The 72089-nt window shown below is 35.5% G+C and overlaps 1 long non-coding RNA gene and 1 other non-coding gene across 3 annotated transcripts; both read left to right on the plus strand.

Moving 5' to 3' along the window:
• The first annotated feature begins 28916 nt into the window (after nucleotides 1–28916).
• Nucleotides 28917–33222, plus strand: LOC140181816 (uncharacterized). Of its 2 annotated transcripts, none has more exons than XR_011877289.1 (2): nucleotides 28917–29049; nucleotides 32999–33222. It is a non-coding gene; the product is annotated as an uncharacterized lncRNA (long non-coding RNA). The 2 variants fall into 2 exon arrangements; XR_011877288.1 differs by lacking the exon at nucleotides 32999–33222 and adding an exon at nucleotides 29971–31280 and having other exon boundaries at nucleotides 28920–29049.
• A 13951-nt stretch (nucleotides 33223–47173) lies between these two features.
• LOC112781697 (small nucleolar RNA R71) lies at nucleotides 47174–47277 on the plus strand. Its single transcript, XR_003192457.1, has one exon. It is a non-coding gene; the product is annotated as a small nucleolar RNA R71 (small nucleolar RNA).
• Nucleotides 47278–72089: the final 24812 nt, after the last annotated feature.

Consider the following 72089-nt stretch of genomic DNA (forward strand, 5'->3'; position numbering starts at 1 on the left):
ATCTTATCTTATCTTTATTTTAAATTTCAAAAATTCAAAACTTTTTCAAAATCTTTATCTTATCTTGTTTTAAATTTCAAATTTAAATTTCAATTTCCAAAAAATCTTATCTCTTTCAAATTCTTATCTCATCTTTTCTAATTTCAATTTTTAAAATCAAATCCTTTTCAAATCATTCTAATTTCTATCTTATCTTTTCTAATCTTTAAATTTTAAATTCAAATCTTTTCTAATCTTCTATCTTATCTTAATTTCAAATCTTTTTTTCATTAGTTACTTGTCTTCTCTTTCTTCTTTTTTCAAAACTTCCTAACTAATTCTTCTCTCTTCTAACTTCCGAAAATATCTTCTCTCTTTCTTTCTCTCCTTTTTTGAAAATCATACTTTAATTTTTAAATCTTTTTAGTGAATTAGTTTTTATTTTCGAATTTAATTAATAACTAAAATAAAAACAAAAATATTTTCTCTTTCTACTTCTAATTTTTGAATTCTTCTTCTCTTTTATTCGAATTCTTCATCTCCTTCCACTATCTTCATTCTTCTTTCTTCTTCACATCTCACAGGGAGTCTTCTATTCTTGAACATAGAGCTCCCATTCTTTTTCTTTCTTATTTCCTTTTCTTGTTTATGAGCAGGAACATGAATAAAGAACATCTCTTAGATCTTAATCCTGAACCTGAGAGGACTCTAAGGAAGCGTTTGCAACAAGTTAAAGCACAATACTTCGGAGGAAACCTCACAGAGCTTTTCGAACAAGAAACTGAATGTACAGAGATGGCATCTGAACCGAATAATGAAGGAGATGCAAGGAAGGTTCTGGGTGATTTCACTACACCCACTACTAACTTCTATGGCAGAAGTATCTCTATACCTGCCATTAGAGCTAATAACTTTGACCTAAAGCCTCAGTTAGTTTCTCTCTTGTAACAGAATTACAAATTTCATGGACTTCCACTAGAAGATCCACATCAGTTCCTAGCTGAATTTTTACAGATCTGTGATACTTTTAAGACCAATGGAGTGGATCCTGAGGTCTACAGACTGATGCTTTCCCTTTTGCTGTCAGAGATAGAGCCAAGATATGGTTAGATTCTCAACCTAAGGAAAGCCTAGACTCTTGAAAAAAGTTGGTCAATGCTTTCTTGGCCAAGTTCTTTCGACCCCAAAAGATGAGCAAGCTCAAGATGGAAGTTCAAACCTTCAGACAAAAAGAGGATGACTCCCTCTATGAAGCTTGGGAAAGATACAAGCAACTGATCAGGAGGTGTCCTGCTGACATGCTCTCAAACTGGTCTATCCTATGAATCTTCTATGATGGCTTATCTGAGATATCCAAGATGTCCTTGGATCATTCTGCTGGAGGATCACTCCAGCTAAAGAAAATGCCTGCAGAGGCACATGAACTCATTGAAATGGTTACAAATAACTAATTCATGTACACTTCTAAGAGAAATCCTATGAACAATGAGGTGGCCCAGAAGAAAGGAGTTCTAGAGGTTGATACTCTGAATGCCATATTGGCTCAGAACAAGATCTTGACCCAACAGGTCAATATGATCTCTCAACATTTGACTGGATCACAAGCTGCAACTGGCAGCACTCAAGCAGCCTCCTATGAAGGAAAAGCTTATGATTCAGATCAACCTTCACTGGAGGAGGTGAATTACATGGGAGAATCCTATGAAAATACCTACAACCTTTCATGGAGGAATCATCATAACCTTTCATGGAATGATCAACAGAAGCCTCAGCAAGGCTTTAATAATAATCAAGGTGGAAGAACCCAGAATAGGTTCCACAACAGACCACCATTCCCATCTTCTCAGCAACACTTGGAAACTCCTAGGCAGAGCCTTTCTGACCTAGTCACAATAGTTTCCAACCTCTCAAAGACCACTCATAGTTTCATAACTGAAACAAGATCTTCCATCAGAAATCTGGAGGTACAAGTTGGTCAGCTGAGCAAGAGAATCCCTAAGACTCCTCCTAACACTCTTCCTAGTAACACTGAAGTAAACCCAATAGAAGAGTGCAAGGCCATCACCACAGAGGTTGAGGCCGAATCTGAGGAGGACAAGCCGGCGTTGAACGCCAGTAAGGAAGACCTTATTGGGCGTTCAACGCCCAAATTGGCACTTAAGGTGGCGTTGAACGCCAGTAAGAAAACCCCTACTTGGCGTCCAACACACAAAGTGGCAGAGAAGCTGATAGAACAACTGGGGTTGAACCCCAGTGAAGGTATTCAAGCTGGGCGTTCAACGCCCAAAGACACGCAAGTTCTGGCATTGAATGCCATAATAGGGATAGTTGGCAACCCTATGCCCACTGAGAACTTCCCTATTGAAGAACTGATAGAACCCAAGGTTCATGAGGAGTCCATTGAAGTTCTCTTAAATGCTTGGTTAAAGATCATAGAATCTGCAGAGTACTCCTCCTCTGATGAGGAAGAGAAAACTAGGGAAGAGCAAATTATTCGGTACCTAGGAATTCTGATGAAACTGAATGCCAAGTTGTTTGGCACAGTGCCATTAGAGGAAGAACCTCCAGTGCTAACCAGAGAGCTCAATGCCTTGGTTCAGCATAAGTTCCCTTAGAAGAAGCCAGATCCTAGATGCTTCTTAATCCCTTGAACCATAGGCACAATGACCTTTGATAAGGCTCTGTGTGACCTACGGTCAAGCATAAACCTCATGCCTCTCTGTGTAATGGAGAGGTTGGGAATCTTTGAGGTACAAGCTGCAAGAATCTCTCTAGAGATGGCAGACAAGTCCATGAAAAAAGCTTATGAACTAGTAGAGGATGTCTTAGTAAAAGTTAAAGACCTTTACATCCTACTGACTTCATAATCCTGGATACTGTGGAGGAAGAGGATGAATCCATCATCCTTGGAAGACTCTTCCTAGCTAGCCACAGCCAAGGCTGTGATTGATGTAGATAGAGGAGAACCAGTCTTGCAATTAAATGAGGACTATCTTGTATTCAAGGTTCATAAACCTCATTCTACCTCAGCTGAAGGAAGCACTATTCATAAACATGAAGTGCTTCAACCTTCTCTCTCAATGAAGAGTTATACAGAGTGTCCAAACACTAATTCTAAGTTTGGTGTTGGGCAGCCATTATCAAACACTGAGAACAAAGGTACTAAGAAGAAAGTACCTAAAGACTGGAGGGACAAGAAAATTTCCACTGAAGACCTCTCACCTGGCATGAGAGTTGTCTTCATAGACAATACAGTCATCCTGCACATTGTGTGTAGGATCCTGTCTCTGGAACATGTGGAACTTATCCATGAGAGCACAGGCAAGAAATTCACTATAAGGGACGAAATTCTGAGCCCCTATACACCTCCATAAGGAGCTAACTGTCAAGCTAGTGACGTTAAAGAAGCGTTTGTTGGGAGGTAACCCATCAATAATTAATGTTTTCTTACTTTTCTTTAAAGTTTATTTAAGTCATATTAGTTTAATTTTCATGTTTTGTTTGAGTTTATGATCATGTGCAGTAGTTAGAACAGAAATAGAAAAAGTCAGAGCTGAAAACAGAACACCATGGAGCAGAGACTTTGCTGGCATTGAACGCCAGTCAGGGAGCACAGTGTTGGCGTTGAACGCTAGCTAGGGAGCACAATGCTACCGTTGAACACCAGCCAGGGGGCAGAGACCTGGCATTGAACGCCAGGCAGGAGCACCCTACTGGGTGTTCGACACCCACTTAGAGGTACATAGCTGACGTTGAACGCCAGCCAGGAACATAGAGCTGGGCGTTCAACGCCCACAAGGAGGCAGGGAACTCGAATTCCCTAACCCTTCAGGATCAGTGGGTCTCACAGATTCCGCACCTACCCCACTTCTTCTCTTTCTTACTTTCTCTCTTTCCCACACACTCTTCTCTATAAACCCTAACCTAATCACATCCATCTCACTTCCCAAACCCATCATAACTCCTACCAACCCCCACCCACTCCAAATTCAAAATTTCCCACCCAATTCCCTCACATAACCGAACCCTACCCCATCCTATCCCCTATATATACCCTTCTTCCTACCCTTCCTATACACAACATCCATACATTTAAACACTCTTTTGGCCGAACCCACTATCTCCCTCCATCTCCTCTATTCCCTTCTTCTTCTACTTTTTCCTTCTTATTTTGCTCAAGAACGAGCAAAACTTTTAAGTTTGGTATTGGAAAAGCCTTACTTTTTGCTTTCCATTCATGCCTATGGCACCCAAGGTTGGAGAATCCTCTAGAAAGAGGAAAGGAAAAGCAGTTTCTTCCACCTCCGAATCTTGGGAGATGGAGAGATTCATCACCAAAGCCTATCAAGACAACTTCTATGAAGTAGTGGTAAAGAAAAAGGTGATTCCTGAAGTCTCCTTTAAGCTAAAAAAGAATGAGTACCCAGAGATCCAAAGAAAAATCCGGAGGAGAGGTTGGAAAGTCCTAACTAATCCAATCCCAGAAGTTGGGATCTTAATGGTGCAAGAGTTCTATGCTAATCCATGGGTTACTAAAAACCATGACACTAGTGTGAACCCTAATCCCAAAAATTGGAGCACCATGGTCCGAGGGCGTCTCCTGGACTTCAGCCCGAAAAGTGTAAAGTTGGCGCTCAATCTACCACTAATACAAGGAGACCCACATCCTTACACTAGGAGGGTCAACTTTGACTAAAGGCTGGATCAAAGTCCTCACAGACATTTGTGTGGAAGGAGCCCAATGGAAGAGGGATGCTCAAGGCATGCCTATCCAACTAAGAAGGCTTGACCTCAAGCATATAGCTAGAGGATGGTTGGAATTCATCCAACACTCTATTATCCCTACTAGCAATCGGTCACAAGTGACCATTGACAGAGCCATCATGATTCATTGCATCATGATTGGAAGTGAGGTGGAGGTACATGAGGTAATACCTCAAGAGTTGTACAAATAGCTGGGAAGCCCTCCACCTTAGCAAGGTTGGCATTCCCCACCTTATCTGTCACCTATGCAATTTAGCTAGAATTGTCATAGAAGGAGACATTCCTATTGAGGAGGACAAGCTCATCACTAAGAAGAGAATGAAGCATGTAAGAGAGCATGCACAAGAGCATGTGCAACCACCTCAACAAGAAATCCCTGAGATGTCTCAAGAGATGCATTTTCCTCCTCAATGCTATTGGGATCATTTGTACACTTCTCTTAGAGAACTAAGTACTAGCATGGGTCAACTGAGGATGGAACATCAAGAACACTCCACCATCCTCCATGACATAAGAGAAGATCAAAAAGCCATGAAGGAGGAACAAAGAGTGATAAAGGAAGAACAACAGAGGTAGGGGCATGACATAGAAGAGATCAAGCACTCCATTGGATCCTCTAGAGGGAGTAGTTTCCTCCATCACTAAGGTGGATTCATTACTTTTACACCCCCTGTTGTTTATTTTAATTTTCTGTTTTCCATGTATTTTATTTTATTGTCTGTTTCTAGTGCATGATCATCTGTCTTTATATCTTAAAGTTTTGAAATATTCTATGAATCTCTCAACTTGCTTAAAAGAAAAATTATTTTTAATTGAAAAAGAAAATTAACATGCATGAATTTCAAGTTTATCATAAGAGTAGTTCAATTACATGATGTGGTGGCATTGCTTTTGTTTTCTGAATGTATGAATAAATAGTGCATATTTGAAGTTAGAGTTTAAGAATGTTGGCTCTTGAAAGAGTGATGATAAAAGTGAAATATTATTGATGATCTAAAAAATTTAAAAATTGATTTTTGAATCAAGAAAAAGTAGCAAAAAATCAATAAAATAAAAAAAATATAGATATGCGAAAAAAAAGCAAGTAGAAAAAGAAATAAAAAGCAAAAAAAGTGAATAGCTCTTAAAACCAAAAGGTAAGAGCGAAAAGCCAATAACCCTTTAAACCAAAAGGCAAGGGCAAAAGGATCCAAGACTTTGAGCATCAATAATTAGGAGGGCCTAAAAGAAATATCTTAGCCTAAACAACTCAATTGAGCTGGATCCCTAACTATGTGCTTGTGGTGCAAAGGTGTCAAGTTAAAAACTTGAGACTGAGTAGTTAAAGTCGTGGTCCAAAGCAAAGAGTGTGCTTAAGAACCCTGGACACCACTGACTGGGGACTCTAGTAAAGCCGAGTCACAATCCTAAGGGGTTCACCCAGTTAAAGTGTCTGTCACATTTATGTATCCAGTGGTAATACTGGATAACAAAGTGCTTAGGATCACGGCCAAGACTCTAAAGAAGTTGTGTTCAAGAATCAAAAAGAGCTTAACTATGAAAATCAATAATATCATCTGGATTCTAATTTCCTAAAGATGCCAATCCTTCCGAGCCTCAAATGGAAATTAAGATGCCAAAACTATTCAGAAGCAAAAAGTTACTAGTCCCACTCATCTATTTGAAACTAAGCTTCATTGAGAACTCTGAAATTTATTACTTCCTTATATTTCTTTTTATCCTACTTTGTTTTTAGTTGCTTGGGGACAAGCAATAGTTTAAGTTTGGTGTTTTGATGAGCGAATATTTTATACGCTTTTTGGCAGTGTTTTCATATAGTTTTTAGTATGTTTTGTTTAAGTTTTATTAAGTTTTCATAGGTTTTAGGGAAAAATTCACATTTTTGGATTCTACTTTGAGTTTGTGTGTTTTCATGCAATTTCAGGTATTTTCTGGCTGAAATTGAGAAGTTTCAGCAGAAGTCTGATGCAGAAGCAAAGGACTGCAGATGTTGTCAGAATCTGACCTCTGTGCACTCGAAGGAGGTTTTCTAGAGCTACAAAAGTCCAAATGGCGCGCTCTCAACAGCTATGGAAAGCTAACATCCAGGACTTTCCAAAAATATATAATAGTCCAAACTCTGTTTCGGAATTGAAGGCCCAAAACTGGTGTTCAACGCCAGCCACCAGCCCCATTACTGGCATCCAGCACCCACAAGGGAGCAACTGGAGTTCAACGCCCAAAAGGGGGTCCCTAGCTAGCGTTCAATGCCCCGAAGGGACATTATCACGTGGGAGACACTCAAGCTCAGCCCAAACACTCACCAAGTGGGCCCAAGAAGAGGATTTTTGCACTATTAGACTAATTTATCATATTTCTGTAACCCTTAGTTACTAGACTAGTATATATAGGAGAAGATCAACCATGTTTAGGATCTTCTTCCTCCCCCATTATTTTCAAACACCACTATGTACAGTATGAGTCACTAAACTTCCTAGGTTAAGGTTAGGAGCTTTGCTGATTTTCATGGATTAATAAAAGTACTACTGTTCTATTCAATTCGTGTGTGACTTTATTCTAAGATGTATCTTCGTTCTTCAACCTTATGAATGGGATGATCCGTGAGAATCATCTTCATTCTACATGGGTTTAGTGTGAGTCCTAACCCGAGATCACTGAACCACCAGCTTGATTATACATCTCTTAGATGGTTAATCGACGACTTCGTTGGGGACTTCTCAAGACACCAGTTCAGCCGAGGTATGGGGAGATTAAGGTCTTCGTGGTAGAGGCTAGAATCAAACCTGCATCATTCTCTAATCCGGAAGATTCGACCTTGTCTGTGGCATTTTGAGTAGGATCATCAAGGAAGTGAACTGCAGGATCTTCACCCTCACGCAGACTAGACGCACACTAAACTTGGCGTTCAGCCTTAGAGGAAGATTCAGCGGCCGCGACCGTACGGCATTGATCACTTATAGCCTGCCATGGATGGAATCACTCACAGTTGGAGAAAGACAGTATGAAAGGTTGATCCAGAAGAATGAAGCATCTTCGAAGCCTCAATCGTTCTCTTATCACTGTTTTCACTCAAATTAAGTAATTTCATTCCTATTTATGTTTTATGCGCTTATCTCAACAAACTATATTTTCTAATCATCTGACAAAGATCTACAAGGTGTCCATAGCTTGCTTCAAAACAACAATCCTCGTGGGATCGACCCTAACTCACTCAGGTATTACTTGGACGACCCAGTGCACTTGCTGGTTCAGTTGTGCAGAGTTAATCTACGTGCACCAGTACGCGTGACCGACGCTTATGCGTCACTTTCACTTTAGAGCATACCACGCGTACGTGTGGATGACGCGCACGCGTCAAAGCACGGATTCAATTTAATCCTCGCACCGCCCAGTCCCTTTCATTCCTCTTTTCTCTCTTCTAATTCTAATCCTTCTTCTTTCTTCTTCCTAGTTTCTTCTTTCTTCTTTCTTTCTTCCCCTCTTCCACCACCACCGGCGACCACCACCTCCGGCGATCCAAACTTCTTTTCTTTTCTTCTTTTTCTTTTCTCTTCTCACCCATCTTCTCTTCTTCTTACTTACATTTATCATCCTCTTTTCATCTTCTTTTCAAGGTTTCTTTTCTTACTTTCTTTTACTCTTTAATTCTTCTTTTGTTTATTACATTCGAATACTTTTTATTGTTCTCAATTGCATATTAGTTTTGTTATTTGTAATTTCCTTTTAGTTCTTTCCTCTCTTTTCATTTTTATTATTGGTGTTGGAATTTCAACTTGAATATTCTGTGAATTGGTGGATTATTTTGATATTTCTTAGCTTGTTTGTGTTATGTGGTATTGCTTTGATAATTGGCATTCTATTTTGGGTTTATTACACATTTGGATTTCTTAACTTGCTTCTTGCTTATAATATACACACCAAGTGTTTGTGAAAAAGCACTAATGATATCTTGATTTATTTTTTATCTTACTCTTGCAACTTAGTGCTTCTTTTTCACAACACTTGCAATACATGCGCATTGAGCTTGGTATCCATTATTTTTCATCATAAAAATGCTCATTATTGTGTGCTTACTCTACATGTGATTATCATTGTTGTTATTGATGCTTGAACTATTCTTTTCATGCTTTATACTTGCATGCTTCTATCCCTCTTGCATCTAGTGTTAGTGACATGCCTTCATGATTTTAATTGATGTCTTACTTGCATGCTGTAGCTACCATGTATTTCAGACACTTTCCTTTTCTTTGGCATTCATTCTCACTTACATTTTCCTAATTCCGATGTTTATCTCTCTGAGTTTAAGATTCCTTCTTTTTCTTCTTTTTTCAGGATGACCATCAAGAAAGGAAAAGAGAAGGCTTCTAACAAGACACTGGCGAAGAAGGCAACTAAAAGAGCATAGGCTAAGGCGCAAACCTCCTTAAAGGTCAGGCCACCTTCTAAGCGGGTGAAGATGACCATCCGAGTTGATGAAGCGGAGAAGGAATTTCCCGTAAAGGACCCCACAAGATTCACTAACCATTATTGTGAGCAGATGTTCCCATATTGGTAGAGAGAAACTACCACAATGAGCACCTCCTACTTCTTCCAAAACATTTCGTGCAATTTGTGGTACTCCGCATCGAGAGGCGGCATTGGGGATTCTTAAACCAGACGCCGAGCAAAGTTAATCTCTCTTCGGTAGTTGAATTCTATGCCAATTATCATTCGCCTACCCTTCAATAAGTTTTTGTGTGCCAAAAGCAAGTTCCTATCTCAGAAGATGAAATTCAGCGGGCATTTGATCTTTTACCAAGTTCGGATGGGATGGATACCTATCAAGAAGCATAACTTGAGCGCAAGAGATTCGATATTGTTTGGGATCCCATCCTTAGGGTCATTGCTCAACTCGGAAGCGAGTGGATCCCTGGAAGAGGCAGGGCTCAACCCAAAGGCATCTCAACACAGGAGCTCACTATGGAGGCTTGAGTGTGGGCGCAGATCATGTCCCACTATATATTGCTGAGCCTCATGAGTCCACTATCACTGCAGACATGGCCATTCTTGTTTGGTGCATCCTCACAGAGAAACCTCTCAACTTTTCACGACTCATTCGACAAGCCATGAGCCGAGTGCAAATAGTTGGCAACCTACCTTTTTTCGCATTGGTTACAGACTTGGTGTCTGCGTCGGGAGTTTTCGATAAGGCTGGGGATGTGAAGACCATGATTCCTAGGGACGACGAAACTGTCCCAAATGAAAAAGATGTTAGGCCTCCAGTTCCACCCGTGAGCCGAAATGAGGACCCTTCTTTCGAAGCTCCATCATCCTCCACTCCGCCATCATGGACACCATATGCACCACCACCATCCACCCACCAGTTGCTACTTAAACTCCTTGAGAAGGTAGACCGGCAAGGCCGGTGGATTGAGCAGATTGAGTGCTGCAACAAGCGCTGCTACAACTACTTGAAGGAGCTCGTTGGTTGTATTAACCCTTTTCCAAAAGAGCCCGACACTCCAGAATCCACTTCAAATCACAGCATGGAAGGCAATAATGAGCCGGACAGTGGAAGTGATGATTCCAACCCCACATTGCTCATCACTGATGGCACGAAGGACCGTGCCAAGCTTTAAGTGTGGGAAGCTCGGTAACTGACTCCCGAAGGTAACAACTCTCTTTTCTCTCAACACCAATATTTTAATTTTCTTTTGTTAGATAGGATAACTTGCATGTGTAGTTAGTTGCTTGTATTTAGGTACTACTTGGTTGAAATGATAATTTCTTGTCCAAGAATCTATTTTAGAGCATTTCACTAATTTGAATTAAAATTTTTGTTGAAATTGCTTGAAGAAATTTAATTTGGAACATGGTTTTAGAGCTCGAACACACAAACTTAGTGAGCTTTTGAACCTATTTGATTGGTTGTATCTTATCAACCAATATTTTATTTTGTGTGTTGTTCTCTCTAAAATTGTGATCTTTTTCTTGCTTGATTCTATATTTCCATTGTTTGATATATGCATGCACTTATTTGATTGAGGCCTTTGTTTCACTATAGCTCACACACCCATATGGCCTTACCCTTTCATCACCCTTTGCAACCCAATGTTGAGCCTATGTTATCCCATTTATTCTTTATTTTAGCACATCATTAACTCTAAGCGAAAAATAATAAATGTCCCTAATTTGAATCCTTGGTTAGCTTAGACTAGTGAGAGTGTACATGAATTAAGTGTGAGAAAATTGGGTTGGAAAATACTTGGTTTGGGAATCGGGTATTTTATATTCTTATATGAAAATAGTTTGGGCACTTGTTCATGCATCCAATACTTTGATCATATGCATTAACTCATTGTGTGTATATATATATATATATATATATATATATATATTCTCTACCATATATACATATCAAAAAAGAAAAAAAGAAAAAAAGAAAAAGACAAAAAAAGAGAAAGCAATAAAAAGGGAACAAAATGCCCCAAGGTAAATAATGATATCAATGCATATGATTTGTATTCAAAAATATCAAGGTACGTGAATGTGTGTAAAGATAGTCAATGGGTAGTTAGGATTTGCATTGTAATTACATAGAGTATCTTAGGTTAGGTGGGAAGTTTAGGTTAATCAAGGATTCGGATTTTAATCCACTTAACCAAATACATTCCTACCTTGACCCTAACCCCATTATAACCCTTGAAAAGACCTCTTGATATGTGTATTCGTGCATTAAATTTTGTTGATTGGTAGAAGAAGAGCAAGCCTTAGAAAGCATGATTAGTAGAGAACCGAGAGAATCGACCCTCAAACACTAGAGTGATTAGAGTGTATACACTTCCGGAGAGGGTTCAGTGCTCGATTCTTTGTTCCCGGCTTTCACGAGCTTTCTTCTTGCAAGTCTACTTGTACTTTATTTTGAGATTTGAATTAGTGAAATCCAGTTCATTTTTGTTCTTGGAGAATTTATTTACTTTTAACCAAGTAGGTAGAAGCATTTAGCATGTAGTTGCATTCATATAGATAAGTTGCACTGCATAAGTCTCACCATTCTCCTTTCACTCTTTTGGTTCCATTGAGCTTAGCATGAGAACATGCTAATATTTAAGTATGGAAAGATTTGATAAACCACTATTTTATGGTATATTTTGGATCAAATTGAGTGGGTTTTGTCAACTTTTCTCACACTTATTCATGTAAATTGCATGTTTTTAAGTTTCCTTCCTAATTTTGTGCTAAAATTGAAAACATACTTCCTAGGCCTTTAAATCGCTAATTTTTAATCCTCTGTTATTATCATTCGATGCCGTGATATGTGCGTTAAGTGATTACAGGATTTATAGAGAAGGAATGGCATAGAGGATGAAGAGGAAGCTTGCTAAAATGGAAGGAACACAAGAATTTGAAGATTTGAGAAGCTGGAAGCGACGCATACGCATTGCTGAAGCATACGCGTGATCAAGCAATCTTTCAAGCGACGCGTATGCGTGACTGATGCGGACGCGTGACCAGGAGCATTGACCACTGACGTGTACGCGTGACTGATGCGTACGCGTGACCTTTTGCAGAGCCCACCAACGCGTACACGTGGCTGACGCGTATGCGTGACGAGCGTCACGTGCTGCAATTAAAGGAATACGTTGGGGGCAATTTCTGGGCTGATTTGGACCCAGTTTTAGGCCCGAAAATACAGACTAGAGGCTAGGATGGGGCTGAGACTGAAGACAGTTCACTTTAGCTTAGTTTTTTGAGTTTTGAATTTTAGTGATAGAAACTCCTACTTCTCTCTAGGGTTTTTGGTATTCTTAGTTTTACTTTCACTTGGATATTGGGAGAAGTTGTGGCTACCTTCATTTAGAGTCATTTTCCTTATAGTTTTCTCCGCTAATTCCTTTATTACTCTTCTCTATTTGGTTACTTGAATTCATGTTTGGATCTTGTTACTATTGAATTTTGTTAATGCATTGAGTTATTTCCATATTTATTGTTATTGCTTATTTTGTTCTTTTTAATTATTTTCAGTGGTAATTTAAATTGAATTATTTTCCTATTTTTTATCATGTCTTTTATTTTCGCTCACCAAGTATTTGAAGAAATGTCATCCACGATCATGGAGTAGATTTTTTTGCTTGGTTTGGGGTTGAGTAATCGGAGCCACTTGAATTGTTATATTCAGGTGTTGATTGGTAAATGAAGATTGCCAATTAGCTTGAAACTCACCAACTCTAGTTCTTCTCTATGAAGTGACTAGGACTTGTGAGCTAAAGTTAATTGTTTCACTTGACTTTCCTTCAATCGTTAAAGGATAACTAAGTGATATCAATGAGCTTTTACCATCACACTTGGGGAAAGACAATAAGGATAGAAATTCCGATTCTCACCCCTAACCAAGACCTTTTATATTGATTATTTTACAACTCTCGATAGTTATGTATTGCTCTAATTTCTAGTTATTTATTTTTCTTGTTTCCAACTTCGAAAACCTCTAGGAAATCCTAACCAATAAATCGCATCTTGTGTCAACTCCTTGGAAAACGACTCGGGATTCTACTCCCAGTTATTGAATTTGATTGTGACTCACTTTTTAACTCTGATTAGCGGAAATCTTGTCGGTCAAGACTATACTTGCGACTTTGATTTGGAAAAATATTTTTGATAATGTTTACCGATATTTATCCGCTCGTCAGTCTCGTGGATCTACAATAGATTTTCTCAGTGGTGTCCACCAGAAAGACAGATTCTGACATTTTCCCTAGCCGTAAGGTAACTATTGTCTCATATGGTTATTGTCTTTTTTATGTATGTAATTTAACAGTTTCTTGCATAAATTGAGACATTGTTATTGTTGCATTTGTCCACAGATTGATAGGTATAACCCAGTAAAGTAGGGACCAATTTGACTAACAAATCCTCCGATAGCGTCTTTTGTTAGAACAGTTACAATTGCTTGAGATACGTGAAAGTGTTTTAGTTAGTTGTGTCTAAGCGATTAGTTGTCCTATGTAGAAGTGTCAATTTAGCCCAAACCTTAGGGCTGGCCCTCAACCCTCCAAAAAAATTTTAGCCCACAGCCCTAAAAATTATAAAATGATATTTTGTAAGCCCAACCTTAATTCAGCCCTGCCAACAAAAAAGCAAAACAGGGCTGGCCCTATAAGCCCTCCAAGCCCTAAATCTAAGCTTCTCCTCCCTGAGAGGCTGAGACCCTGACCAGAGAACGCGTTGAAAGGGTGAAATTGTGAAAGAATTTGCGTTGAAACGGTGAACTGTGAAAGGATCTGCGTTCTACACTTCTACCTACGAAATCCGTGGCTACTTCTCCTCGCTCACGCGGAATCAGAGATTCAGAGGTGGGTTTCTTTGTTTTCTATCCCTCTCTGAGTTTCTTCTTTGTTTGTTTGCAATTGCATCACCCATTTTAATTCTGTTGACTGTTGTTAATTGATTTCAAAATAGTTGAACTATGAATTATAGACTGTGAACTATGAACTTGTTTTTAATTTTTTCCCAAAAGGAGATTATAGAATTGAGAATCAAAGTTGAGTTTTAGTTACCATTTTTCAATAATCTGCTATTTGATTCCTACATAAGCAATTATTCTGATTTTAAACATGTTTAATGTGATTTTGGTATTGTTGCTTAGCATGATTAACTGTTGGATTGTTTAGCTTCTGTCTATTCCATATTTTCTTTCTATGATGTTTTTGATTCATTATCTTCATATTTGGATGAGTTTCATGAGAATGGGTAATGGCATAATAAATCAAACAAAATTTTTAAATTGTTGATAACTAATTACTTGGATTGTTGATAACTAATTAGAAATTTTTAAATTGTAGAACTGGTATTGTTTTGAAAAATAAGTATTTGCAAATTGCAACTTCAACCGAGCATATATTGATTTCTGTGCACTTTGTTATGCAGAGTAGCCTCTCTGCTTCATTACATAAATTCCACAAACTGAACTATTTTGTCTCTTGTTAGTTGTTACTACTTCACAGTGAAGTTCCTTGATTGTTGATAGTATATTTTTGTCATTACTAATTGACTTTGTTAACAACTTGCATTGATGTCTTTCATGTTTAATTTTCTCGTTATCTTTTATCTTTCATTACCACCACAAACTTCCTTGTTTTTAGTTTTCTAAGTAAATCAGTTGCATAAGTGATAAGTGACATGTATGTATTATTCCTAATTCTAATAGTGATGATAAATCATACTCATGAGAGTGTGATATTGAATTGCCGTTCATTTAGGGGAAGACAAGAAAATTATTGATTGTGGGCTTGTGGCGGCTTCTGCAGACCCTTTCAAAATTCAAAGCACATGCAGGAAGTCTGAGATATTCAAGTAATTTTTCCATACTTAGCTTCTAAAATGATGCTATTGAATGTAACTGCTGCATCTACAAATCTCTGTGCTTGGTTATCCTCCACAAACTTAACTCTCTCTGTCACACTCAAGGTTTTGACATCTTTGTCTCTAATATTTTAGTTTGCTAACTTGCATTCTATAGTTATACTTAGTCTTCTCTCTTTAATTTGTTTCATATCATTGACTCCATCAAGTAAACTTACTTTGGCTTATATAAGAAGAGAGTTCAGATTTTTTTGGTGCTTTAATTCTTTAAGAATTGAAATAATAAATTTATAGGTCCAAGAAAAATTACAATGCTAAACACGATTTATCAATTTCATACTATTAAAAGCTTTCAATCCGGCAGATAAAGTTCACTGTTATAATTTTTTTGGGATTTGTAAAAGGCACTCAGTTTGATTTAGTGGTAACATGATCTTGCTAGGTTGGAGAATTTTGCTTCAGGGCTTGAACTAATAAACCAAAAGGTCTGAGGTTTTAATATTTGGAAAACACTAGTTTTTTGTTGACTATTCAATGCACTTTCTTGGTTTTAAATTACAGTAACGTAACATTGTTTTGTCTTTTGGCCTCCCTTTCCATATGTGACTTTCTTTAAGATTCTTATTGTCTATTTTCCACCACTTGTTCCATATGTGACTTATGACTTTCTTTAAGATTCTTATTGTCTATTTTCCACCACTTGTTTCATATGTGACTTTCTTTAAGATTCTATCTTCATTTATTTAATTAAAGGCTTCTTGGTCTAAATTTAAGAAATAACTTTATCTTTTTAACAAAAAAATAAAAGGGCAGCTGATCACAAAGTTATATTGTTAAAGGATTCCGAAATTTTCTATTATGACATCTTTTGATTTTAAATTATAAGAAATTTGTGATTTGATGCTTATGTAGTGTAGACTGATTTTGCAGTCTATAATTTTGTTGGTGTGAAATTGAGATTATGCTTTTGATACTTGTGTCTGCTGGTGGGATGATACTTTTTTCGGCCTATGTTTCAGCTTCTCTTGCTTTTCCGTTCCTAAATCCTAATACATGCTTTGCTTGTTTGATTGATTGTTACTGTTTTCTCTTCAATTACTTCTTATTGAAACTTCAGAGATGAATAATTAATATGAATTAATGAATGTTGTTGTTGTTGCTATAGAATTTTAATATACATTATTTGGATATGATTAGGAAATTTATAAACATGGATGATGAGATTGTTTCTGAGACTCCTGTTCAAGCTTCTGGTAGTATTGATTCTGGTAAAAAATCTAATGTTTGGAGATTTTTTAAGAAGATTGGAAAAGACATAGATGGTATTGAAAAGGCTGAATGCAATTTTTGTCATCGTGAATACAAAATTGGAAAAAATCCAAAAACTAAGAATGGTTACGGGACTTCTCATCTAAGTCGTCACATAGTTTCTTGTAAATCTATACCTCTCAATATTAGATTTGATGATGATATAGAGAGTCTGCCAACCAAAATTAATCAGCATGTTCATAGAAAAAAACTCGCTCAAGCTATAGCAAAACATGATCTTGCGTTCAGCTTTGTTGAGTATGAGGGTATTAGAGATTGGATTAATTACATTAGTCCAACGATTATAATGCCTTCTAGAAACACTTTAGTTTCAGATCTTCAAATGATTTATTCAACAGAGAAAGAGAAATTGAGGCAGAAGATGTCTAGGATACCTAATAGAATTTGTTTGACATCTGATGTGTGGACAGCATCTACCACTGAAGGATATATTTGTCTGACAGCTCATTTTGTTGATGAGAATTGGCGACTAGTGAGTAAGATTTTGAATTTTTGTCGAATGATTCCTCCCCATACTGGAACCGATATGGAAGCAGTCTTATTTAACTCTTTGAAGCAATGGGGTATTGATAAGAAAGTATTCTCTATTACTTTAGATAATGCTTTTGCAAATGACAACATGCAAAACATCTTAAAAACTCATCTACGTAAGCAGAATAGTTTGCTTTGCGATGGAGAATATTTTCATGTGCGTTGCTCCGCTCACATTTTAAATTTGATTGTGCAAGAAGGGTTAAAGGTGGCTGTTGGAGCTTTATTTAAAATCAGAGAGAGTGTGAAGTATGTGAAAGCTTCTGATGGGAGAATGATGAAATTTAAAGATTGTGTGCAGCAAGCAGAAATTGAAGAAGGTGTTGGTCTAAAATCAGACGTTCCAACTCGATGGAATTCTACATATATGATGTTGGAAAGTGCAATTAAATTTGAAAAAGCGTTTGACATCCTTAGTGTTGTAGATGGAGCTTATAAAGATTGTCCGACAAATGAAGAATGGAGCTTAGCAAAAAAAATGTGTGAATTTTTAGAGCCATTTTATGAAACTACAAACCTCATTTCGGGTTCATCATATCCAACATCAAATTTGTATTTTATGCAAGTTTGGAAAATTGAATGTCTTTTGGAAAATAATGAAAATTGTGATGATGTTGTTATTATGAACATGGCTTTCAGAATGAAGATGAAGTTTGATAAATATTGGAAGGATTATAGCACTGTCTTAGCTTTTGGGGCAATTCTTGATCCTCGATTAAAGTTAAAGTTCTTGAGGTTTTGTTACAAAAAACTAGATCCTTCAACCTTTGAATTGAAGGCAAATGAAGTATTGGAGAAATTTAAAAGGTTGTATGGAGAGTACATAAATACTTTTGGTGGTTCAACAATTTCTCAAAGTAGTAATCAATCTCCTATGTCACCTGAAGAAGGAAGGCTTACAAAGAAGAGCAAAATAGTGATGAAGGTATTTAATTTTAATATAGTATTATTTTTCTCCTATTATGTTTATTCGTTACTTAAATAATCTTTATACTATATCTTTTAGGAGTTCAGAGAATTTGACTGTGAAACCCAAACTTCCAAGGATAAAGATGAATTAGAGATTTATCTAAAAGAAGGTTTGATTCACACCAATGAAGATGATTTGAAGTATGATGTGCTGAATTTTTGGAAGATTAATGAGGATAGGTTTCCCACTCTGTCAGTTATGACCAGAGATGTTTTAAGTATTCCCATCACTACGGTAGCATCTGAGTCTGCATTCAGTATTGGTGGACGTGTTTTAACAAAATATCGAAGTTCCACTCTTCATGAGCATGTCCAAATGCTTATTTGCACAAGGAGTTGGTTACGTGGATTTGTTCCAAATCATGATGGTAAATATTTATACTATTTTTTTCAAATAATATTTTAAATTGAATTTCTAACTGTTTTTTAATTGGTTGATTTTAGATGATGAAATTGGTGAAATTCATGAAGAAGAAGAAGTGTCAACAGCAACGATGCATCTCCCTCAACATTCATGATTTTAGATGATGAATTTTTGTATAAACTTTATTTTAATTTTTTAGAGACATTCTTGATGGTAAATTCTAGAGAGTAAGAAAAAGGGTGATGAGATAGTAAATGTCATGTTTGATTTCTTGATATATATAGTTAAAAGTTGGATTTAATATGATCAATGTACATTATTAACATTTATTTTTCAAGCATAAAAATAAAGGGATAAAACAAATTAATGACTTTTAATAAGTTTTATGTGTGTTGTTGAAATAGAGAATGTAAAAAAAAAAAAAGAGAATTAGGTAACCCATGGGTTGGCCCTAGGGCTTTTGGCCCATGAGGATTTTTGGCCCTGAGGGCTTTTTAAAAATTTGACCCTATTAGTTAAAGGGCTTTTTATTCTTCTGGCCCTATAAAGTAGAGCCAAAGCCCTATAAAGCCAAACATATTGACACCACTAGTCCTATGTAATGAATTGAACCTGGTGAGTGAGCTTAGTGAGCGAGAGTGAATCGAGAGGTGTGTAAAAAGAGTAAGAAATGTGCGGGAAAGAGATAAAAATATGCTACTTATTTATACTGGGGACCAAACCAAAATCGAGTGGGCTCACATCGATTTTTATGATGCAACAAAATAAGGGCTCACTCTCTCGATTTTCATTCCAAATCGATTTTTTCACTCGATTTACACCAAAATCAGGCTTGAACCACTCGATTTTGGTCCCAAGAAAAAAGTATTTTAAAAAAAATCACACAAATAGTGTTTGGCTTAAAACAAAATTTGTTATATTTATTTTATATTTTAATTGAAAATATTTATCCATTGTGGGATTAATTCACTATTTATCGTTAAACAAACAACTTTTATTATTTTAGTTCTAAACCATAATTTACGAATAAGCAAGAAAAAGATATAGACCAAATAGAAAATGTTCAAAAATTTTAGTTTCAAACCACAATTTATCAAAATAAAAACTTGATTCAAGCACAATTTATAACAATCACAATCTTTAAAAATTTGAACGACCTTAACTCCAAGAAAAATACAAAAAAAATATTTGAAAATAATTTAGAATTTATTAGAATTTAAATAATTAACATTTTAATGAATATGAAATGAATATAAATAATTTTGTTGGAAAATAATATAATTTCTATTGAATTTATCAATAGTTATCAGAACAGAACCGATAATCGATCCGGCTAAATTACTGGGTTATTGGGTTAATGGTTCAACTAATGAGTCACTGGTTGAATCGTTTGACCCGATAATAATTAAATAATATATACAATTATAATAAAATTAAAATTTTGATGTATTATATTTAATTATATAACACTACGTCAAAAATAATTATTTTTTATATTAACCGCAAAATGATTATTTAAAAGAACAGAGATGATTGATAATTATGTAAAATATCTTATATTGTTAGTATATCAAAATTAACTATAAAATAAATAAATATAATATTATTATGGAAGAATAAAAATAATATTTTATATTTTTTAAATTGTATTACTTTAATTTAAATATAATTACTTTTAGTATAATATATATAATTATTAGTCTTTAGTATGATAACTTAATAAGTGCTTGGCGTTACTTTTATAATATATATAATTATTTACCCTAATAATATTAAAGGAGAAGTTGCCCTAGTGAAAGATCAACACTCCTTTATCTCAAAGTCTCCAAGCTTGAGCCACACCGGTTTAAATATGTTCTGTTTGAACCGAATTGACTGGTTTAAGATGAGTCAAACCATTTTTTGCGAGTCAATTGCAGGAACAGTTAAAAGAGTTATCCAAACCGGTTTAAAGTCCAATTCACTGATTTTTTCGACCGATCTAATCCAGGTTTAATAACTATGGAATTTATCCAAATAAACTTTTAATTGGTGGGGGCTTAACCCCTTCATTTAATGAAAGAATTTCATTTAATGAAAAAATAAAGGACCATCAACTTATAGAATATTACTTCTGGAAATATTATTATACTCTATATCTTAATTAATTAACATAATAGCTCTTAGTAAAAGTATGAACGATTCAACTTTTAATAAGATGTGAGTCCTACAAAAAATATTGTAGGCAATAAAAATAACTTCAATAAGAAATTATATAGGAGTAGCAAATGGAATAACCTGTCCTGTCATGTCTCATTTGTCACTCTTAAAATTACATTAAATTTTTATTTATGACTTATTTGTTATAAAAAATAATACCAAATTTATTTTTGTGTCATAAAGAGTAATATGGACTAAAAATATCTCTTTTTTTTCAAATAGAAAGGATAAACTTTGGTCTCTATTATTGTCTTATCTATTTATTTAATTAAAATAAAAATAAATTAAAGAAGCTATTTAATTAAATTTCTTTCAATTATAATATTATCAAAATTCGTAAATTTTAAATGTAATCCACTATCATAAATAAATAATGTACGAGAAAAAAAATTAATAACAATAAACAATACATAATTCGAGTTTTGACTAATTAGAAACATTATAAAATTGCTATATGTATTTAAGTAAGTCCTCTTTTAATTGTCAATGCTTCTACCTATTTTGAAGATGGATATTTTTTTAGAGAAATTGATAGTATAGTGCAAAATTTTTCTCTCCTCCTGTGATTTTGATAAGTCATTTTTCACACCGTCATACTTTAGGCCTTAAACAAGATTTTTTACATAAGTGTTTCTTTCATCCTTAGCAATCATATTATGCAATATAATGCATGCTCTTATTATGTTTACAAGATTTTTTGCCATTTTTGGTATTGTGCAAATAGCTTGCGCTTCTCCCCTTGTGATTTTGACATTGATTAATGTTTCCCATTCAAGATAGATATTATACGCTAAATGGTATCCCACATTATAATCATTATTATTAATAATATGATTTGCCTATGGAGTCCATAATATCATCGAACATTGATAAACGGTCTAACACCTTGATATCGTTATTTGAACCAAAAACTCAAAAACATACATGTCATATCTAAAAGTATGAAGATGTCACAATCTCAAGTACTATAGTTGCAACTCCATGATAACCAATCATGTAAATATCTTTTCACTCCTTTAGACAATTTTTTCATTGCCAATGCATGTATGTAGGCGATGCCATCCAACATGCCAAGAAAATCATGAGCCTCCATTTGTAGCAACTATTATATATCATTTGAATTTGGTTTTCACAAGTGTTCAATCTTGAACATTAAAATTATTCCTTCAATAAATTTTTTCAAGTATTTAATTGTGATGTTTTCTCCTTTGCATACATAACCATTGACAATATCAGCTTTCACTCCATATGTTAACATCTACATCACTACAGTGCATTTTTGCAATGGTGATTAATCTTTTCTTCCAGTAGTATCGATTTTCTATTGAAAATACAGATAAAAACATTTGAGAGGACGTTAACTATCAGAAAAAATACATATCTTTTCGTTCAAAACCTTTATCGAAAAATTTCAGCATGATACACCGGTCTTCTGTAAAGTAACTTTTGAAAAGGAGATCATGTCTTACTTTTTGATCTCTATTGATCCACCTACAAGGAGTGAAAGAGGATCTCTTGGCATATTAGTTTGGTGTGATATCAAGATCTTCATATTCTGATATCTATGATTATGTTATTTTGACAAAAAAAATTTTATCATACAAAGCTTTATTAAACAACTCATCAAATCCCTTATTGTTTTCATAAGAGTTTCTAATCATTTGTTGAAATATTTTTTTTAGTAGTTTTATAGGGTGAGAAACTAAATTTAGAGCAGTGTCTAGGAAATTTAAATGAATAATAATTGATACTTATAAGTAAGGGTGGCAAATCAGGCCGGCTTGTCCCACCAAAACTCGCCCAAATATGGGGCGGGCCGGCGCTCTCTGCCAAATTGATATGAGTTTAACTTGCTACCCCGCCCCACTAAAGGGCAGATTGGCGGGTTGAAGGGCCGAGCCACCTCTTTGTTTTTTTTTAATTAAAAAAGACCCCAAAATAACATGATTCTAGATTTCAAATATATTTAAATCACAATATTAACAATAAAAATTTAATAAGTCTCAAACACAACAATAATAAAACATAAGGTCATACACACATAATCTATACACAAATCCATATCAAATAATCAAATTATATTTAAAACAAAACACACAACATAATTTATAAATTAACACACAAATTAGTTGTCAACTTTCAAATCAATATACTTTGAATCTGCTCTGAAAGTTGAAACACCGCTCTTTTTAATGTCTTCTGCAACTTTAGATCTCTTTTCGTTTTTAGAATTTTGTGTTAGATTTCCACCATCAAACTCCATGGAGATAGAGTTATCCATTACAGAATCTATAACTCAACCTAAATAACATAATAATATCTAAAATAGTAACTATTAAGTATTAACTACATCATGAATAACTAAATCAATTATAGAATAACAGTAAGAAAATCTTCAAACAAAATCAGAAATAGTAATAAAATAGAATCAGTAACCAATAATAAACATAATCAATAATCAAATAGAATCATTAAAGCATCAAACATCCCTCCCACAAATAGAAAAATAAAAATAATAAACAAATAGCTTACTAGTTAACAGAGGAGGAGCTTGCCACTGCTAGAGAGCCAGATACAAACAGTGAAAAAGGGAAGACGAGAGTACCATCGCAAATGTCAGGAAAACGTGCTGCCACCGAGAGGCAGAGATGTGAAGGAGGATCTCATGCCGTAGCAAATGTGAGGGAGTCAGAGACGACGAGAGGCAAAGCCGTGAGAGAGGAGAGACAAGCGTGCTGCAGCGAATGTAAGGGAGATAAAGATGATGAGAGAAAGAGCTGTGAGATAGGAGAGTCGAGCACACCGCTGCGAATGTGTGAGCGAATCCCTGCTGCCGCCGTCGATGCTTTGAAAATGAGAAAGAGCTTGAGAGATGAGAGTGAACAGGGAGGCAGGGAGCTCAGGGTCAGGGAGGGGGAGGTTGTGTTCAGTCACTTTAGTGTTTGTGTGAAACCCGAATTTCAATTTGTGTGAAATCCTAAAATAATCTTTAAAAAGAGATGGCAGCCCGCCCCGCGGTTTCGGCTGGTTCAAAATCTCATCTAACCCGTATTTTTTAGCGGTTTGATCCAGCGGGGTTCGACCCATTTTGCCACCTCTATTTATAAGTCTTTCCGCAACAACTAGCTAATTCCTAACTTCTACTTTTGCAACAACTATTTTATAATGGCTAGTTTTGGAATGACTAATTTGTAACGACTAGTTATAACAACTAATTTGATATAGTTGTGAGGCAACAACTCTTGTTCCTTTATAGTCACTTGAATTTATAGCTCTTTCTCCTTAACTGCATAATTTTTTTCCTATGTTCCTTCTCCTCTTTTCTTTCCTTTTTTCTATCCAATAGCTCCTTTTTCCTAGCATTCTTAATATCCTCCATGAGATATACTTTTAAGAATAAAGTACTGAATTAGTCCCCTACATTTGGGCGTAATCCTATTTTTGTTCTTAAGGTTTAAAGTATCCTATTTGAATCCAAAAAAGTTTTATTTAGCTTCAATATAATCCCACCGTGAGGTCAAAGTTAAATAATTAATGGAATGTCCTACATGAGCAGTACAAGAATAAAGTCGATAATCTGGAGAACAAGTACAAGCTCCAAAGACACAAAATCAACCATGAATGCATCAATACATTTATTTATCATTTTTTTATAATTTAAATGAAATATTTTCTATAGAACTAAGGAGAATGATAAATAAATATATTGATGCATCTACGGTTGATTTTGTGCCTCTGGAGGTTGTACTTGTTCTCCAAATTATCGTCCTTATTCTTGTGCCGCTGTTATATAGGATATTCTATTAATTATTTGAATTTGACCTCACGATGGGACTAAATTGAAGCTAAATAAAACTTTTTTGCATTCAAATAGGATACTTTAAACCTTAAGGACCAAAACAGGATTACGCCCAAACGTAGGGGACTAATTTAGTACTTTACCCTATTTTTAAACCATTGATATTTTTTTCTCACCCTTCTATGATCCTTGTGGACAAACGGAAGAGCCCACACCAATTTCTTTAGTCAATGGTGTTTTTGAATTAGATGATAATAAGTATGCTCTAATTGCACTAATTTTGGTTCTCTTAGAAGTTCCACTTTAAGTTGGTAGTTAGATTTTTCATTTTCTTCCAAACGAAGCATATTTGAATGTTTCTTAAAAGTGAATTTTTATCATAATTTATGGAATAGAGATTATAGAAAAACACTTTAATATCTTCAAAGTTCGAACCACTCCTTATATTTCGAGTAGCTTGATCGTAGAAACTAGAAAATTGTGCAACTGTCTTATTAATTTTATACCATTGTTTCTTAGTTGTAATTGTCCCCTTTTTCATGTCAGCGTTAAATTTTTCACAGAAGCCGTTAATTTAATTCCAAAATATTTCACTTTTTTGGATGGTACCAATTATAGGATCTGTTGATAAATTCAACAATGCACTAATCAACATATCATCCTCTTCTCATTGCTAGTGTTGGATGCTATCTTGTTTACGATTTTTAATTTTGTTATCGTTGAGGCCTATAGCATCTAATACACACACAAGAGTTGACAACATTCGCATATTGCGAATTTGGACTCAAATGTATTGGAGTTTGAGTCGATGGGTTAAAAGAACTACCAACACCAACTGAGTCATGTATTGAAGCACTGAATTGAGTTGAAAATAACATTATGAATATTGGATTTATATTTTCGATCGATAGGCTAAATATAGTTAGGGATGAATAATGAGATGTTTGTGAATTTTAATTATGTGGTTGAAAAATGAAAAATTAACAATTATAAGAAACTTGAAAATTAAAATTATAAAAATTTTGTGAGTTTAGAATTTGAAATGTATTTAGTAGTATGAAATTTTGATTTGGATTTTGAGAGTTTGAAAGTGGTATTTGAATTTTAAAAATATTTTGCAAATAATTAAAAACAAGAGTTGAATTAATTTGGAATATTTTTTGAACGCTAAAAAATATTAGTTTTTGTTAGAAAAGTTTAAATTTAAAAAAAAAATTAAAAAAATTGCGAAAAAAATGTATGTAAATATTATTTACAGAGTAACAAAATATTATGTTATTCTTTCCAACCGTCTTTTCCAATTTTTTAAAAATATTTTGATTATGTTATTGCTTCTACATTCCAATCGTCTTCTCTAATATTTACTATCGAGTATATATTTTTATTTAACTTTTTTTTAAATTATGTTGATATGTGGTTAGTAGATATTAGATATTTGTAACAAATTTAAATGTCTCTTATTTTGGCTTAGGGATGCACATAACGGTCTGGTCCGAAGATTCAATTCGGACCAAAATATTTTGAGACTAACTTGGTATGATTTTACTAAATTTATAATCGGATAAGGATCTTAAAAATAAATTTGGACATTATTTAAAGTTAAATTCAGGTCAAGGCGAACCCAATTTTACCTGACTCATATGCTTCTTAGAAGACTAAAAAAGGTATATATATTTTAAATTAATTTTAATATTACGTTACATTAATTATAAGCTTATTATTTTATTTTTAATCACATTTATTTTAAAAAGTAGATCAAAGAAGCATGGAATTATAATTTATGAACAAATTCAAATTCAAGTATGGATATCAACTTTTCAATGAACAAGTATGTTTTTTTCTATTTTATAAATAAGTGCATCATAATTTTTTGACATTAAATTTATCAAGATCTGAATTTCACTCAATTTAGATTCGATTTTAATATAGCCCGAAAATAGTGTGATTTTATCGGGTCTAGAACTGAATAAAAATCTAAAAAATAGATTCGGTCATTATGTAAGGCCGAATTTAAATCAAGACAAATCCGACTTCATGTGACTCCACGTGCACTCCTAATCAAGCCGCTTGTTGCCTTGGTTTTTGAACAAAAAACCGGCTTCTCTCTTTTCTAAGAGGAGAAATTTACTTTTCCTCTTATACAACATTAAATTGGAATTCTCTTTTCTATCATCTGTGGTGTTCTAAACAAGGTTCTGAAAACCGGTCGAACTGCGAACCGCTATCAATTACGATTCGGACAGAAGGCAAAACCGGCAAATTTCAAAACCGCCATTGGATCGTTGAACCGGCCAAGAACCGGTCGGTCGAACCGAACCATGACCCGACCAATTTTTGAATCTTAACAAAAACGCTGCGTTTCGCTATGTAGGGATGGCAACCCTAAGTTCTATAACCCCTCTTCCTTCTAGTCTTCAGCCTCCACAACGCGAAGCAGCAGTCCAGAGTCCAGACTCTAGCCCCAATTCATCTCAACCTCATCGAAGCCGCCGACGCATGTCCGTCCAGTCACCACCGCCGTCCCAACTTCGAGCTTCGAAGGCAACGGCGCAACGTCTGTCCAGCCACCACCGTTTGAGCTTCGAAAATCGAATCCACTGTCGCCAGTCTGGCCTCTTGCCTCCGTCGCGCAGTCACTTCCTGCCGGTGCCAGCTCTGTTCTACACCACCACGTCGGCCACTGTCCCCAGCCACTTTCACACCCTCGCCAGCTCTGCCCTGTTCCATCCTTCCAGGATCCAGCTTCTAGCCTAGGTATTAATTTTTTTTGTAATAATAATGTTGAATAATTGATTTATGTTACTCTGTTACTGCCTTTTTTAATTTTTGAATGTGAAATTGTGAAGGAAAATCAAATAATTGATTTTGTGTTGTTGAATATTGCTAAAAATAGATTTGATACTCTGTTGCTGCTTTTTTTAATTTCTGAATGTGAAATTGTGAATAGAAATCAAATAATTGATTTTGTGTTGAAATTATTACTAAAAATGGATTTGTTATTCTATAGCTGTCATTGGAGCCATTCACACACCACTTTGGCCAAGCTCTCTGCTAAAAGGCAAGAAGTTCTTTCTCCAGCAGGCAACATTGTTGAACAGGTCAATAATACACCAAAGTATTAATCTTGGGAGCTTCTTTTAACTTTTTTTCATCTGGGGTGGTGTTGTGATTGTTGTTGATGATGTTGAGGCTTTTTTTTTTTGCAGACTATTGTTCAAATCAGAGTGGTGTTGGGCTGCTGGCATTTGTTGGGGGAGAATAGAGCACTGCAAGGTTACTCATCTGCACTGAGGATTGCTCAGCAGTGGCTCCGAAAAGAGCATGGTTGTGTCCCTCATAGAGAGATTCTATCAGGTAAACTTAAAAGTTACAATTTCTCAATTTGAGTGATGGCTAAGTAAAGTTGCATTCTTGTTTAGTATGTAGTTTATTTGCTTGTCAAAAAATTTGGAACTGAAGTTATGCATATTAATCAAAAGCCATATGATATGGTATAGTATGTTATGTGACACTAATTAATTGAAGAAATTGTATGTAAGACAAGTTTTGTTAGATGGGAATGATGTTAAGAGTTTGAAGCTAAAATGGTTGAGGCAGCAAATAGGACTAGTGAATCAAGAATTGGCTTTGTTTGCGATAACAATTAGAGAAAACATGCTCTTAGAAAGATCTGATGCTGACCAAGTTGAGATTGAAGAAGCTACAAGAGTAGCCAATGCTCATTCTTTCATTATCAAACTTCCAGAGGGTTATGAAACACAAGTCAGCCAATATAGAGTTTCAATTTCTATTCTAATTTATTGGAATCAAAATTGTTTAATTTTTTGTATCATTGAAAATCTAGATGATGACTTGTAATTCTATGTTTAATTTTAGTTTTATAGTATATTTTGATAAGATCATATGGTTTTAGTCGATGACATTTCATGTAGTGTTTTAAATTTGGAAGATAGTTTAAGATATATATTAAACTATAATTATATTTTAAAATATTTATTTATAATTTATTTATTATTTTATATTTTTTATTTCAAAACGGTTTTTTCAGTTGAATCACGGTTGGACCAATTGAACCAATAAATCAATGAATCAGTAACTAAAATGGTTCGATGACCGATTCGGTTCTCAGAACCTTAGTTCTAAATATCAAACCATTTAATAATATGTATACATTAGGAATAAAAATGTTATTTATATACTAAAATTAGCTATTAAAATTAATTATTAATGTATTTTTGTATAAATATATGTATGAATTTAATTTATTTTTAATATTATTTATATTTTAATATATATTTTATATTAATAGCTGACTTTATAGTTAATTTCGGTATAACGTAATATAATCGCATTAGGAATTATCTTAATGAAAGTGAGGTAAGCCTTGTGTGCGCTTTACTCGCACCGTCGGAAATTCAAATCCTAAAGAATGGTTTGAAGAAATCAGATCTATTACTCTAAGTCCCAGAGATATATTTTCAAAGTGTGAAACATGGTTTACCTTTACATAATTCATCGCTTATTAATTATTTATTACAATAAAGATAAAGTGATGCAACAAAGTAATTCCATTCTATCCATATGATGATGATATCTAGGAACATAAAAGCTAAGAAGATAAAAATAAATTCCAAATGAGGCAATGCGATGACCATGGACCAATATATGCCCCAAAGTTTAAGGGTATAAATAAATGAGGCCAACCCCAAGATTTAATGGCAAGTAGCATACACATCGCCCCTATGGTTTCTACCAAATCAGCACATGATACGTTGTAAGTTTTTTGTTAATTAATTACGTAGCACTTTGTTCAATATTTTTCTTTTGATATTTGGATTGTGAACTTAATTATAAGTGTGATTGTTGTGATTTGGTTATAGTTTTTAGAGTTGCAGTTAAATGGTTTTTGTGAAGCTTGCTGCTTGAATGTCATTGTAATTGATTAATATTTAATAGTTCTGTTTTTTGCATACTTCAATTTATTCATTAAAAAAAGAAAAAATATAGGTAACCAACAAAATTTTTGAACAATGTGTAAATAATGTGAATTAATAGGGTTAAAAGAGTAAATTTAATTAGTAGCATTAAATTAAGGTGTAGTGTATTTCATTTGATTGGCAATTGTTCATGTTATTCAAAATTTTCATTGTTTCCTAGCACTAACAAAAAAAATAAACAAAGACAAGCAGATCTGCCACGAGATTTTGCCCCCAAGTTTCCCAAGCAAGAATTATCAGTATTGACCTTCAACCATTTAATAATTGGTGGATGAAGCTGTTTAATCCTCTATTATTTTTTTTAGTTTCATTGAGGGAATTCCATTTCTAACAGCCTTCATCAAGACATCAACTGATGATGATGATAATTGAAGTCTTTCACTAGCCACAAAATCTTGCAATAATTGCACAATGTCATGCGACAAAATCTTGCAATTATTGAATCAATCAAAAACATTAATGTCATTCTCAAATTAAGGAGGATTAAATTTTTACTATGCCAAAGCAATAATTTAATAATATAAGATTGAGACATAAACAAGAGGAGCTTTAGAATAATGACAAGTGAGGAACAGAGCTAGAACCTAGAAGTAGAGTTAGAATTATTTGAAATAACATTTAATTAAGTTGAGAGAAGGATTCTTTCTCATGTTTTCTCGGATTTATAAAATAGTATTTGGTGAAATTTTATTTTGCAGGTAAAAAAAGGTTATGCGACACCTTTGGTGGAGATAGAAAAAATATGAAAAGGTTGAGTCACTACATAGTAGAGCACAAATACTGTTTGGTTTGTACATATTTAAGGCTGCATTTGTTTATAGAGACAGGACATTGAGACATAGACACAAAGACACAAAATCATGTTTAGCAGATGAGACATAGACAGAGACAGTGTGTTCAGAGACACTAAATTAGTATATTTTGTGTCTATCCTGACAGGGACACTAACAAGGGACACAACTTATTTTTCATTTTTTTCATTATTTTTGTTAATTTTTTATAATTATATATTTTTATTATTATATTTTTCATCTCAAATTTTTTGAATAAAAAAAAATGAGAATAAATTAGATTTTCATAATTTGTTCTAGTTTATCACCAAACAGAATACAAGAACACAAAATTTTGTATTTCTGTCTATCAGTGTCTTCTCCTGTCCTGTTCTCAGTGTCTTGTCCTGTCCTATTCTTAGAAACAAACGCAGCCTAAAAGTTGAATAAGAGTTTTACATGGACTGCCAACATCTCAAAAAGAATTTTATAAGGCTTTGAACTCTTTTATCATATTAGCTAATTTTTATGGTAATATTTTTTTTTTTAAAGTTTTATAGTTTATTATAAGAATAAGTACTATTTTGGTCTCTAAAATTCAAGAACAAAATCGAATTCGTCCTAAATCTTATTTTTTATTTAAAATCGTCCCCAACATTTTATTTGGTATTAAAATCGTCCTTTTGAATATTTTGTTTTTTAAATATCAAAAATACCCCATTTCTTCAAATACCCCCTTATCCCACTAACGTTTCACATATTCTAATTCTCCTCCTCTTTCTCCTGAACCCACCGAACCTGCTCCTCTTCCTCATGAGCATCCTTGCATGTGTTGTTGCATGTGTTCAAAGGAAAAACCACGGTAGAAATCTGCCATTGAGGACTCCTCCGCTCCGTCGAGATTGACGGTCGCCCTCGCCTCGCCACGCCGCACCCTCGCCTCGCCGCGCCGCACCCTTGCCTCGCCTCGCCATTGAAGGACATCCTTTCCGCCATCGTCGTCCTCCTCTTCGGCGTCGGTCATGGCGCCGTCATCACTGTCACCATTTACCTTGTCGTCTGTCGACGACTCTCTCCGATGACCTTGCTGAGTCTACTTCGCTCTGGATCTCGTTTGTATCTCTCTATAATTGATTAAGTTTTTCATTTTTTTTAAAATTTGAATGCTTTGTTGTTGTTGTTGTTGTTGTTATTGTTGGATTTGAAAGATTTAATGTTGCATTTAAAACAAAAATTTTTGAAGCGTTGGAGATAGTGGTGAACGTTGAGGCTGAGATTCTCTGCTTCTCTGTTAGCGTTTGCAGAAACTTCTCTGCTTCCACTGGCGGCAATTTCCAAGAGCAACAGCGACGGCGGTTTCGATGGTGGTGGCCACGATTTTGAACTTCTCTCTCGCTCTCTCGTTTTCTCGCTTCTCCCTCTCTTCTCGACAGTCTCACTCTCTTCTCAATCTCTTTGAAATAAATGAGGGTGTTGATATTATTTGTGAATTTTTAAATTTAAATGTTATGTTGTGTTATGTTGTTGATGGATTAAAATGAACAGATATGAGAAGAGGAATAATTGTTAGTAATAAAGGTGGTGGTGGTGGTGGTGAACGATGTGATTAGACTAAGAAAAAATATAAGGGTATTTTTGTTCGATAAATGTTGAAAGAACGAATTTAGTACCAAATAAAACGTTGAGGTCAATTAAAAAAAAAAAAGATTAAAAACAAATTTAATTTTGACCATAAATCTTAGAGACCAAAATAATACTTAATCCTTCATTATATTAGTGTTTTTGTGAAGAGTTGGCCAACCGAAAAGAACTATCTGCAGAGAATTTTTACCATCAAAAGATCAAGAAAAATGTCAATGAATAAAGTGTCACAGAATAGAGCCATTGAGATGCTTACTCTTAAAAAAATACTATATATTATGAATCCTCGCGAGACTAATATCTAAAAAAAAAATCTCCTACCGAGAGTCAACACTTGAAAAAGAGTCACATAAAATTGGAGTTCTTCTATCATATAAACTAATTTTTGTAGCGATAGTTTTTTCAAAATCTTATAGTTCATTACGGCAACTTCGAATATTAATATATTATGTTCTAATTGTTTTAGTACGGTAGTAAATTAATAATGTATTGGATGTTATATTTTTATTTTTATTTTTATTTTATTATAAGTTTAATTATTTTATTGGTTTATATAGTTTTACTAAATTTATAATTAAATTTTATATTTTTTTATTAAATTTTTATATTATTTTTAATTTTATAATTAAGTCATTTTCATATCTAAAATATTAAAATTAATAAAATATTTTTTTCAAAAAATATGTGGTCAAAGATTTAATTAAATTTTTAATTTACGAAAAAATATTTTATTAACTCTAACATTTTTTTGTATTGATAATGACCTAATTACAAAACTAAAAGTAGTATAAAGATTCAATTAAAAAAATATATAAAAATTAAATTATAAATTTAGCAAAATTATAGAGACCAATAAAATATTTAAACATTTATTATAAGAACTTTTTTTTTTTTATAAATAACACTATATTTTGTAATTTTTAATTATCTATATGATTTATTGAAAACATAGAATTATTTCTATTTCATGAGTTATATTTAGATTTTCTATGTTATATCCTTTAAATGCATGGTTTCTCCTAACCATAGATATGTGATAAATAACATGCACATAATTTTTCATTTTGATAAACTATTATTGTAATATAAAAAATTTAATAATTGATATTTTAGTTCATAAAAAATAAAATAAATTATTTTTATATTTGTTAAGAATTGGATTAATTTTGTAAAATTATTAAAATAATTTAATAAATAATTTTATCGAATATTTGGTATAATTATGTTAAATTAATTTATAATTTTTATTATTAAAGTTATTTCCATTTTATTTTTTCAAATATAAATAATGATTTATTCCTTTTTTTTATTCTAGGATGTTGCCATAGATGCAATAATCCCAAGACCTGCAGATGGATATGATAGTTACTCTGTCTCACTGATTAGTGATTACTGTTGCTTTGAGATATGAGACCAGAGAAGACTTAGCTTGGACTCTGCTTTAATTTAACCTTTGTTTTTTCCTTTTTGTTTTTTCATTTGGAAAAGATTTAACCTCAATAACTCAAATATTTACATGAATTGTCAGATTTTACACTAGGTTGTCGCGGCTGATATTCCATATTCCTCAACTTTTATTTCTGCTTTTCATATTCTTTTGGGAGTGTGTGAGGGAACAGCCTCAGACACAATGCACCTCACTTTACCACATCTTAATCTAATGTGATGTAACTTACTTCCCAAACAACGCATTGGTATATCCAAGTTTTTCTTTTTCCTTTTCTAACATGAAGGAAAATGTGGTGTAAATATTGGTTTAAGGTATACCATATATAATTGATAGTTAATTAGTTATATTGCCTTAAATTTTATATCTGAATAAACGTGTTATAACTCAAATGACATATTTTTTTTTTTACATACAGATTTTAGGTTTGAGTTTCACTCTTAAATTTATAAAAAAAAATTAATTTTTAAAATTGTTTTATTTATTAAATCGGTACTTTATAATATTTTTATCAATGAATTACGGTAATCCATTACGAACATTTCGATTGAACTGCTGTTGGCAGAGTGGCATAACCGTATAAAGGAGAAGGACTATGTCAAATTATAAGAAGAATAATTTGTTTGTTTTGGTGAAAAAAGTAGTTAACTACGTGTGGGTGAAAAATATGAATACATATTTATATTTGGTAGTATGTACAAGAATAAATACAACATTATTTTATTTTGTTTTGAGTGTTATTTTTGTCACTTAATTTTCAAAAAGATATATAGAATACTAAAGGAGAGAATAAATTAAACCAGCTTAAAAATTGTAATACAGCAATAATAAAACTTAAAATCTTATTTCATTTATAAAAAGAAAAATTCTAAAAATGGTTAACATATAATATGTTGAAATCAATTTTACTAATTTCAAATAATATATATATATATATATATATATATATATATATTGAATATAAGAATGTATTTGGTTTATGTTTCTATTTTTTTTATTTTCAGTATTTTTAATTTTTAAAATTATCAGAAAAATTAAAATTAAATTATTGTTTCATTATTTTTTCATAAAATTATGAAAATAAACAATAAAATAAAAATATAAATTATATACATCCTAAAATATACAATAAAAATATATAAATATATATATTTATATATAAATGTATAATAATTAATTTAATGATTAAATTTTAATATCTACGGAATATTTTTAATTTTCAAATATTACTCCAATAGGTCATTGATAACGGACCTAATAAACAACTTTTTGAGAAAAAAAATAAAAAAATAAAAAATAAAAGGCTATGCAATGCAGATTGCGAAAACCCAAAATCTTACCGAAAGAATAGAGATATTAAAAAGAAAGTAATATTAAATTATTAATATTCATGCTCTTTAATTTGAGTTTGGCACAGACAATATTGACTGATGATGTTCTCATAACTTGATAGCTTTCTCGAACAACGATGCAAACATAAACATAACTGATTAGTATTGACATGATAAATATGGTCACCTGTAACAGTAACAGTAACAGCTCTATTCCTTGGCACGTTCTTATGATACAAAACTACTTTTTCAAGAAACAAATCAAAAGTGCATAAAGAAACGGATATATGTATGTATGTACTTAGGAAATTTTGAGGCTAATTTTTTTATATTTTATTTTAAAAAAAATAGATAAGCAATTTTTAATATTTTTAATTATTATTTGTTCAGCATAAATATTAAATTATTTTAACAAATAAATTTTATTAATTTAAATGTACAAATTCTAAAAAATATGGAGACAAATTATATTGATTTGTGTGTGGAAAATTTTAATAAATAGGGTAAAGTACTAAATTAGTCTCCTACGTTTGGGCGTAATCATGTTTTGGTTCTTCAAGTTTAAAGTGTCCTATTTGAATCCAAAAAAATTTCATTTAGCTTCAATTTAGTCCCACCGTGAGGTCAAAAATAAATAATTAATGAAATATCCTACATGACAGCAGTATAAGAACAAGGTCGATAATTTGGAGAATAAGTACAAGCTCCAAAGGCACAAAATCAACCGTAGATGCATCAATACATGTATTTAACATTTTTTTAGTTTTATAGAAAATATTTCATTTTAATTATAAGAAAAATGATAAATAAATGTATTGATGCATCCACGGTTGATTTTGTGTCTCTGGAGCTTGTACTTATTCTCTAGATTATTGACCTTGTTCTTATACTACTGTCATGTAGGACATTTTGTTAATTATTTATCTTTGACCTCTGGTGGGACTAAATTAAAGCTAAATGAAACTTTTTTGGATTCAAATAGGACACTTTAAATCTTAAGGACCAAAACAGAATTACGCCCAAACGTAAAAGACCAATTTAGTACTTTACCCTAATAAATATAAGTGTAAATTATATGTCTCTTGCGTACAAAATGTCTATAAATAAAGGTGTAAGTTATTACTAGTCAAATGCTGACTGAAAATAACAATATTTACTAATCATGTAGCATTGTTCTTGTTTTAGTATTGGTGAGTAACTCAGATATGGGATGATTTAGTATTTATCAAATTTATAGGGATGCCTGTGACAAATAATTCGCCAAGGGAGTATTGTAAGAAATTAATTTTTATTCATAAAAATAGAATCAACAAGAGACATATTGTCGATCCAATAAGGACATATGGTAGAAAAAAATATGATTTTAATTGCAAAAGTACAATTTTTAGGAGCATAATGTCAATCCAGAGTTTATTGTCAATTTTCAACTTTCTGTGAAAAACCATTCTATCCAATATGTGTGTGTTTCACACACTATTTTGCAATATCTATCAAAATAAAAATTGAAATTTTGAAGGCTCATTTTTTTAAATATGAAAAAGATTGGTGTATTTTTATTTAAAATGGGCTAATTAAGTGTAACTGCAGGTGGATAAATGCCATAGAGGGAGCAGGCCCAACACGCAAGTGGCATGTTGGACTAGCACACAGGACATGTATTCTAGCACAGAGGTTACATGTTGCAAGACGCAAGTTGCATTTTTCCCATGTGTTGTTTGGTGATTGAATGCTAATGCAATATGTGACCAGCGTGTTGAATGTTCTGTGTGTTACCTGAAAACTCTGCCTATAACACAAAGGTTGTTACTATTTTATTTTATTGTCAGGAGAGTTGTTTTAGTGTGTTGGTGGTGTAATGGAGGATAGCGCAAATATACTGGTGTATTACAACAGTGAGATTATACAAAATACACATGAGGATATGAGTTTTGTGTGTAAGAATCCGTTTTTTTTTTGTTATTCCATGCACTATAACATTTGCAGAGCTGTAGTATAATAACTGTCAAAGTATAAAGAGTGATATTTTAAAGAAGGTAAGCAATATTTTGTACAGAAATTTCGTTACCGTATTCGACAGGCTAATACAGTTTGATACTATGTCCATCGTTGACAAAACAAGTATGCAACATATATTTCATATTCATTAGAAAACTCAAGTGCAACAGCCAAAGATTGAGTTGTATGTTGAGTTCAAACATATCATATAGATACGGATGAGATTCAACATGACTCAGACATAGAAGATGATAGAGCTTGAAGCATATGAAGGGATGAATAATGATAACGAAGAGAATTTTGAAGCTAACTATGACACCGGTGACAAGAACGAGGATGGTGACGAGGCAGGTCAAGCAGTCGTGCAAAATGTAGTAGTTCTATCCATAGATAGTCAACCCTTCAATGTTCTACCTTGTATGCGTAGTTTGGATCTTAATGCCATGCATAGACTGAAATTCACTAAATATGCAAACATAGATACGTGAATGAGTAATATATTTCTTTAATTTATAATTTGGATGGATTGATGAGCGACTGTAGGTATTGCTGTTCTGCAAGCACATGTTGTCTCCTGCATGCAAGCAAGACCAACACGCAGCCTACAAACTGACAACACACGACTTGCATGTTGATAAAGCTAGTCGCAACCTCTGAAAAAGTTAGTGAATGTTGGTTCCCAGGCGCCTGCAACTTGCATCCTGCGTATTGAGCAGAAGATGCCATGCATGCAGCAGGCTACCTGTGTGTTGTGTCAGGAATTTCTCTACAATTCTGAACGTCTACAATACTATATATCACCCTAAATGTCAATATTGAAGAGATACAGAAATTATTTTTCCAAATAAAAAATAATTTCTAATTTTGAACACTTTTCGCTTTATTTTCTCTTGTTATTCCTCAAAGATGATGGTTTGGTCCCAAAAACTTTTAGTGCTCATTAAAATAGTCTTTAATTTTTGAAAATAATTAAATTAGTCACTGAATTTATAAATTGTGAATTTTATTCGTCTCTAAGTCAACAACCGTTAATATTGTGTTGACATGAAATGTTACAGTGTAACATAGCATCCCCAATGATAAAGTAACGTGGCTAAGACTTTAATATGATAAAATAAGTATTCCAAACTGGTTAATTGAACAAATTTTAGTCTCTACACCAATATAAAACAAATTAGCAAGAAACTCAAAAATGGTATACAGAGCTACCATTCTTGATGAAAAGATTGCTAAGCTGCCTATAAAACTACCACGTTGGCTAAGTCCTATACACATCTTATTATAAATTGAAATGAGCTCAAGCCTTGATACAACCAAATAGGGATGGGATGCACCATTCAATTCTCCTCCAGGACTGATGCAACTACCCCAGAAACCATGGACAAAGGATGATGAAAATTCTTTTCTATGGATGTTTGCTATGATTCTAGGCTGCTTGACACACCATCTTGATCCTAAACTATTAGAGTTAGCCATATTAGACATCGCGTGAACCAGGTTATTGCCCTCTTGATAACCTCTATTTTACCATTTCAAATTGTACTAAAAGTTATGATGTTTATCACTTTCGTTGCACACTTTTTACATATTAAAATAATGCTTTTCAGGACTCTAATTCGTTAATTTTATTCTATTTGATGTTGTAATGTGTTCTTATTTGATATATTTTAGGTTTTAGGGGGCATTACTGATCTAAAAGATTGAAGAAAGCATGAGCAAGAAGGGATATGCATGAAGAAACTTAAGGATGTCCACTACTGCAAGGATGCATACGCATCATCTCATGCATATACACGATTTATGCTTATGCTCCACTTCATTCATATGCATTCTTGGCTGCACATGACTCATTAAAAATGCACGTGAGGTCGCGTTCCATACCCCAAAAGGCTCCTAAACATCAGATTCTTCAAGTATTTAAGAAGGGGATTCAAGAGAGAAGAGTAAGTAGAATTTAGGTTTAGTTTTACTATGTTCTAGTTAGGTTTTCTAGAGAAAGAGCTCTGATAAACCACTATTTTATGATTTATCTTGTGCTCAATTGAGTGGTTTTTATCAAGTCTTTACTCACTTATTCATATAATTTGCATAGTTTTACAATTCCTTCCTTATTCTGTGATATATGTGAAAACATGTTTCCTAGACCTTAAAAATGTTAATTATCCTTTATTACCATTCGATGCCGTGATCTGTGTGTCAAGTATTTTCAAGCTTTATAGGGCAGGAATGGCTTAGAGGACAGAAAGAAAACATGCGAAAGTGGAAGGAATGCGCGAAAATGAAGTTTTGAAGAAAATGACAGTGACGCGCACGCATGGACGACGCAGATGCGTGCCTAGCACAAAGCACAAGCGATGCGTACGCGTGACTAACACGCACGCTTGACAAGGAAAATTTCCAAAAGACGCGCATGCGTGACTGACACGCACGCGTGACAGACGCCACGTGCAGAAAGTTGCAGAATTCGCCCCTAGCGATTTCTGGGCTCCTTTTCGGTCCAAATCCAAGCCCAGAAACACAGAATAGAGACTACATAATGGGAGAATCAACAATTCATCAATCATTCATTCATAATTCACAATTTTAGGGTTTTAGATGTAGTTTTGTAGAGAGAGAGGCTCTCTCCTCTCTCTAGGTTTTAGGATTTAGGATTTCTCTTAGTTTTAGGATTGTTTCTCCTCAATTCTAGGTTCAATGTTCCTTTAATTTATGTTCTCTTCTACTTTTATTTATTCTATTACTTTAGTTTGTTTATTTTCTCAATATTGGTTTATGAACTCGATGTTAATTTGATTCTCTACTTAATACAACTCGAGGTATTTCAGATTTAAGATTGCTTTCTTCAAATTCATGTTATTGATGCTTTTAATTTAATTTAGATTTTTTCCCCTTCGCTTTGGTTGAGTAATTGGTGACACTTGAGTTATCAAACTCAGTTGTTGATTGAAAATTAGAATTTGCTGATTGATTTGGATCCCTCTAAAGCTAGTCTTTCCATAGGAGTTGACTAGGACTTGAGGAATCCCATTGATTAGTCCACTTGACTTTTCTTTATTTAGTAAGGGTTAACTAAGTGGGAGCAATAAACAATTCTCATCACACTTGATAAGGATAACTAGGATGGGATTTTCAGTTCTTATACCTTGCAATGGTTTTCATGATAATTAATTTACTTTAATTCTTGCAACTTACTTTTTCTTGTTCCCTAATACAAAAACCCAAAATGATACTTTTTCATAATCAATAATAAATCATACTACCCTGCAATTCCTTGAGAGACGACCCGATGTTTCAATACTTCGGTTATTAAATTTTATTGGGTTTTTTTACTTGTGACAACCAAACTTTTGTACGAAAGGATTATTGATTGGTTTAGAAACTATACTTGTAACAAGAATTTATTTGTGAATTTCTTTACTGGGAAAAAATCCGATCGTTCAAAATGGCGCCGTTGCCGGGGAATTGCAACTGTGTGCCTTATTATTGGTTATTGTAAATATTTGTTTTTGCTTGTTTATTTGTTTTTATTTTTGTTTTTAATTTTCATTAGTTACTATGAATTCTCTTCCTTGTCGCTTTGAGTTTGGTTCTAATGTTGTTGTAAAGAATGGAAGCTATAACAGGAACATGCATCAAGGTCGAAACAATCAAAGATGGAAGGAGCCACGAGGATTTGATCAACCCTTTCGGCAACAACACCTTCCAAGGTACCATGGACAACGACCATTCTATAATGCATGCCAAGACAATAGTTATGGTGGACCTTTTCGTGACAACCAACCCCCACCAAATTACTATGGTCAAGAACCATTCCGAGGTGCGTACCAAGATGATAGATATGGTGGACCCCCTTGTAGTTCCCAACAAGCCCCACCCTATGCTTATGAACCACCTCCACAACATACCTTTGAACCACTGGTGCACAAAATTGTGATCTCGACTGTGCCAACAACTTGGTACGCACGATCGTAATCTCAACTCTTTTACACAACTTCGCACAACTAACCAGCAAGTGCACTGGGTCGTCCAAGTAATACCTTACGTGAGTAAGGGTCGATCCCACGGAGATTGTCGGCTTGAAGCAAGCTATGGTCATCCTTGTAAATCTCAGTCAGGCAGATTCAAATGGTTATGAGATTTTGATAATTAAAATAGAAATAAAACAGAAAATAAGATAGAGATACTTATGTAATTCATTGGTGGGAATTTTAGATAAGCGTCTGAAGATGGTTTGTTGCTTCTGAACTTCTACTTTTCTACTGCCTCCTTCCGACCATGCGTTACCTCCTTCCATGGCAAGATGTATGATCCTCTCGGATGAAAACGAATCCATATGTGCTGTCACTGCACGGCTAATCATCTGTCGGTTCCCGCTAGCGTCGAAATAGAACCATTGTTCTTTTGCACACTGTCACTTGTGCCCCACATTCGCAGGTTTGAAGCTCGTCACAGTCATCCCTTCCCAGATCCTACTCGAAATACCACAGACAAGGTTTAGACTTTCCGGATCCTGGATCCTACTCGGAATACCACAGACAAGGTTTAGACTTTCCGGATCCCAGGAATGGCTGCCAGTAATTCAAGTCTATACCACGAAAGTTCTAATCTTAGATTAGAAACCCAAGAGAATATACTCCAGCTGTCGTCCAATGACTACGTTGAACATCATGTAGATCGCTTTGTGGTTGTCAGGCACGCGACCTTGGCTAAGCGAGTAACGAAGATTGGGTGATTGTCACGGGTCACCCCTTCATTCTGACTTAACTGAACTAAGTATGAGAGTATATTTTGGAGAAGAAGTAGGCGTGAATTGAATAGAAAAATAGTAGTAATTGCATTAATTCATGAAGAACAGCAGAGTTCCACACCTTAATCTATGGGTGTAGAAACTCCACCGTTGAAAATACATAAGTGAAAATAGGGTAAGCATGGCCGAATGGCCAGCCTCCCATGGAGGTCTCAAAGTGTAAAAGTTACATCATATGGTCCAAGATGTAAAATAAATCTCTAAAAGTAGTTTTTATACTAAACTAGTTACTAGGGTTTATAGAAAATGAGTAACTAAGTGCAGATAGTGCAGAAATCCACTTCTGGTTCCCACTTGGTGTGTGCTTGGGATGAGCATTGAAGTTTTTTCGTTCTTAGGCTGTTCCTGGAGTTAAACGCCAGCTTTGGTGCCAGTTTGGGCGTTTAACTCCTATTCTGGTGCCAGTTTGGGCGTTTTACGCCAAGATGTTTTAGGCTGACTTTGAACGCCAGTTTTGGCCATCAAATCTCGGGAAAAGTATGGACAATTATATATTGCTGGAAAGCCCAGGATGTCTACTTTCCAACGAAATTGATATCGTGCCAATTGGGTTTTTGTACCTCCAGAAAATCCATTTCGTGTGCAGGGAGGTCAGAATCTAACAGCATCTACAGTCCTTTTTCAGCCTCTAAATCAGATTTTTGCTCAGGTCCCTCAATTTCAGCCAGAAAATACCTGAAATCACAGAAAAATACACAAACTCATAGTAAAGTCCAGAACTGTGATTTTTGAATAAAAACTAATAAAAATATAATAAAAAGTAATTAAAATATATTAAAAACTATGTAAAAACAATGGCAAAAAGGGTATAAATTATCCGCTCATCACAACACCAAACTTAAATTGTTGCTTGTCCCCAAGCAACTGAAAACAAAATAGGTTAAAAAAAAGAGAATATACAATGAATTCCAAACTTATCAATGAAGATTAGCTTCAATTAGATGAGCGGGACTTGTAGCCTTTTTGCCTCTGAACAGTTTTAGCATCTCATTTTATCCTTTGAAGTTCAGAATGATTGGCATCTATAGGAACTCAGAATTCAGATAGTGTTATTGATTCTCCTAGTTCAGTATATTGATTCTTGAACACAGTTACTTTATGAGTCTTGGCCGTGACCCTAAGCATTTTGTTTTCCAGTATTACCACCGGATACATAAATGCCACAGACATATGACTGGGTGAACCTTTTCAGATTGTGACTCAGCTTTACTAGAGTCCCCAGTTAAAGGTGTCCAGTACTCTTAAGCACACTCTTTTTGCTTTGGACCACGACTTTAACCGCTCAGTCTCAAACTTTTCACTTGACACCTTCACGCCACAAGCACATGGTTAGGGACAGCTAGGTTTAGCTGCTTAGGCCAGGATTTTATTCCTGTGGGCCCTCCTATTCATTAATGCTCAAAGCCTTGGATTCTTTTTTATTACCCTTGCCTTTTGGTTTAAAGGGCTATTGGCTTTTTCTGCTTGCTTTTTCTTTTTCTTTCTGTTTTTTTTTTGCCACTTTTTTTTCTGCAAGCTTTTGTGTTCTCTACTTTTTCTTGCTTCAAGAATCAATTTTATGATTTTTCAGATTATCAATAACATTTCTCCTTTTTCTTTATTCTTTCAAGAGCCAACAATTTTAACATTCATAAACAACAAATTCAAAATTATGCACTGTTCAAGCATTCATTCAGAAAACAAAAGGTATTGCCACCACATCAAAATAATTAAACTAATTTCAAGATAGAATTCGAAATCATGCACTTCTTGTTCTTTTGCAATTAAAAACATTTTTCATTTAAGAAAGGTGATGGATTTATAGACATTCATAGCTTTAAGACATAGACACTAGACACTAATGATCATGTACTAAAGACACAAACATAGACAAAACATAAAGCATAATTTTTGAAAAAATAGAAAATAAAGAACAAGGAAATTAAAGAACGGGTCCACCTTAGTGATGGCGGCTAGTTCTTCCTCTTTGACAATTCCAACTGAATTGCATAGGTGACAAATGAGATGAGGGAAGGCTAACCTTGCCAAAGTAGAGGGCTTATCCGCCACCTTGTAGAGTTCTAGGGATATGATCTCATGAACTTCTACTTCCTATCTATTCATGATGCTATGGATCATGATAGCCCGGTCTATTGTAACTTCATACCGGTTACTAGTAGGAATTATAGAGCGTTGGATGAACTCCAACCATCCCCTAGCCACGGGCTTGAGGTCAAGCCTTCTTAGTTGAACCGGCTTGCCTCTTGAATCTCTCTTCTATTGAGCTCCTTCCACACAAATGTCACTAAGGACTTGGTCCAACCTTTGATCAAAGTTGACCCTTCTAGTGAAAGGGTGAGGATCTCCTTGCATCATTGGCAAGTTGAATGCTAACCTCACATTTTCCAGACTAAAATCCAAGTAGTTCCCCCGAACCATTGTGAGCCAATTCTTTGGGTTCGGGTTCACACTTTGGTCATGGTTCTTAGTGATCCATGCATTGGCATAGAACTCTTGAACCATTAAGATTCCAACTTGTTGAATGGGATTGGTGAGGATTTCTGAACCTCTTCTTCGAACTTCATTTTGGATCTCCGGATATTCACTCTTTTTGAGCATAAAGGGGACCTCGGGAATCATCTTTTTCTTGGCCACAACTTCATAGAAGTGGTCTTGATGGACCTTTGAGATGAATCTCTCCATCTCCCATGACTTGGAGGTGGAAGCAATTGTCTTCCCTTTCCTCTTTCTAGAGGTTTCTCCGGCCTTTGGTGCCATTAGTGGTTATAGAAAAATAAAAAGCTTAAGATTTTCCCACACCAAACTTAGAAGATTTGCTTGTTCTCGTGCAAAAGAAGAAAGAAAGGAGTAGAAGAAGAAGAAATGGAGGAGATGGAGGGGGGGTATGTGTTTCGGCCAAGAGGGAGAGAAGTGTGTATGTTGTGTGAAAATGAAGGTGGCAAGGAGGGGTATTTATAGGGTAAGAGAGAGAGGGATTTCGGTCATGTGGGGTTGGGTTTGGGAGGAAAGTGGTTTGAATTTGAATGGTGAGGTAGGTGGGGTTTAATGATAGATGGATGTGAGTGGTGAAGAGGTTGTGGAGAAGAGGGTAGGATTTGATAGGTGAGGGGTGTTTGGGGAAGAGTTATTGATGGGATTGGTCAATGGTGTTTGGGGAAGAGTGTTATAGAAAGGTGTGAAGAGGAGAGAAAAAGAAGTGGGGTAGGTGGGGATCCTGTGGGGTCCACAGATCTTGAGGTGTCAAGGAATTTGAGTCCCTGCACCATTCTGGCATTTAAACGCCCATTCTGTGCCAAATCTGGCATTTAAGGCCAGCTCTGCTACCTTTCATGGCGTTAAACGCCAGCTCTACTATCTTTCCTGGCGTTAAACGCCACTCTGCTGCCCATTTCCGGCGTTAAACGCCAGCCAGATGTCCATTTCTGGCGTTTAACGCCAGCCTGTGCCAGACAGCCCTTTCTGGCATTAAACGCCCAGAGTGCTACCCATTCTAGCGTTTAACGCCCAGAATGCTGCCAAGCTGTGCGTTAAACGCCCATTCTGCTATCCTTACTTGCGTTTAAATGCCAGTAAGCCTGTCATCCAGGGTGTGCTATTTTTCATGCTGTTTTTCATTTTGTTTTTGATTTTTCAGTTGTTTTTGTGACTTCACATGATCATCAACCTAAAGAAAACATAAAATAACAATGGAAAATAAATAAATATAATTAAATAACATTAGGTTGCCTCCCAACAAGCTTTTCTTTAATGTCAATAGCTTGACAGTGAAGCTCTTATAGAGCTTCACAGAGACTCAGAGCTTTAATGGTGGCCTCCCAACACCAAACTTAGAAGTTGAGTGTGGGGGCTCTGTTTGACTCTGTATTGAGAGAAGCTTTTCATGCTTCCTCTCCATGGTTATAGAAGAAGATCCTTGAGCCTTAAACACAAGGTAGTCTTCATTCAATTGAAGGACTAACTCTCCTCTGTCCACATCAATCACAGCTCTTACTGTGGCTAGGAAGGGTCTTCCAAGGATGATGGATTCATCTTCATCCTTCCCAGTGTCTAGGATTATGAAATCAGTAGGGATGTAAAAGCCTTCAACCTTCACTAAGACATCCTCTACAAGTCCATAAGCCTGTTTCCTTGAATTGTCTGCCATCTCTAGTGAGCTATGATGCACGGACACTGACACGGACACGGGACACGACACGACACGACACGGACGACACGCGAATTTTAAAATCTTACATGACACGGGGACACGCATATATATAAAATATAAAGTATTTTTTAGATAAATTGTAATGATATTTTGATATTTTATTGATATTAAAATATAAATTAAAATTGTTAATTATTTTTAATGTCTTATTTTAATTATATCAAGTATTTAAAATATTTTTTGTTTTAATAAATAATAATATATACTATATCTAAATTTATTTTAAGATTATATGTTAAGAATAAGACTGGACATGCAGACACGTGATGGTATTTAGGTGTGTCCAGGCGTGTCTGGAGAAAATTTTTTTATTTTTTATTAAGACACGGTTAGACACAGCAGACACGCGTGTCGGACGAGTGTCGTGTCCGAAATGTGTCCGACACGCGGACACGATAACTCAGCGAAGTGTCCGTGCTTCATAGCTAGTGAGATTCTTGTAGCTTGTACCTCAAAGATCCCTAGTTTCTCCATTACAGAGAGGGGCATGAGGTTTATACTTGACCTAAGGTCACACAGAGCCTTCTTAAAGGTTATGGTGCCTATGGTACAAGGTATTAAGAATTTTCCAGGATCCTGTTTCTTCTGAGGTAACTTCAGTTGAACCAGATCATTTAGTTCATTGATGAGCAATGAGGCTTCATCCTCCCAATTCTCATTACCAAATAGCTTGGCATTTAAGCTTCATGATTGCTCCTAGATATTGAGAAACTTGCTCTTCAATAATATCTTCATCCTCTTCAGAGGAAGAATACTCATCAGAGCTCATGAATGGCAACAATAAGTTCAGTGGGATCTCTATGGTCTCTATATGAGCCTTAGATTCCTTTGGTTCCTCATTAGGGAACTCCTTAGTGGCTAGTGGACGTCCATTGAGGTCTTTCTCATTGGAAATCACTGCCTTTTCTTCCTCTCCAGGTTTGGCCATGTAGGTTATAGTTATGGCCTTGCACTCTCTTTTTGGATTTTCTTCTGTATTGCTTGGGAGAGTACTAGGAGGGATTTCAATAACTCTTTTACTCAGCTGACCCACTTGTGCCTCCAGATTTCTAATAGAGGACCTTGCTTCAGTCATAAAACTGAGAGTGGTCTTAGATAGATCAGAGACTACAGTTGCTAAGTTAGAGTGGCTCTGCTTAGAATTCTCTGTTTGTTGCTGAGAAGATGATGAAAAAGGTTTGTCATTGCCAAACCTGTTTCTTCCACTATTATTATTATTATTGAAGCCTTGATTAGGCTTCTGTTGATCCTTCCATGAGAAATATGGATGATTCCTCCATGAAGGATTATAGGTATTTTCATAGGATTCTCCCATGTAATTCACCTCTTTCATTGCAAGATTCTCAGGGTTATAGGCTTCTTCTTCATAGGAAGCCTCCTTAGTACTGCCTGATGCAGCTTGCATTTCAGACAGACTCTAAGAAATCATATTGACTTGCTGAGTCAATATTTTGTTCTGAGCCAATATTGCATTCAGAGTATCAATCTCAAGAACTCCTTTCTTATGAGTTGTCCCATTATTCACATGATTCCTTTCAGAAGTGTACATGAACTGGTTATTTGCAACCATTTCAATGAGTTCCTGGGTTTCTGCAGGCGTCTTCTTCAGATGAAGAGATCCTCCAGCAGAGTGGTCCAATGACATCTTGGACAAGTCAGACAGACCATCATAGAATATACATAGGATGCTCCATTCTGAAAACATGTCAGAAGGACACCTTCTGATCAATTGCTTGTATCTTTCCCAAGCTTCATAGAGGAATTCACCTTCCTTTTGTCTGAAGGTTTGGACTTCCACTCTAAACTTGCTCAACTTTTGAGGTGGAAAGAATTTGGCCAAGAAAGCATTGACCAACTTTTCCCAAGAATTCAGGCTATCTTTAGGTTGTGAGTCCAACCATGTCCTAGCTCTGTCTCTTACAGCAAAGGGAAAGAGCATAAGTTTGTAGACCTCAGGATTAAGCCCATTGGTCTTAACAGTGTCACAGATTTGCAAGAATTCAGCTAAGAACTGATGAGGATCTTCCAATGGAAGTCCATGAAACTTGCAATTCTGCTGCATCAGAGAAACTAATTGAGGCTTAAGCTCAAAGTTGTTTGCTCCAATTGCAGGAATTGAGATGCTCCTTCCACAGAAGTCAGAAGAGGGTGCAATAAAGTCACCAAGCATCTTCCTTGTATCTCCACCATTGTTGTTGGGTTCGGCCATCTCTTCTTCTTTTTCGAAAAATTCTGTCAGGTCCTCCCCAGAGTGTTGTGCTTTAGCTTCCTCTTTAGAGTCCTTTCAGGTTCCGGATCAGCTTCAACAAGAATATTCTTATCCTTGCTCCTGCTCATATGAAAAAGAAGAGAACAGAAAAGAATATGAATTCTTTATGTCACAGTATAGAGATTTCTTTATGTGAGTAAAAGAATAAAAGAGTAGAATAAAGAAGAGAGAAGATGAAGAATTCGAACACAGAGAGAGAGAGAGGGTTCGAATTATAAGAAGAAGAGAAGTGTTAGTGATTAAAAAAATAAATAGAAAGAGATGAGAGAGAGAGAGAGAGAATTCGAATTTTAAATTAAAATAAAAGGAAAATATTTTTGTTTTTATTTTAATTATTAGTTAGTATTCAAAATTTAAGAGAAGAGATAAAATAAAATTTGAAAACTCATTAAATTACTTAATTAAAAAGATTTTTGAAAAAGTGGTTAGTGATTTTCGAAAATTGGAGAGAGAAAAGTAGTTAGGTGGTTTTGAAAAAGATATGATTGAAATAGTAAACTTTTAAAATCAAACAAAAAGTTAAGTGGTTAATTGAAAAAGATTTGAAAATCAATTTTGAAAAGATAAGAAGTTAGAAAAGATTTTGAAATTGATTTTGAAAAATATATGATTGAAAATTTATTTTGAAAAGATTAAAAAAAGGAAATTGAAAAGATTTTATTTTTGAAAATTAAAGTTGATTACTTGACTAATAAGAAACTAAAAGATATGATTTTAGAATTTAAAGATTGATCCTTTCTTAATAGGCAAGTAACAACTTGAAAATTTTTGAATCAAAACATTAAATGTTAGCATTAATTTCGAAAATATGAAATAAAAATAAGAAAAAGATTTTGAAAATAAAATTTTAAAATTTTCGAAAATATTAAGAAGGAAATTGAAAAAGATTTGATTTTTGAAAAAGTTTTGAAAAGATAGAATTTTTAAATTGAAAATTTGACTTGACTAATAAGAAACAATTAAATTTTAAAACTTTATGACTAAATCAATTCAAATTTTCAAAATTTATGAGTGAAATAAGGGAAAGATATTTTTTTATTTTTGAATTTTTAATGAGGAGAGAGAAAAACAACTAAATGATGCAAAACATAAAAATTTGAGATCAAAACTAATAATGCATGCAAGAACACTATGAATGTCAAGATGAACACCAAGAACACTTTGAAGATCATGATGAATATCAAAAACATGTTTTTGAAAATTTTTAAGAAAAGAAAAACATACAAGACACCAAACTTAAAAAATTTTAAACTATAGACACTAATAATTCAAGAATGCATATGAAAAACAAGAAAAGACACAAAACAAGAAAATGCAAAGATCAAACAAAGAAATCCATCAAGAACAACTTGAAGATCATGAAGAACAAAACTCAATGCATGAATTTTTTTTTAAAATTAAAGCAAAATTAAAAAGATGCAATTGACACCAAACTTAAAATTTGACACTAGACTCAAACAAGAAACACAAAATAATTTTTGGTTTTTATGATTTTATTAAATTTTTTTGTAATTTTTCAAAAATTATTTGGAAAAAGAAAAATAAATAAATTCAAAATTTTTAATAGGAATTCAAGGAATCATGCAATGTTAGTCTAAAGCTTCAGTCTAAAAAAAAGAAAGATTGGACATGGCTAGCCAAGCTTCAGCAGGACATTACATACAACAGCCAATTTGATGGGAAAGACAAAGAGGCTCTTCTAAGGATAAGTGAAACCTCGGTCCAAAAGATTAGACATGGCTTAATAGCCAGCCAGGATTCAACATATCTCATGAAACTCTAGAATTCGTTCTTAAAAACTCTGAAGAACAAATTTTTTTTTTTTGAAAATTTTTTTTGAATTTTTTTCGAAAATAAAAAGCTTAAGAATAAAATAAAATTACCTAATCTGAGCAACAAGATGAACCGTCAGTTGTCCAAACTCAAACAATCCCCGGCAACGGCGCCAAAAACTTGGTGCACGAAATTGTGATCTCGACTGCGCCAACAACTTGGTACGCATGATCGTAATCTCAACTCTTTTTCACAACTCCGCACAACTAACCAGCAAGTGCACTGGGTCATCCAAGTAATACCTTACGTGAGTAAAGGTCGATCCCACAGAGATTGTCGGCTTGAAGCAAGCTATGGTCATCCTTGTAAATCTCAGTCAGGCAAATTCAAATGGTTATGAGATTTTGATAATTAAAATATAAATAAAACAGAAAATAAGATAGAGATACTTATGTAATTCATTGGTGAAAATTTCAGATAAGCGCCTGAAGATGCTTTGTTGCTTCTGAACTTCTGCTTTCCTATTGCCTCCTTCCGACCATGCGTTACCTCCTTCCATGGCAAGCTGTATGATCCTCTCGGATGAAAACAAATCCATATGCGCTGTCACCGTACGGCTAATCATCTGTCGGTTCCCGCTAATGTCGGAATAGAACCATTGTTCTTTTGCACACTGTCACTTGTGCCCCACATTCGCAGGTTTGAAGCTCGTCACAGTCATCCCTTCCCAGATCCTACTCGGAATACCACAGACAAGATTTAGACTTTCCAGATCCAGAATCCTACTCAGAATACCACAGACAAGGTTTAGACTTTCCGGATCCCAGGAATGGCTGCCAGTAATTCTAGCCTATACCATGAAGGTTCTAATCTTACATTAGAAACCTAAGAGAATATACTCCAGCTGTAGTCCAATGACTATGTTGAACATCATGTAGATCGCTTTGTGGTTGTCAGGCACGCGACCTTGGCTAAGCGAGTAACGAAGATTGGGTGATTGTCACGGGTCACCCCTTCATTCTGACTTAACTGAACTAAGTATGAGAGTATATCTTGGAGAAGAAGTAGGCGTGAATTGAATAGAAAAATAGTAGTAATTGCATTAATTCATGAAGAACAGCAGAGCTCCACACCTTAATCTATGGGTGTAGAAACTCCACCGTTGAAAATACATAAGTGAAAATAGGGTAAGCATGGCCGAGTGGCCAGCCTCCCATGGAGGTCTCAAAGTGTAAAAGTTACATCATATGGTCCAAGATGTAAAATAAATCTCTAAAAGTAGTTTTTATACTAAACTAGTTACTAGGGTTTACAGAAAATGAGTAACTAAGTGCAGATAGTGCAGAAATCCACTTCTGGGGCCCACTTGGTGTGTGCTTGGGCTGAGCATTGAAGTTTTTTCGTTCTTAGGCTGTTCCTGGAGTTAAACGCCAGCTTTGGTGCCAGTTTGGGCGTTTTACGCCAAGATGTTTTAGGTTGACTTGAACGCCAGTTTGGGCCATCAAATCTCGGGCAAAGTATGAACTATTATATATTGCTGGAAAGCCCAGAATGTCTACTTTCCAACGAAATTGAGAGCGCACCAATTGAACTTCTGTTGCTCCAGAAAATCCACTTCGAGTGCAGGAGAGTCAGAATTCAACAGCATCTGCATTCCTTTTTCAGCTTCTGAATCAGATTTTTGCTCAGGTCCCTCAATTTCAGCCAGAAAATACCTGAAATCACAGAAAAACACACAAACTCATAGTAAAGTCCAGAAATATAATTTTTTAATAAAAAATAATAAAAATATAATAAAAAGTAATTAAAACATATTAAAAACTATGTAAAAACAATGCCAAAAAGGGTATAAATTATCCACTCATCAACCACCAAACTCACAAGCCCCTTACTACCAAACACCCCCATATGACCCTAACCCTTATCCACCACTTCTGTATGCACCATGTCCATATCCATCGACCCAAGAATCAAAGGATTGTCTCAAGGAAACAGTGGATCAATTGCATGCAACCCTTCATCAATTGGAGCAAGCGATAAATCGATTATCCTCGCAACATTTGGATACTCAAGGAACTCCCATGGCTTTATGTGGAGAATCTAATGAAGAACGTAGCATGAAAGAGGCACTAGAAACTCCGGTGGACAGTAAGGAGCATGACTTTGTATTGGAACAAGTGGAAGAAACCGAGATTATCAAAGAAGAAGAATTGGTTGAAGACTTAGGAGACGCTGAACCTCCATGGGAATCAAGAGTCGTAGAGAATTCCACCAAGAAAATTACAATTGATGCTAAGGTGGATAGTGCACAACCCCCAAGTCATGTACCTTATGAAGAACTGGACGGAACAAATCAAGAAGCAAGTTTCTTTGGTAATGATGATCATGAACCAAGCTCTCCTAATGATGAACTCGCATCCACAATTGAACTCTTTGAGCTTGAAAAATCTTCCCCAAGTGAATATGAAGATGATGTGGAGGTAGACTTTTCTCAACCTCCAACTTATGACTTGAGTGATGGGGAAGAGTCCAAAGACTTTGATCAAGACGTGGTTATAGTTGAAGAGGTTTGTAAGGAAGTGGCAGAATTCACAGAAGAGTTCAAGGAAGTGGAGCTTGAAAGACCACTGGAAACACCTCTCCCAAGGCCATTACCACCCAATACAACCTTCAAGTGGGTAAAATCCTTAGCCTTTATCTTCACCTTCCCACTTGAATATGGTTTGCTTGAAACCGATGGCCAGCTTAGAGCTCTTTGTGGCTTTAAGAGTAAGGGGGAGATGGTTAGTGATAGGAGTTGGCATATAAAGTTCAATACGGATCCACGCTCCAAATTGAAGTGCAAAGATTGGTATAGAGCTCGATTGAATGGGTTTTGGAAGATGTTTGGGTATCTCAGTGAAAGTTCAGGTTGCGTATTGTCTGGTTGGAACAATATAGATCAAGGCAAGGACGGGTACAAAAGCAAGGTTTGGGATCTTGGAATTCATTCTGATAATCAACACTCCGGGAGCCTGATCACCTGCTTTAACTTGCTCGAAGGCTTTCTGTGCCTAGCTTGGGACCCAGGAGGCCATTGAAATTGCAAACGTTGGTGAAAATTTCTGGGTGAGTTCAAGCATAAGCCACCATAACAAGGAGCTCACCAAATGTCCAACTTAAGGACTTTAACTAAAAGTGCTACGTGGGAGACAACCCACCATGGTATGATCGTTCCTTTCTCAATCTTAGTTTTATTTTGTTTTGTTTTATTCTTAGTTTTATTTTATTCTATTTTCTCTAAGTGTCACTCATAATGTCTGCGTTAGCATCTGCATTCTGCATTTTGCATTCCTTAAAAAAAAAACCCACACCACGCGTGCGCGTAGGCCACGCGTGGGCGTCGATTTCAAATCGGCGTCTCCATCCAACGCCTAGAAAGTTGGGCTGGAATCGTGTGGCTGGTGTGCGATGAGCACAAATTGGCCCACGCGTGCGCGTCCTTGATGCGTACGCGTCATTTTTATTTACACACACCACGCGTGGGCGTGCGCGACGCGTGAAAATTTTTACCCTCCTTAATTGAAACAGAGAGTTACGCCAAAACGATGCTGGATTCGTGCCTTTAGCACAATTCTGGTCGACGTGTACGGGTGCTTCACGCGTGCGTGTCATCTTCACCTACCCCTCTTCATGCGGTCGCATCAATGACGCTTTCGCGTCGTTTCAATTTTACCCCATCCACGCGCACGCGTGACCCACGCGTACGCATGGATTTGAATTCATTAACCTCCCCTGACGTGAAAAACCCTAGCCCCAGCGTCATTTTTCCCCCCTTCTCCAACGTTCCATCTCCACTCTCCTTCCTTCCCTTTCTTCCATAACCGCCGCAGTCCACTACCACCACAGCTTCGCCGCACCGCAACCCTGACCGTCGCCTTCACTCTCCCCTCTTCCCTCTTTTCTTCTCCTTCTCTCTCTTCTCACCCCTGCCCTCACCGACCCTAAAACGCCGCCGCAGCCAACACAGCCCCCCGCCGCCACCGTCGATGACCCCCGCCGCTACTGTCACCGCTTCTCTCTCTCTCCCCTATCCTCTTCTCCTTCCCCCTCTCGAACCCCCACTGCCACCAGCCACCACCGGCGCGCGCCTCACCACGCACCGCTGCCACCACAGCACTGAAGACGCAGTTCCACCACCACCAGCGCCACCATACCACCCCCATTCCTCTTCATTTCTATTTCTTTCACTACGTCCCCCTAGATTTCACTGCACTCCAATTTCTTTTCCGTTCAAGTTAGTCAGTTTGCATATTTCAATTCTGTTCAATTTAGGCTAGTTAGATATGCATGTTTGTAGTGGATTCTAGATGGTTAGGTAGCTAAGATGTGGTTAGAGGATTCTAGGTCTGATAATTGCTCCGTACCTGTTGTTTGAATTTTCTGCTTTTCACTATTGGTTGGCTGTTATTGTTGCTGTTTCGCTGTTTCATGGCTATTTGCTAATGTTCTGCTTCATACCATCAATTCATATAAGCTGCATTCATTCATGCTAATTGCAATTATTGCTCTGCATTCATATCACATGCTGCTTGCACATATCTACCTTGAGACTATCTTGATTGAAAATTCTGCTCAATGCCATTTTACTTGCTAGTTTGATATATCTTGTTCTCAGACTCATATAAACTGCTAATTCTATTTGACAATTACTACTACTTGCATTATTATGCTGTTTAATTTTTCGGGAACATTCCTTTTACAGCCGGAATGCTGCCCAATTTTTCTCAGAAACGGTTTTACTTAATTGCCATTCATGACTTGCCTTTGGTACTTTTTCGTTGTGCTTTGATTGATTTAGACCAAAGTCGCCTCATGATATGCTGGGCTAGCATTCACTATCTCTTTTGGTTCCCTTCCAACTTCAATTGCATTATTGATGATTCATAATCCTTTTCATGCTTCTTTTATTTTCATGTTTATCATCAACAATCTGCATTATTAGCTTGAATGTGAGTTGTTTGTTCTTCAAGTTTGTGTATTCTGTAAGCTAGGAACGACAGTACCATGCCACTAACTTTAACTTCCCTTTTTAACTCTTGAAAAAATTAACTTTCTAACTTCTCTCTAAGTTTTACACTAACTACTTTCAACCCCTCTCAAGGCATGTTTATTGTTGTTTCCTGACAAACAAGCATTCTGCATCTCATAGTTTTTGGATTGTTATTTTTAATTGAATTCTTTGAATTTCATATTGCATTCAGTCCAACATTCTATATCTTTCTGACTCACTTCAATGCTTTGGCTTTTATTCCTCTTTTGCCCATCTATGCTTAGATTGCTTGAATCTTATTTGCCTTCCTATTTTTCTGCTTTAAGTTGATAAATTATACCCTGAATTTTCTATTTTTCAGGATGTCTGATCCAAAAGAAAAGGGAAAGGCTGAGGCCACCACTGGTAAAAGAAAAAGAGGCCAAACATCTATGGCTCTGACAGATATACTATATGATGATTCATGGCGTGAGAAGAACTTTACTCCGTAGGAAAAAACAGACTAACTAGTGCCTGCGACTGATCCGATCAAGTTCGCAAATCGCTACTGTGAATTGAAATATGAGGTCTTTGGGACTAAAAGGCACCTATACTTGGAAAAAGACCCTCAGACTTCCAACTGAACTACAATATTACACTACAGAATAGATCAAATAAAGAGGCTGGTTCTTTCTAGAAAGGAATTTGACTGAGGTTAATATATCCTGGGTCAGGGAATTTTACTGCAACTATTATAAGACAAGCCTGGATGTCGTACAGCTCAGAGAGAAGCAAATTTAGTTACTGAGGAGGCCATTGAAGATATCCTCTATTTCCAACCTAAGTCAGATGAACCAGATGGTTACCAGAAGGCTGAGGAAGCCATGAGATTTATGAGTTTTGATTGGGAGGCAGTAAAGCGAACCATATCCATTGATCCAGCTATCCCATGGGTTATGGGTAAGTCGACAGTGAACCCAAAAGGCATAAAAATTATTTATCTGAATGATGAGGCTCGGCTATGGCAACAAATTCTGAGCAACTATGTGATGCCGAGCACTCACGAGACTGAGGTGCCAGCTGCCATGATTACTCTCATCTGGTGCGTGATGGAAGGTAAGGACCTATACCTTCCCCGATTTATACGTCAGTACATGTCCAGGGTTCATGTCCGAGGCACTCTGCCTTTCCCATATCTGATTACCCAGTTGGGCCGCCGAGCTGAGGTATCCTGGGAGCCTGAAGATGAGAAGCCACCAGCCGCCGACTGCAAGAAGATCATCCCACATGGCAGGAAGTTCAAGGCTCTGGGCTACAGACCGCTCTCTCTTACTGCCTCTGCTGACGCAGTCACATCCTCTGCTGCCCCTTCAGCACCTGCTGTACCACCCACACTCACAGCACCCTCACCAGCTTCCTAGCCTATCTACCACCTTGTGCACCGACTCTTCGAGCGACTGGATTAGATGGAGCGCCGCAACCAGTGGCGTTATGAGTGGTCTGAGCGTCGCAGTAAGCGACTCTACGAGCATCTGAAGCTAATGATCAGGACATGACACACTGACATCCCCTCCGAGCCTGACACACCATCGGAGCCATCTGAGGAGGAGGCAGATGAGCAGGAGGACGATGCACGAGTAGAGGATAAGCAGGTAGAGCCCCATCATGAGGAGCCTCAGTAGACACAGCTAGCAGATCCACAGGCCCCTATACAGGCAGAACCTCAAGCACCTTCACTACTAGAGCCCATAGAGACAGCATCAGCACACCCCTCAGGTGATAACAACCCTTCACACCCAGCTTGATTGAGCATCGAGGACGATGCTATTATATAAGTGTGGGGAGGTCGCCATCTCTGGCGAACTTTATTTTGGTGAACTACTTTCAGACCCTTTTATCCTATTTTGTTTCATTTTCTGTATTTTTATTTTATTTTATTTTATCTTATTTTCTTTTCAGTACTTGCACATTTTCTTTTACTATACTTTTGTTTATTTTTACTTTATTACATTATGCACTTTAGGCTGTATATATCTTAGATATTTAGCTTGATTTGCACTCTTAGTTTATTAGTTGTGATATAGAAAAATTGATATTATTAAGTTTAGTCTACTCTTTTTAGCATATGAGAATTTGGTTTAATTGAAAATAGAGAGTAAACTAGAAATTTTTAGATTTTCATAATCACAACAATCCACTTAGCATAGATATATAGTAATAAATGTTGGTAAATTGACGATATTTTTCAAAGAATGTATTTATTTCTTTACAAAATCCATTCAAGGATTCACATTGACTGAGTTAGAACTCTTTATTCTTAATTGCATGATATACATAAATGATATATGGTTTTTGAGCCAAAGAATACACAACCTGTGAGATTTGAGCTCAATTGCATGGTTACATTATTTAACCATAGTTTTCATTCCTGTGTGTTTCTTCACTATGATTGCAATCTTTTGCTTTGTTCCATTCTATATGTCCAATATAGAATGTATTTACATGCTTGCATATGATTGAGGCCATTACTTGTTTTTGCTCACTTATCCCAAATAGCCTACTCTTTTAAGTCACCCTTGTTTGCCACCTTGAGCCTTTTAATCCCCGTTTATTCTGTATTTTACCACATCACTAGCCTTAAGCAGAAAAATAAATTAATCACACCCAAATTGAATCTTTGGTTAGCTTAAGATAGAGATTGTGTATCCACTAAGTGTGGGAAAACTGTGGGAACATGGGTTGATAGGAAAAGTATTAAATTGATAAAGTATTTGGAATTTGGGTGCATGCTCATGTGAAGCCAAAATAATTAAAATAACATGTGCATCGATATGTTATGCTTAAAAAAATCCCTATAATTAAATAATTAAATAAGGAGACACAAAATTTCCCCAGTATTAAGTTTAGTAATAATCAATGCACATGTGATAAAATTAAAAATAATTTGATACATGAGTATGTGATACAAAAGTGAAAAAATTGGGTAGCTAGGCATAATTTAAGAATTGTATAAGAGTATGTATATGTTAGGTGAGATCTTAGACTAATCAAGGATTCAATTTATAGCTCACTTAGCCATATATATATATATATATATATACCCTCACCTTTGCCTTAACCCCATTACAACCTTGAAAAGACCTCATGATATTTGCATGTGTATATTAAATATTTGTTGATTGGTTAGATGAAGAACAAAGTTTTAGAAAGCATGACTAGAGAAGAGTAGAGTGATTAACCCCAAACACTGAGTGATTAGAGTGTATATACAAATCCAGTGAGGGTTCAATAGCTCATTTCCATATATCCATGTTCAATCACTGTTTATCTTGCAAGTTTGTAAACTCTTTTGATTAACTCAAATCAATTGTGAATGTATTTTGATATGATTTGGCCCTTGGTTGTGCATATGTGATTCCTTGAAAAATTTGACTCAATTTAACCACATGTAAGCTTTATATATCTAGGTGGATAGTAATTAGAATTGCATGATTCATTTAGGTAGCTTGCATTTAGATAGATTGCATTGCATAAGATTCCACCATTCTGCCTTCACTCTTTTTCAGTTTCTCTTGAATTTAGCATGAGGACATGCTAATGTTTAAGTGTGGGGAGGTTGATAAACCACTATTTTATGATTTATCTTGTGCTCAATTGAGTGGTTTTTATCAAGTCTTTACTCACTTATTCATATAATTTGCATGGTTTTACAATTCCTTCCTTATTCTGTGATATATGTGAAAACATGTTTCCTAGACCTTAAAAATGTTAATTATCCTTTATTACCATTCGATGCCGTGATTTGTGTGTCAAGTATTTTCAGGCTTTATAGGGCAGGAATGGCTTAGAGGACAGAAAGGAAACATGCGAAAGTGGAAGGAACGCGCGAAAATGAAGTTTTGAAGAAAATGACAGTGACGCACACGCATAGACAATGCGGACGCGTGACAAGGAAAATTTCCAAATGACGTGCACGCGTGACAGACGCCACATGCAAAAAGTTGCAGAATTCGCCCCCAGCAATTTCTGGGCTCCTTTTCGGCCCAAATCCAAGCCCAGAAACACAGAATAGAGACTGCAGAATGGGAGAATCAACAATTCATCAATCATTCATTCATAATTCACAAATTTAGGGTTTTAGATGTAGTTTTGTAATCTCCTCTCTCTAGGTTTTAGGATTTAGGATTTCTCTTAGTTTTAGAATTGTTTCTCCTCAATTCCATGTTCAATGTTCCTTTAATTTATGTTCTCTTCTACTTTTATTCATTCTATTACTTTAGTTTGTTTATTTTCTCAATATTGGTTTATGAACTCCATGTTAATTTGATTCTCTATTTAATACAATTCGAGATATTTCAGATTTAAGATTGCTTTCTTCAAATTCAAGTTATTGATGCTTTTAATTTAATTTAGATTTTTTCCCCTTCGCTTTGGTTGAGTAATTGGTGACACTTGAGTTATCAAACTCAGTTGTTGATTGAAAATTGGAATTTGCTAATTGATTTGGATCCCTCTAAAGCTATTCTTTCTATAGGAGTTGACTAGGACTTGAGGAATCCCATTGATTAGTCCACTTGACTTTTCTTTATTTAGTAAGGGTTAACTAAGTGGGAGCAATAAACAATTCTCATCACACTTGATAAGGATAACTAGGATGGGATTTTCAGTTCTTATACCTTGCAATGGTTTTCATGATAATTAATTTACTTTAATTCTTGCAACTTACTTTTTCTTGTTCCCTAATACAAAAACCCAAAAAGATACTTTTTCATAACCAATAATAAATCATACTACCCTACAATTCCTTGAGAGACGACCCGAGGTTTCAATACTTCGGTTATTAAATTTTATTTGGTTTTGCTACTTGTGACAACCAAACTTTTGTACGAAAGGATTATTGCTTGGTTTAGAAACTATACTTGCAACGAAAATTTATTTGTGAATTTCTTTAGTGGAAAAAAATCTGATCGTTCAAGCTCTCTCGTATCTCTATTGTCATCTTTTTTTAGTTCTCTTTGTGTTGCATTTCTAGTTTCATTCTGTTTTTATTTTTTTTTATTATGAATCCTCATGAATTTTTGACTTTGAATATCTAATTTTTTTAATGAATCATTTTTCTTATGCATATTGTTTATTTATACTACTTGATGTTGATTTTAAGTTTCTTGCAATTTTGGTGATGTTAGGAATAGATTTTAGTTAATTGCAAAATTATATTTGAATATGCTCACCATGTGTTTGTTAGAATCCCTAGCTTAAGTTTAGAATAGTTTAGTTGCTTGGCTTGGGAATATGACCTAGATTAGTCTTTAGCCATATATTTTGACTTAATTAATTACGACTAAAGTAGTTAAATTGACTTAATTGACATAACTCTAACCCACTATCCATTTTATTCATGGATAATTGGTAGAAATTTGTAAATTAGATTTAAAAATCTTAATAAACTTCCCCAATTAATGTTGGTTAACCTACTGGAACAACTTCATTTTAAATTTTTAATTTTATATATGTTTGATTGAATTAGATCAATTGAATTAGTTAAATTATCTACTCTAATTGACTTCTCACATCATTGTGTTTAATTGGTTGGGACTTAGTTGATTAATTAAGAAATTCCAACAATTGCTATTACTTTTTGATGACTGAATTGGTGGGACAATTCATTTTAATTCAGAAACATAGGTAAATAGCAATGATAGATGATCCTAGTAAATATTCCTAAGCGAAGCTTAGTTGATTGCCTTTACTTTGTTGCTTTAGTAGCCTTAATTTGCATATTTAAATTCTATTGCTAAGTTGTCTTATAAATTTTTGAATTTGGGGTCATATTGGTCTTCTCTCACTGGAACGTTATTATCTAACTAGAGAATATTTACTATACGCATGATAAATCCCTGTTTTATGATAATTTTTGAATAGAAAATATAGAGTTTATCAACTTGTCTTGTATTTATTCACCAAGAATGCATGATATTATGATTTCTTCCTAAATTATGCTTAAGAGTTAAAAGTATGCTTTTTAGGCCTTTAAAAATTAAAATCGTCAATTTTAATTCACTTTTATTCTATTCAATGTCGTGATGTGTTGAGTGATTTCAAGTTTAACAGGGCAATAATGGATTGGAAGATGGTGCAAAAGCATGCAAAAGTAAAAAAAAAAAAATAGAAAATTGAAGAATTGAAGATTTGGCTGCCATGCGTACGCATGACCCATGCGTACGCATCTTTCTCAATTCATGTGTACGTGCATGACATGCAACACATGCCTCATTAATAGAAGCATGTGATCGTAATTTTGGGGGCAATTTTGGGCCTAATTCAGCTCCATTCTGAAGTATTAGAGGCCTAGATTGAAGGAGGGACACACACTCATCCAATTTCATCATTTAGACATTTATGGTAGTTTTCTTTAGAGTTTTTGTTCAGAGTTTCTAGGGAGAGAAACTCTAAGTTCTCTCTAGCTTTTTCAGGGTTCTTGTCAAATTTTGTTCTCAATTTTGAATTCCAAACTTGCTTAGTTACAGTTTTCCTTTAATTTTGTTATTCTCTTACTTTAATTTCCCTTAGAATTTTTCTTGAGTCACTTTGTTATTTTCTTAGTCTATGAACATTATTAATTTTGAATTTCTATTAATGAATTGATTTTTTTATGATTTATATGTGTTAAGTGAGTTGCTATTATTGATAGTTGGTAGTAATTGGATTTAATTTTGATAGATTTTTACCATTTTATGATGTTTTCTTGTATTGCTCACCAAGTATTTGATGAAATATTTACCTTAAATATGGAGTAGATTTTTGAATTCTTGGCTTAGAGTTGAGTAATTAGGGATCCTTGAGTTATCAATGTCCAATATTGATTAGTAATTGAGGATTTTTAGTTGATTTGGTCTCCATTAACGCTAATCTTTTACCAAATTTGATTGGTAAGTTGATTAGGATTTGTGGATTGAGATCAATTATGCCTACTTGACTTTCCTCCAATGTTAGAGGATAACAAAGTGAGAATAACTCTCAATAATTGCCATGTTTGTAGTTGATAACAAAGATAGAAAACCTAAATTCTCAACCCTAACCAAGACCTTTTGAGCATTTGATTATCATCCCTTTTATTGACTCTATTCCTTTAGTCCTTCAGTTTAATTCCTTTGCTTTCTAGCATAGTTGCTTTTTAGTTGTTGTCATCTCAATTGCATGCTTACAAGATAGTCATTTACTTGCTTATTGCTTTTACTCATTGCCATTTTATTATTGGTTGCTCTTTACTTTTTTAGTTGCTTTATCTTTCTGTTTTTATATTCAAAATCCCAAATTCCATAACTAATGATGTACATTTAATTGCAAGTCCAAAGAAGAACAACCCAGGATTAATACTCCCGGTTATTTGATTTGACTTGTGTGACACTTTTCTAAACTTTGATTTTTAGTTAGTTGTGATCAGCTAACTATGGATGTAATTAAGGCTACTTAAGGAATCACCATCAACCCCATCACCAATGAAGAATATCAAGCTCCAATTAGTAAGAGACCTCCTGTTCGTCCAAAAATTAGGAGAAAGGTGGATAAATATTTTGAAAATTAAATGATTGGAAACAAAGTTAAGAATGCATTCCATCTTGGCAATCCAAGGAAAAGAAACAAAGAACTGGGAGTAATCTTGACTTTGAAGGTAGTAGTAGGAGTAGCTGCAGCGAGCTCAGAAAAATCAATAGCAGGTACCTTGACTTTGAAATAATCTTTTGAATTTGAGTTTAAGTGTTTTGAAATAAATTTTACAGATAAAGATTTAAGTGTCTACTTCATAAGTTGATAGGGGTTTAAATCTCCTATTATTGTAGGAAGTGCCTCTCACCAGCAATGTTACTAATCCAAATATGAAAAATGATGCCCGAGTGCAACTGTTAAAATTGATCGTGTTGTAACTGTTAGAAACAAGAGACTGAGAGAGTAATATGAAAAGTATATTATTGAGTTGTGTTGAGAGGTACAATATACAAGGGGTATTTATAGGTGCTAAATGAATCAAAGTAATAAAGACATAGAATCCTACAATTAATGTACAGATATACTATATATATATAGATGATACTAATTGATCTAAATTGATTCTAATGATTCTCTAACATGATTCTCTAACATCCCCCCTCAAACTAAAGTGGGAGCTAAGGAGACCAACTTGAGTTTGGATAACAAAGTCCGGAAATGAGTCGGGTGATGAGCTTTCGTGAAGATATCAACAGTCTGATCCAGTATTCCAACAGCAATGAGACGAACAACATCAATAAGAATACGTTGCCGAATAAAATGACAATCAATCTCAATGTGTTTGGTGCGTTCATGAAACACATCATTATGGGCAATCTGAATAGCACTGTAGTTATCACAAAAAACATCAGTAGGGGACGACTGAGGAGCACCCAGATCTTCGAGAAGCCAACGAACCGAGATAACCTCAGCAGTGGTGTTAGCGAAGGCACGGTATTCAACTTCTGTGCTTGAGCGAGCAGTGAACGTTTGCTTCTTAGCACGCCAAGAAATGAGAGTGTCGCCAAGGAACAAATAGTAACCAGTAGTAGAACGACGATTAGTGGGATCACCAGCCCAATCAGCATCGGAGTATGCCTGAAGGGTCAAAGAGGAATGGGCAGAAAAATAAAGGCCATGAAATAGAGTTCCTTTGACATAGCGAAGAATGCGAAGAACTTCCGCATAGTGAGTAGTACGAGGAGCGGACAAAAACTGGCTGAGGACATGTACTGGATAGGCAATGTCTGGTCGGGTGACAGTCAAATAGACGAGACCGCCAACTAACTGTCGATAGAGAGTCGGATTATCCAAAATAGTGCCATCCATAGGGGTAAATCGAACATTAGGCTCAATAGGAGTAGACTCAGTGCGACTATTTGTAATCCCAGTGCGAGCAAGAAGATCTGAAGCATACTTAGCCTGAGAGAGATAGATGCCATCATCTGTGGAGATGACCTCGAGACCAAGAAAATAGCTGAGAGAATCAAGATCTTTTATCTCAAAGGTACGATTAAGTGAGGCCTTGAGATCAGAGATACCATCAACATCATCTCCAGTAATGATCATGTCATCAACTTACAAAAGTAGAAGGACAGCTCCACGTTCACTTTTACGAATGAAGAGGGCATTCTCATGAGGACTAGAAATAAAACCAAGACTGCATATGGTAGTGCTGAACTTGTCGAACCATTCACGAGGAGCTTGCTTAAGTCCATAAAGTGCCTTGCGAAGGAGACAAACCTTACGAGAAGGACAAGGATATCCCAGAGGTGGTTTTATATAGGCTTTCTTTTTCAAGTCCCCATTAAAAAATGCATTCTTCACATCCATCTGACTGAGAGACCATTTTTTAACCGCAGCAATGGCAAGGAGAGCTCTAACAGATGTAAGGCGAGCGACAGGAGCAAAAGTCTCTTCATAATCAATACCATACTCTTGCGTGCAACCTTGAGCAACCAAGCATGCCTCATAACGGTCAATAGAGCCATCAGAGCGAGTCTTGATCTTGTATACCCATCTATTGCCCACAACTTCCTGATCAGAAGGAGGATCAACCAACTCCCAAGTATGTGCTTTTTGAAGTGCCTGTATTTCTTCCTGCATTGCTTTTTGCCAATTTGGCTTTGTGGAGGCTTCTCTAAATAACTTAGGTTCATGTTGATGAAGAATAGTAGAAAAGCAATGATAATCAAGAAGATGAGGAGGTGAATTCCTTACCCGAGAAGAACGAGTGGTAGGAGGAGGTATGACGGTAGGAGCGAGATCGCCGTCCGGACTGGAATCATCGGGAGATGGGGAAGGCAGAGGGGCAGGAGCCTCGAGGGGTGGACTTCGGTTAGACCCTGTAGTATCATCACTAGGAAAGAGATCAACATTTGGGTTAGTAAAAAACGGTGATAGAGTAGAAGGAATGGACTCAAAAGAGGAAAAACTAGAGAACATGTGATGCTCCCAGAAGACAACATGACGAGATATACGAATACGGCGAGAGATAGGATCCCAACAATGATAACCCTTATGTTCAGAAGCATAACCAAGAAAACAACACATGCGAGCCCGAGGTTCAAGCTTATTACGTTCATGAGGCTGAAGAAGGACAAAGCAGACACAACCAAAAATACGGAGGGAACTGTAATCGGGAGAAGTACGATAAAGACGCTCAAAGGGGGTAGTGTTACCAAGAATAGAAGAAGGGAGTCTATTGATAGCATGAACAGCAGTGAGAATTGCTTCACCCCAAGCACGCTCAGGACAGGAAGAGGAAATAAGCATCGCACGGACAGAGTCAAGAATATGACGGTGTTTATGCTCAGCTCTGCCATTTTATTGAGAGGTACCAGGACAAGAAAACTCGGACAAAGGACCTTGTTTAGCGAGGAAATTTAAAAGTTTGGAGTCACGATATTCCATAGCATTATCATGTCTGAAAATTTTAATGACCTTTGAAAACTGAGTTCAAACCATAGTAGCAAAGTTAATGTAAATCTGAGGCAACTCACAACGATTAGTCATCAAATAAACCCAAATAAAACGTGAATAATCATCAATAAAGACGACAAAATATCGAGTCCCTCCCATAGAAGCGGTGGGAGCAGGGCCCCAAACATCAGAATGAATAAGATCAAAAGGAGAGCATGCAATAGAGGAATTATTATTAAAGGATAAGGCAGGTTATTTTGCAGTGCGACAAGAAATGCAATCTAAAGACTCATTTTGAACTTGACCTAAAACACCTGTAGATATAAGAGGACGCAATTTTTCTAAGGAGCTATGGGCAAGACGACGGTGCCACAAGTGAAGAGTAGATGGAGAGGAAGCAGCATAGAGATTTGTAGAGGGAACATGAAGGTTCTCGAGATCAAATAAGCGTCCGACCTTACAGCCAGTCCTGATGATATTTTCCGTCCGACGATCCTGCACACGACAACTAGAAATAGAAAAATGACATCAAAACTGAGTTCAACAAGCTGACTAACAGAGATAAGATTAAAATTCAATTTTGGAATAAAATAAGCATCAGAGAGATGAATATTGGACTGGGAAATAATCCCGTGATGTGTTACATGCAAGAGGGAACCATTAGCAGTGTTGACAGAAGGTGCATTTGTAGTGGGAGACAACAACAAAAAAAGATGACGCAGAGGAGACATATGATTGAAACAACCAGAGTCAAAATACCATTTAGAATTACCTGGAGGGGTGGAAAGAGTAGTGGGGGTATTACCAGAAAAAGAGAGAAGTTGCTTAAGAAGGGTTTCAATATCTGATGGAGAGACAGAAAGTGTGTTTAGAGATGTGGAAGAGGTGGACTCAGTAGCAGCAGTAGCAGTAGAGGCAGGCACATGCGAAGAGTTGTTGGGACGAGGTTGATACTTGTTCTGATCTGAACGTGGTGGTCGAGTAGGACAGGTAGCAATCAAGTGACCTGAGAGCTTACAATAATGGCAGAACAGTTTCAGGAAGTTGGAGCCAATGTGGCCTTTTTGTTTGCACTTACGACATTCAATAGAAGGACAGTCAGAGAAGGAATGTCCAGGCCGGTTACAGTTGCGACAAATTTTACCCTTTCTGTCGGTGGCAGCAAAGACAGTTTCACTTCTAGAACGAAGCAATCCCAAGCGTGTTTCTTCAGACTTGAGATGAGGAAGAACATCTTCAAGACTAGGCAAGGGATTCTGATGAAGAAAAGAAGCTCTAACCGGCTCATAGTCATCAGTAAGTGCCATCAAAAATTGGATGAGACGTGTCCGGTTCCGATAATCCTCATATGCCTTAGCATCAGTGGGATCTTTAAGAACAGGCTCACAAGAGGTCAACTGATCCCAAATAATCTCCATCTGAGCAAGAAAATCAAAAACTGCTTGGCCACGTTCTTGCTTGAGGCTATGAAGTTCCTTAAGCAGTTGGTACTGATGAGAGAGATCAGAAATAGTGTAACGTTTTGCCAAATGATCCCATACCTCTTTAGCAGTTTCAAAATGCCTAAACTATAAATGAATGCCAGGAGTAGAAGTGTTGCGGAACCAAGTGATAATCTGATGATTTTTACTATCCCAATCTTCCAATTTCTCTGTATAGTCCTTCTCCTTCTCAGCATCCTCCTTGGATTTAGAGGCACCATCTTTGGATTTGTCAATCACAGTTGGCTTAACAGGACAGGCAATATCACCGGTCACATATCGCCATAATTTTCGCCCTTTAAGAAATCCTCGCATAGCTTCAACCCAATGTGCATAGTTGGAGCCATTAAGGATAACAGGGATAGGCTGAAAGACATCTGATTTTTTCATAGTAATAGAAGAAATAGCAAAGGGAAGAAGAAAACTATAAATTCGGGGCAGAAAATGAGAAAACAGAGTGCAAAATTGGAAAGAGCTCACCAAAAAACTTTAGGGAGGGTCCCACTTGTCCTCCACGTCAGCGCCACGTCAGCGAGACAAGGACACGTGGCGGCACCTGAGAGGAGGGAGAGAGACACGCTGGCAGCCAGGTGGAAGCGCGGGTCAAAGGCGGGTCGGGCCGGGCATGCGCAGGTCGGCCAAGGATCAGTTGACACGTGGCAGCGCGAGAATCGTCTGATTGGAGCCGAGATCCAACGGCTGCTGAACCTTCTGAAGGAGAAACAATGGAGGCGGGCAGCAGGATTCCGGTGGTGTGTGACGGCGCGTCCGGTGGCTGATGGCGGCGATCTCAGCGGCGTTGGAAAGCTGACGAAGAAAAGAACATGATGATACCGAAGTTGACGAACCAAAGCGTCAGAAACAGATCGAAAAATGAGAGCAAAGAGGCACGGGTGGAATCTGGAAGGAAGATCAACCTGGTCGTGGCAGCATCTTTCGGTGGCACGTGGCGGCGCGTTTGGCAGCGGATGGCGGCGGTTCTGGTTGCGTTGGAATCACGGCAACAAGACGAACAAGATGGTTACGGGGGTGACGAACCAAAGCGTCGAAAAGGGAACGAAAAAAGAGGCCAAAGAACACTGCCGGAAAGGAAAAAAAACAATGGGGCTATGAACTAATATTCATTGAAAAAAAAAGACCTAAGCTCTTGATACCATGTTAGAAACAAGAGACTGAGAGAGTAATATGAAAAGTGTATTATTGAGTTATGTTGAGAGGTACAATATACAAGGGGTATTTATAGGTGCTAAATGAATCAAAGTAATAAAGACAGAATCCTACAATTAATGTACAGATATACTATATAAATATAGACGATACTAATTGATCTAAATTGATTCTAATGATTCTCTAACATATTCTCTAACAGTAACCATGTACATGTTGATTTTGAAGCTAAATTTGCTTATCAATCTAAATCTTGATTTGATTAACACTTGATTGTGCATATAAGCTAAGGCTAAGAAGTAAAAGAAAAAACAATAAAACAAGTCATCTAAATACCAAGTTGCCAACACATCAGAAAGAAGAGGAGGAGGTTCTATTATCACAATCTGCCCATCAGCTAAGGTATTGATTTTTAAAAATTGTTTTGAATTTGTTGGAATTGAGATCAAAATTGTTTTGGATTTGTTAGAATTGAAATTGAAATTGTTTTGGATTTTGGTAATTATGGAGGTTGAGATTGCTTTGGGTTCCATAAAGCTAATGTTAATGCTTCCATCTCATTAACACCACACAATGCAAATTTTTTTCATTTAAATAGAATAAATAAATTATATATTTAATTAAATAAATTTACAAAAAATAACCTTTTTAAACATTCAATTAAAAATTCGTTAACAAAAAGAGCAAAAACGTTATTTAAGAAGTTTGCGCTGACTATGGTAACGAAAACAAATCAAAATATTTTTCCTCAATTTTGCTCTCACTATCAGCAAAAATGTCAAACAATTTTGATTCCCTCACTGCAAAAAGGCGAAATCATTTTCTCCTTTGTAGCCAGCAAAATCATGGTAGAGTTTTTCTCCCAAATTTGTTTACGATGACAGCAAAAATGGAAGCATTAATGTTCAAAACTTCTCTATAAAGTCAAAAGCAACGAAACACAATCACACACCAAACCTCTCTCTATCATTCTTCTCTTATCTGTCTCTCATTCGTTAATTTTTTCTCTTAATAAAATAGCAACTGAATGAATTAATGTTGTTGTTTATCATAATGCAACAATTAGATGTAACGATAATGGTGTATCTTTTGAATGCAATGATTGAGTTACAGTACAAACATGGCGGTTATAGTCGTTGATTGAGCTAAAAAGTTTAATTCTGGTGACCATGGATTTACTAGGGAGGAAATATATAAGAAAAATAGGATATCGATTCTTGTTTGTCGATGAAAGTCAAAGAGTGCGTTATAAAGTATTTTGGCTCAAAGATGACGAGCATGTTTGTGCTATGTTCGAAATGTATAGGAAGATTGTGGTACAACAAGCGGTGTAGCTTTATGTTGAAGATGTGAACATAGGTTAAAGTTCTTCATCTTCATGTTCAGGCATGTCAAGTTTATGCCGGAGCGAGTCACACCCGAAGAATCGACATTGGGGTGCCAAGGGAACGAGGGAAGCGTCATTTGTACCACTGAATGCTAGATTTTCAAAAGACTTAGAGACAGATGAGGACTGAGTTGAAATTGGTTCTGGGAATGACAGTGATTTATCATGCCACCACCACCTCCTATTCTCCCTCGTTCGCAAGTTCTAAGTCATTATTCTATATTAGCCCTTGATCCTATGAAGGTTGATACATTGCCTTTTGGTTCTAGGGCGCCCCGATGACTGCAACTTAGACGGGAGTGTGAAATTACGACTCTGGCGCAAATTCTATAATAGAGAGTTAGTGCAGCTAGTAATAAAAAATTATAGCATTCGGAGAGTTGAGTATCGGGTAATTATAACATAATACATACACACTCGTAATAAAATTAATAAGTTTAATTCTAAGAAAATAAAAGAAAAATAGTAAATAAAGATATACAAAATTACATCTTTTAATTTATTTTTCTATCAACTAATCTAAATAAATAAATTTCAAATTTAAATTCTATCATCTTGACAACTGAAAATTAAAACTAACATACATTAACAATTGTAAATATTTTAACTAATTTAATTTAAAACAAACATATTAACTAATGTAAATAAATAGATTTTAATTTTAAATCTCTATCATCTTACAACTAAAAATTAATACTAACATATACTAACAAGTTTATATTTATACTAATCTAAACCGACTTTTCCACTAATCTAAATAAATAAATTTTAAATTTAACTATCTATCATCGTAACAACTAAAAATTAATACTAACATACACTAATAAGATTATATTTATACTAATTTAAACAAAAACATTATTAAAATTTTAATTTTCATAACTAAAAAAAATTAAGCACTACTAACCTGCCCATTTGGATAGCCCGCAATGTGCCTATCTCCATTTAGTCTATTAATGTCTTATTGCACGACATTTTTTCCTCCTCTTTCTCTTTAATCTTTCCCTCTTCCACAAATGAATTTTCGCAACCGATGTAGTCCAAAAAAACATTGGCAAGGAGCGTGCTATTTATAGCCACTATTACCCCAATTTCGCTAGTAGCAAAAGCGCAAACACCCTTTTTCTATTCTTTTTGAATTTCACTTCGAGTAACCGTGTAATTAATGTAATCTGCAATTTCGCTCCTTGTGTCAGCAAAATAATATCTAAATATTTAAAGCGATAAAATTTCGAAAATCTATTTAATTGAGTCAATAAGTAATTTATTTTATTTAAATAAAAAAAGCCCACAATGCATCCCACAACATAGCCCTATAGCCTACGACACAACCATTCCAATTCACGGCAAAACACCCATTGTGAGGCCACTAACAAGTCAAAATCATGCTCCTACAGTTCCACTCATTGCTGACAGAGACCTCATCCAAAAAATAACCAAAGCAGCAGCTCCTAATCCATTTCAGAATGCTGGAGTATTTACTGAAATATTAGCTCTCAAGTGGTACAACAAGACTATTTTAAATTATTCCAACTCTAGGCTCCAAGGCGCAACTATTTTTCAAGAGTCTAAATGCTTTCAATCCTCTAAGGAAGAATTGAAGACAAGAACCTGCCTAAAATCCATTATATATATATAATTTTGTAGCTAAAAATTGCCAGATGACATCTCCTCATTGTAGGGTGGCAAAGCGGGTTGGCCCGTCCCGCCCCGCTCCGCCAAAGTCCGCCCAAATATGGGACAGGCCGGCCCGTCTCGCCAAACTAATATGGGTTCAACTTGCTACCCCGCCCCGCCAAAGGGCGGATTGGCGGGTTGGCGGGCCGGCCCGCCTCTTTTTTTTTTTTTGAAATATTTTTAACCAAATTTTTTCTTTTATGATAAAATTCAATTTAACATATTAAGTACTAACGATTATTTTATTTTATTTTATAATAAAATTATTTCATCGAATTAGTTTTTTAATATATAAAGTAATATCTTAAATTAATTATTAATCCATACAAAAATTATCCATTGAGACAGAATTGTGTTACATTCCCACCATCAACTTCCACCATCAACTTCTATAGAGACAAAATTATCCATTGTAGAACCAACAACTCAACCTAAATAACACAAATACATAACAATATCTAAATCAGCAATAAATCAATAAAAAAATATTGAAGCAGTAAAATTTCAAAAGCATGAAAGAAACTAAGCATCAGAATTCAGAACTGAACCATCAATAATCTTCAATAATGTTGCATCATTAGTCAGAACACATACACCAAGCATCACAAAAAGCAACGAATTAAAAGTTAAAACTAAAGTTACATAGTTAATTGATATCCTTTCGGCCTTTCCTAGTACCCATTCGAAATCAAAGAATGCATATTAAGTTATCAACTAGCACACACCCCACTGAGTCATTGACCAATAAAACAAACCATCAATTGTAGGAATTGGATGTGTTGGATTTTATCAAAATGGGTGGGTCAAAAGCAAACCATCAATTTGTTTGGGTTAGAATGATACTAATAGAAGCCACACAAAGATGGGCAAGAAATAAGATGAACAACGTGTATTATTCACACTACAATGCTGATATGATGATATCTGAGAGGGGTACTTCCCAACTCTCAAAATTCATAAACAAATTTCAAAAACAAACACCAGTAAAACAAATTTCATAAACCCTAATCCACAGCAAAATTTTCAACAGCATGAAAGAAGCTGTTCACAACCACAGTCACAGTTCCTTACTTAAAAAAAAACAAAAAAAAAATCTTCACTTACTGAATCACAGCCGTCGAGAGGCAGAGGAAGAGAGAGGAGCACCGCTGGGATCCGCCGGAACACAGAACTGCCGAGAAAGCGTAGAGGCAACACGAGACAGCGCACCGGGACTTCAATTTGGTAAGGAGTGACGAGATGAAACAGCGACCGGCGACGTGACTGACCGACGACGAGAGGCAGCTCAAAGAGAACAGAGAAGTGGAACTGGAGCGCGCCGCCACGAACCGGGATGGTGTGATGCTGCGCAAGGAGCTCAGGGAACACCTAAACACAGCAAGGAGTGAGGACAGACGAGGGAGCT

The sequence above is a fragment of the Arachis hypogaea genome, chromosome 19 (assembly GCF_003086295.3).
Source record: "Arachis hypogaea cultivar Tifrunner chromosome 19, arahy.Tifrunner.gnm2.J5K5, whole genome shotgun sequence".
NCBI lineage: Eukaryota > Viridiplantae > Streptophyta > Magnoliopsida > Fabales > Fabaceae > Arachis > Arachis hypogaea.